This window comes from Leptopilina heterotoma, unplaced genomic scaffold (assembly GCF_015476425.1).
Source record: "Leptopilina heterotoma isolate Lh14 unplaced genomic scaffold, ASM1547642v1 Lhet_325, whole genome shotgun sequence".
In the NCBI taxonomy this organism is placed as follows: Eukaryota; Metazoa; Arthropoda; class Insecta; order Hymenoptera; family Figitidae; genus Leptopilina; species Leptopilina heterotoma.
This window is the reverse complement of record NW_025111019.1, coordinates 1,260,496-1,321,443: the sequence shown is the minus strand read 5'-3', so window position 1 is coordinate 1,321,443 and position 60,948 is coordinate 1,260,496. Positions and strand designations below refer to the sequence as shown.

Sequence of the window (60,948 nt, the reverse complement as noted above, 5' to 3'; positions counted from 1 at the left end):
TATTTTTCTAAAAATAAATTTTCATTTCTTTTAGTTTCTAAATTTTTTTATTATTTATTTCATTGTTGTTTTTTTATTTCCTCTTTATCTCTTTTTCTTTGAATTACTTTTATTGATTTTTAATAAAAAGTTTATTTTTCACAATAATTTGCTAGCAAAAAAAAAATTATTTATTATTTGCTAACAAAAAAAAAAGAAAATTGAAAAGAAATTTCAAAAATAAAAATTTGACACTTACAGTTTATAATATAAATTCCAAAACATCAGGATAATTTTCGTTCGGTTCAAGTATATTTTTCGTTTAGTTATTCGTCAATATTTACTGAGGAAACATCAACAAAAAAAAAAGAAGAAGAAAAAAATGATTCTCCAAGTAGAAAAGAATTTATTTTTTATTTTTCTCATTTTGTTTCTTCAAAAAATTGAATCGAAATCAGTCGGTGAGTAAATAAATGAGAATTTTTTTAGAAAATTTATTGAAATAGAAAATTTATTTTTAAATATTATTTTATATCGAAATTAAATTCTTATTCAATCAATAAAATTAGTGAGCAAATAATTTTCCCTTTATTTATTTTATTTATTATTTTCTTTTATTTATTTATTTATTTATTTACTTACTTATTTAATTACTAAATTCGACGGTAATATTTTACAATTTTTTGTTATTTTATTTATTTATTTTTTTGCTTTCTTGCATTTACAGGCAGAGCAACACCGAAAATAGAAAATGGATTTGTAGAAATTCACGACAATGGGCAAAGGTACAGTTTCGATTGTAAGGAAGGTTATCAACTTATTGGCGAGAGGGAAATTTATTACGAAAACAATGAATGGTCGAACAAAATACCAATTTGTCATCGTAAGTATTATTATTGACAATTATTTACTAATCAAAACAAAAACAGTTGGCGAATTTCTGTCATTTCCGTATAATTTTCGTACGAATACTATAAAAATAAGTAAAATAATAAAAAGTAAAAAATAAATAAAAGAAATAAATAATAAAGTAAATAAGAAAGTAAAAAAAATAAATAATAAAGTAAATAATAAATATATACTAAATACGATAAATAATAAATAAATGTAAATCATGTAAATTAACGAAAAAATTACCTTTTATTTTGTTAAACAAAAATATTTGCTCAATTTTCACTCCTTTTTTTATTTTTGTTTTCTTCGTTTAGGAATTAAAGCACAAATAGATTTTCCTTTTGGTCATTATTTGGTTAGTGAGGAGGGACGTAAGTATACATTTTTTTGCAATGACGGCTATCATCTCAAGGGACAAAAGAAAATTAAGTTCGAGAACAACAAATGGGGCGGAAGTGTCCCAAAGTGTGTTGGTAATTATTTTCTCTCCTTTTCATTATAATTTCTTATATTTTCCTTTCAAACCTCGAAAAAAGCGTAAAATATTTTTATTTATTAGTTATATTTTAATATTTTTTTCATGTTTCTATTAATTTATATTATAAAATTTGTGACGCGTTTCGAAGAAAGACGAAAACGATGAAAACAAACATTTTTAGGTTATGTTCGTAAAGTTTTCAATTTTGACAGTTTGACTTTTTCTTGCAGTTGCGTTTTGTCCGTTTTGCCCGAGGCTTTGCCTGCGGTTTTTATCTTTTCATTTTTTGAGTAAAACATGTGAAAATATAATAAGAGGTCAATTATTAATACAAATAATTGATCACCTAAGTCTTACATTCAAAATATTCAGTAAAAACGATAAAAATTGATTTCGATTTAAATATATAATTAAAAGCCGAATTTCAAAATAAGCGAACATAACCTATAATTTTTTTCCCTTCAGAAAATGAAGACGAGGAAAATAATAAAAAAGTTGACGATGAAGATGATGATGATAATGATGAAATATTCGAGTCGAATGAAAATGATCCAAAAATTCAAATTGTCATGAAGGACAATTATGATGATAATAGTAATAAAAAGCAGAAAGAAGATGATCGTGAAATATCCGAATCGAATAAAAATGATCCGAAAATTGTAATTGTTATGAAGGACAATAATGATAATAATAAAAAGCAGAATGAAGACGACGATAGTGACAATGATGATGATGACGATGATGATGACGAAGAAGAAGAAGAAGATGATGATGATGATAATGATGACAATGAAGGCAAAAAGAAAAGTAAAGTGACAATTGGTGGAATTCATTTTCAAATAGAACAAACAAAAGAAGATAAAAATTGTCTCAGTAAGTGGAAACAAATTACGTTAAATTTATTCTTTTTCTTTTTATTATTTCAATAATTAAATAGTTTTTTTTAAACATTTTTTCAATAATTCAATAGTTTCTCCATATTTTTTCGAATATTTAATTAGTTTTTGCAATATATATTTCAATAGTTGAACATTTTTTCAATAATTCAATAGAGTTTTTCAATATATTTTCAATAATTAAAATTTTAATAAAAAAAAAAAAAAACACGTGTAAATTCCAAAAATTGAATCTAAAATTTACCCATTAATTTTGCATTCTTCTTTTCTTCGCAGACATGGAAAAAATAACTCTGTTAAATGGTTTTGTTCGAAAAATGGAAAACAAATGTAAATGGATATTTCATTGTAACGAAGGTTTTACTCTCTTCGGAAATAGAGAAATTGAATTTTTAAACAATAAACAATGGACAAGTTTGAAGCCAATTTGCATTCGTAAGTTGAATATTTTTTTTGTTTCTCTTTTACAATATAATTATTTTTCAGTATATTTATTTATTTTTTTTTTTTACTTTTAATTCATTCAAGTTTTTCTAATAAATAATTTATTTTTTGTATTAAACTTTTTTAAATTTGTTTTTTGTACTAAATTTGCTGTACCTATTAAATTTTATTTAATTATGTTTACGTTTTAAAATTAATAGTGAAACTATAAATAATAAATATAAAATATAATAGAATTTATTAGATTTTGTTCTTTATTTGTTCGACAGCTACTCATAATTTGGAAATAGAGAATGGAAATTTCGCGATAAAAATGAATTCTGGAAATTCTGTTCTTCATTATCAATGCGAAAATGGCTATGAATTAGTTGGTGACAATGATATTATCACAAGCGGACAAATAATCAATCTCAAAAAACCCTCTTGTCGTGGTGAATATAACAATTTTTGCAAAAATTAATTTTCATTAAAAAAAAAAAAGTATATTATTAACTAAATTAAATTATTCGAAAGTCGCTGAAAGTTATTTAATAGTTTATGAAAATTTTTATCCTTAATTGAGAATAAATTTAATTATTAATTTAATTTAATTAAAAAAAAATTTAATTAAAAAATTTCTTAATTTTCCAGCATCGTGTCCATTAATTCCATTATGCTTTGGACTAATTGGCATCAATTTGCAGACGAATTTTGTACATTTTATTTGCGAAGAAGGATATCAACTTAAGGGAAATTCAACAGCCGTTTGTGCCAATGGAAAATGGAGTAATCCGCCCCCAGTTTGTATACGTAAGATAATTTTTCTTTTTTTTTTAAAAATAAAAACTTGTAATTTTCCAATTTTTGCTTTAATTTATATTTTTATTTTTTCAGTCAGAAAAAATATGAGAAAAGAGAAAAATTAATTTAAAATCCAAAAAAAAAAAAATTTATAGAAACTATCTAAAGAGAAAATTGATAAATTGTTTTGTAATTGTTTTTGTTAAGCAGCAAATTGTCCGAAAATCGATTTAGTGAATGGCGATGTCGAAATAAAGGAGAATATCGCCACATTTCGTTGCAACGAAAATTACAATCTTCTGGGTAATAATATTTCAATTTGCCACGAGGGCGAGTGGATCGATGAAATTCCAATCTGTGCTCGTAAGAATTTTCTATTTCCTTCACAAGTGATTCCAATTTTGCAAATTTGTAAGAAACTCAAGAATCTTTACTTTTTTTATTCAAAAAAAAGAATGTTTTTCTTTTTATTGAAATATTTTCTTTTTATTAAACTTATTTTTATATTAATAAATTAAATAATTAATTAATTTAAAAAATATATTTAAATTGATTAATTTATTTAACAGTGGATTAATTTTAAACTATTTAAAAATTAATTAATTTAACAATATATTTCAGCAAAATGTCCAACAGTAAAATTAACGCAAGCACATAAAATAATGGCATTGAATTTACAATCGACTTATTATAAATTTTCCTGCAAGGAAGGATACACAATGAGAGGGAATAGTGAAATTTTTTGCAGATACGGTCAGTGGAGTCATCCAGTTCCAATTTGTGAAGGTAAGATTTTCTTATTTTCTTCTTAATCTTAGGTATTAATTAAATATTTAAATAAAATAATTTTTTTTTATCATTATTTTCGAAAAGCAAAATTTTATTTATTTTTTTGTTCTAAAAAGGAAAAAAAAACGAGTTTCGTATTTTTATTATAAGGAAATAGAAAATTCGAATTTTTTTATAAAAAGAAAAAAGAAAAATTTTGTATTTTTATACAAAAGAGAAAAATTACTATTTTTTTTTGAAAAATTTTATACCTATATTTATTTTTAATAAAAAGAAAAAATTAAAATTTCTTTTTCTTTGTAAAAAGAGAAAAGAAAACTTTGTATTTTTATAGAAAAAGGAAAAATTAGTATTTTTTTTTTGGAAAATTATATATTTTTTTTAATAAAAAAAAAAGGAAAATTTTGTATTTTTCGTAAAAAGAGAGAAAAAGAAAATTCCTATTTTCATATGAAAAAGAAAGTGAAAAATTCGTATTTTTTGTGAAAAGAGAAAGAAAATGTTCAAAAGTTTTATTTAAAAGAGAAAATGAAAAATTTTTATTTTTTATAAAAAGAAAAAGAAATTTTTTTAAAATACAAAAAATAGAAAATATTTTATAAAAATATATAAAAATAATAAAATATATCAAAAAATAAGAAACCTAATAAACAAAAATACTTAAAGAAAAAGTAAAAGGTATAAAAAAACATAAATAAAGAAAATAATTTTTAATTACAATTTTTTTGGATAAAAAAATTTATATTAACAATTAGAATTTTTTCAGTTAAACGACACTATTATCAGATCACCGATGGATTTAAAATAAATAACGTGATTTGTAAGTAAATTTACTTTTCGAATTTAAAAAAAATTCCTTTTTCTAAAAAAGGGATTTTTTCTTGTTTAGTTCGGGGGAAAAATATTTAAACTGAATATTTTTTTTTTTTTTGCAGCCAAATGTCCCGTCTCTAATTCGAAAGGAGAATATTAATATTATTAAATTTATAAATAGTTTAAAAAAGCGCAATTGTTTTTTTTTTCGTTGTGCGAAAGAAAAAGTTTATTAATTATTAAAAAAAAATTGGTTACAGAAAGCAAAAAAAAACATATCCAAAGTTTTCTATTTAATTAAAATATAAATTTCTTTTCTTATTTTGTTTATAATAATAAAATTTGCTGAAAAATAAAAATATAGTAATTTTGTAAATTTTTGTAAATTTTTTTTAAAAAACTGTCTTATTTTTTTTTATTAAACAAAATAATACCGTATTTTCTGTAATTTTATAAAATCTCTCTCTTATTTTTTTATTATTTTTTTTTTATTTTCAAACAAAATAATTGTAAATTTCGTTTTTTTTGCAATTTTTATAAAGGCTCATTTATTTTCTTGTTTTTTTGTAATTAAACAAAATAGTAGTTAATTTTGTTTTTTTTGTAATTTTGAAAAAATCTTTCTCTAATTTTTGTTTTACATTTTCGAGTAAGAAATAAATAATAACTGAATTTTTTTTTAATAATAAAAGAATTAAAAACTTAATAAAACTTTGAAAAAATGGATTTAAAAAATAGAAAAAGGGAAAAAAATTTTTTAGATAGAGAAAGGAAAAGAAAAAAGAAAAAAGAAGAAGATGAAGAAAATAAAAAAGAAGAAGAAGGAGAAAAAGAAAAAAGGAAGAAGGAGGAAAAAAGTAAATGGAAAATAAAAAAACAAAAAAAAATAAAGAAAAAATATAAAAAGTCTCTAAAAAGTGAAATTTCGAGAAGAAAATTTCAAGGTCCCCGAAGGTAAAGGTCGTTCATCGTCTTCGTCGTCGTTCTCATTATCGTTTGTGTTGGAAAATTCGATTTGCAATTCTTTGTGTCCTAAGGTCATTGAAGTGCATCTTAATCCCTCAAATGAGATTGAATTTAATTGAATTAAATTGAGAGAGCAAGAGAGAGACAGCGAGAAGGCAGCGAAAAAAAACCAAGAAAAAAAAACGTTGAATCAGTTCAACTCGTTCAATTGCGAAAAATGACAGAAATATAATTCAGTTTATTTTAAAAAAAAATTTTACCAACTAAAGAGAAAAATGAAATAAATAAAAAATAAAGGAAACGAAAAGAATAGAAAAGAAAAGAAAAAAGAAAACAAAATATTTATCAACTAAAGAGAAGAAAAGAGAAAAAAGACATAAAAAATGACGAAAAAATTTGAATATAACTGGCAAATTGAAACGCCGGAGTTTATGAGAAAGGGATGTGTTTTCGATAGATGGTACGAAGACAAAGATAACACGGAATTCGAGGCCGATTGTTTAGTTAAAGTCGACGAATATGGTTTTTTCATCTATTGGAAAAGTGAGGGAAAGGTATTTGAAAATAATTTTCTACTCAAATTTTTTTTTTTTAATTACTTTAGATTCTTATTCTATGTGAATTAATTTTTAATTCATAAGGAAAATAATTTTTGACTAATTTTTAAATTTTTTTTCCAGTAAAATTAATTTTCCACTTTATTAAACTTTTCATCGAAAAGAAAAATATATTTTCTCCAACTGTATGAATATTTAATTGAGAAGGAAAATAATTTTTAATTGTAAATAATAATAATAATAATAATAATAATTTTTAATTTTAATAATTTTTAATCTTCAATTTTTAATTCAATAGGAAAATATTTTTCGTTTAAATGAAAAGTTAGTAAAGTGGAAAATTAATTTAAAAAAATTAATATCTACAATAAAAACTTATTTTTCTAACTGTATTAATATTTAGGTGAGAAGGAAAATAATTTTTGCTTGTAACTAATTTTGAAATTTATAAAAAAAATAATTTTTGACTAAATTTAAAAATTTTTTTTTAGAAAAAATATTTTTCCATTTGATTTAAAAGAAAAATGTTTCTCCAACTGTATTAATATTTAATTGGGAAGGATAATAATTTTTAACTCCTATAACTAATTTTTAATTCAGAAGGAAAATAATTTTTGACTGTAGATATTAATTTTTTAATTTCTTTTTTAGAAAAAATCGTTTTTCACTGTTTTTAATCTTTAATTCAGAAGGAAAATATTTTTCTTTTGCATTAATATTTAATTAAGAAGGAAAATTAATTTTTGACTCTATTAATATTTATAATGAAGAAAGATAATAATGAAAATTATTATTTTTGACTGGATTAATTTTTAAATTAAAGAAGGAAAATATTTTCTTCTGCAATATTTAAATTGTAACTAAATTGTAATTTAAATTGTACTTAAATTTTAATTAAAATTGTAATTTAAATTGTAATTAAATTGTAATTAAAATTGTAATTTTAATTCTACTGCAATAATATTTAGTTATTAATTAAAAAAAATTCTTTCAGGAAGGAGATGTGATTGAATTGGCTCAAGTCTGTGATATAAGATACGGTGGAACTCCAAAGGTAAGAAATTATATTAAAAAAATTTTAATTAACTAAATAACGAACTAAATAAATTATTCGAAAATATTTAATTTCTTTAATTAATAATTTCAATTAATTTTAATTTATCATTTTTTTTTTGTGTTTAGGATCAAAAATTAACGAATAAGTGCAGCAAACATGGAACGATGGAGCAATTGGATGAGAAAAGTTTAACGATATGTTCCGGAGTTGATTATACGAATATTATCTACAATCATATGATTTGTCCTGATGCCCAAACGGCGAAGGTAATTTTCTCAAATTAACAGTTTTTAAATAAAAAAAAAGAAAGAATTTTTTTCAGAAAAAAGAATAAGAAGAGGAAGTAATAAAATATTTTAGAAGTGAAATATTTAGGAAATTTTAAATATTTTATAAGTAAACTATTTAGGAAATTTTAAATAATTTAGAAGTAAAATATTTAGGAAATTTTAAATAAATTTAAAGTTTAAATATTTAGGAAACTTTAAATTTTTTTGAAAGTAAAATATTAAGGACATTTTAAATAAATTTAAAGTTTAAATATTTTAGATTAGATAATAATAAATAAAGGGAAATAATTTCTTTTTTTTTTTTTGTTTTATTTTAGGATTGGCAAGCGGGTTTACGAAAAGTCACTCACAATACGAAAGCAAGTAACGTCTGTCCGACAATTCAATTAATGAAACAGTTGAGTAAATTGAAATTAGGAAAATAATATAAAAAATAGTACTTCGCAGAATTTTTAATTTCTTTTTTCTGTTTTTTATTAATTAAAGCTGGATGAAATTGTCATTCCAAGTGGACGCGAAGGGAAAAGTTCCAGTGAAAGTGATAACGAAAACTTTCGCGTCGGGAAAAACGGAAAAATTAATTTATCAAGGACTACAAGAATTGGGACTTCCAAATGGAAAAGTAAAAAATTTATATTTCATTTATTCTCTCTCTCTCAAAAAAAATATTTTGTTTCTATGACAAAATATCTTTTCAATATTATTCCATTTTTTCAATATTATTACATTTTTTTAATTTTATTCAATTTTTTCTATTATTATTACTCGATTTTCAATATAATTTTTTTTTCAATATAACAATATTATTCAATTTTTAAAATATTATTTAATTCTCTCATTACTTAATTTTTTTGCTACTTAAGAATTATTTGATCGTAAAAGAAATTTAATATTCCTCTAGTTTTCTATTTTTTTTCTATTTTTATTTTTCGTTTTTACTTCAGAAATTCTATTTTCTAAATTAATTTTTTTCTCAATTTTTGCAGAATGATAAAATCGAGAAGGAAGCTTTTGTTTTCGAAAAATTTAAGGCTCTCTATTTCAAAGTCTGTCCACGAAATGATATCGAGGAATTGTTTCAATCCATGTAAGAATTAAAAAAATATCTTTCTTTCTTGAAATTTGTTTTTTTTTTTTTTTTGATTTCTTAGTGTAAAAAATATTTTAATATTTTTTTTAATTTTCTTTTCCCCCGCAGAACAAAGGGCAAAGCTGAGTTTATCAATTTACAACAATTAGTGACATTTATGAATGAAAAACAAAGAGATCCGCGACTCAATGAAATTTTATATCCTCTCTACACTGAGAAGAGATGCACGGAAATAATTAACGACTATGAACCAGATGAAAAATTCAAATCAGAACGTAAGTTTTCTTCTTTTAATAAATTTTTTATTATTAAAATAATAATATTTTCGACACATGGAATATTAAATTATTAAAATAATAATATTTTCGTTGCATGGAATATTAAATTATTAAAATAATGAAAATAATGAAATAATATTTGTGAACATTGAATTTGACAGAGAAAATCAGTAAAGACGGTTTTATAAAGTACTTGATGTCCGACGAAAATGCGCCGGTATTCTTGGAAAAATTGGACGAATGTATGGACATGGATCAGCCACTTTGTCATTATTATATTAATTCCAGTCACAATACTTATCTCAGTGGCAAGCAAATTGGAGCGAAAAGTACAGTCGAAATGTACCGGCAAGTCCTTCTTGCAGGCTGCCGGTAATTCTTACTACTTTTTTGTTTTACATTTTTTTTTACCTATTTCTTCTTCTTTTTTACTTATTTCATTTTTTTAAAAATATTTTTTACCTTTTTCTTCTTCTTTTTACTTATTTCATTTATTTTCTGTTTTTCACTATTTTCTTTACTTTTTTACGTTTTTCTTACTTTTTTCTACTATTTTAATACCTATTTCTTCTTCTTTTGCTTATTTTTATTTTTGTACTATTTTCTATTCTTTTTTTACGTTTTTTTTAATGTTTTTTAAATTTTTCTTACTTTTTTCTACTATTTTTTTATCTATTTCTATTTTTTTATCTATTTCTATTTTTTTATCTATTTTTTTGGTTACTTATTTCATTTTTTTTTTTACTATTTTCTACCTTTTTCTTGTTCTTTTTACTTATTTCACTTCTTTTCTGTTATTTCACTATTTTCTTTACTTTTTTACTTTTTTTTTATTTTTTTAGAAAAATGTATTTTTCTACTATTTTTTTTATCTATTTCTTCTTTTTCCTTTTTTTTACTTTTTTTTCTTTTTGCTTTCTTTTTGTTTTTTTTACTATTTTCAATTCTTTTTTACGTTTTTTTCCGTTTTTTTTTACTATTTTTTATTCTTTTTTTCTGTGTCTTACTTTTTTATAACTATTTCTTCTTCTTTTGCTTTTTTTGGTTTTTTGCCTTTTCTATTCTTTTTTATGTTTTTCATACTGTTTTTTAAATTTTTCTTACTTTTTTCACTTTTTTTTTATTTATTTTTTCTTCTTTTTGCTTTTTTTGTTTTCTTACTATTTTCTATTCTTTTTTACGTTTTTTTAAACTTTTTTCTGTTTTTTACTATTTTTTATTCTTTATTACCTTTTTATTCGTCCTTTTGCATTTTTTTTACTTTCTTCTGTTTTTTTTTTAATATTTTCTATCTTTTTTAAGTCTTTCTTAATTTTTTCTACTATTTTCTGTTTTTTTTACTAGTTTCTATATTTTTACGTTTTTCTTAATTTTTTCTACTATTTTGTATCTATTTCTTCTTCTTTTTCCTTTTTTTTACTTTTTTTTGTTTTCTTACTATTTTTATTCTTTTTTACCTTTTTCTTTTTGTTTTTACTTTTTTCTGTTTTGTTTTTACTTTTTTCTGTTTTATTTTTACTATTTTCTATTCTGCTAATCTGTCAATATTATTAATAATTAAAATTTCTATAATATTGGTTACAAATAATTAAAAAAAGGGAAAAACTTATAGATGCGTGGAATTGGATTGTTGGGACGGCAAAACCCCGGACGACGAACCAATAATAACTCATGGCAAAGCAATGTGCACTGATATTTTAATCAAGGATGTTATTTATGCCCTGAGAGACACTGCATTCGTCACATCCGATTATCCAATTATTTTGAGTATCGAAAATCATTTGTCACTGAAGAATCAATATCGACTCGCTAAATATTTCGACGATGTTTTAGGCGATTTGCTGCTCAAGGAGCCACTCAAAGATTATCCTGTAAGTTTATTATAATTTATTGTATTTTATTTTATTTTTTTCCTTTTTTATTTTCCATTTTGTTTTTTATTTTTTTATTCATTTTTATAAAGCAGGAATTTAATAATAATAATAATAATAATAATAATAATAATAATAATAATAATAATAATAATAATAATAATAATAATTTTTTATTTTGAACTAAAAGTTGGGACCTGGACAACCTTTACCGCCGCCAAGTGCATTGAAACGGAAAATTCTAATCAAGAACAAAAGATTGAAGCCTGAAGTGGAAAAAGTTGAACTGGAACTTTTCCGCTCGGGACAATTTGAAGCTAAGGACGAAGTAATCGAGGATCCAAATGCGCCCGCACCACCGCCGCAAGAAGCGCCACCGGTAATTTTTTCTTCTTCTGCAATTCTTTCATTTTATTCTAATTTTATTTAATTATTTAATTCCTTTTTTTAACTTTATTTTTACTTCATTTTATTTTTATTCCTAGTTTATTTTTATTTTTTGTTTATTATTCTAGTAAAAAAAAAGAATAAACGTTTAAAAATTGAAATTTAATTTTTTTCCATTTTAGGAACCTGCTCCTGGCGCTCCTGGCGCTCCCGGCGCTCCTGGAGAAGCTCCTCCCGAGGGGGCAGAAAATGCACCAGTTCATACAGGAAGTACAATGGCCTGCCATCCATGGCTCTCATCAATGATCAATTACGCTCAACCTATTAAATTTCAAAGTTTCGACAGCGCATTGAGTACGTTTCATTTTTCTTTTTTTCTTTCTCTCTTTCTCTCGAAAACAAGAGGAAATTTAATTTTATCAATTTATTAGGTACATTTACTTATTTTTTAATTGAATTACTTTATTTTAAATTTTATTAAATTTTATTAAATTTTATTAAATTTTATTAAATTTTATTAAATTTTATTAAATTTTATTAAATTTTATCAAACACTTAAATTTTCTTTTTTTTTTCCTAGAGAAAGATATTCATCACAATATGTCCTCATTTTCGGAGACAGCAGCTTTGAATTATTTGAAGACATCCGGAGTGGAATTTGTTAATTACAATAAAAGACAAATGAGTCGAATTTATCCCAAGGGAACTAGAGTTGATTCATCAAATTACATGCCTCAGGTGAGAAACAATTCTTAAAAATTAAATTAATTAGTAAATTAATTGATTACAAATAAAATTTCATTATTTTATTCATTTTTATTTTTTGTTAAAAAAAATTTTTTTTTATGTTATATTACTTTCTACATTGTTGTATAATCAATAATAATTTTTTTTACTTGGTATTTTTTTTATTATTTAATTTTTTGTTTGAATAAAATTTGTTTGTTATTAAAAAAATTTTTTATGAGTAAAAATATACTTTTTTTTAAATATCTCAGTATCTAAAATATTTTTTGAAATATTTATTATTTATTGTTTGCTATTTAGAATAATTTCTTTAAAAAATACAGGTCTTTTGGAATGCTGGCTGTCAAATGGTCGCTCTTAATTTTCAAACACCAGATTTACCGATGCAATTGAATCAGGGAAAATTTGAATTCAACAATACAACTGGCTATTTATTGAAACCGGAATTTATGAGAAGAACCGATAAATCATTTGATCCTTTCTCGGAAGATGTGGACGGTGTCATCACTGCGACTTGTTCCGTTCGGGTAAAAATATTTATTTCTAAAATTTAAAGTTAAGAATTAAGTGAATTTTTTAAATATTGATTATTAAATTATTCAAATTTTTGTATTTGAAAATAAAAAATTTTGTAATTTGGAAAATAATAATAATAAAGCGAATATCACGTTTTAATATAATTAACGAAATTTTACAGGTGATTGCGGGACAATTTTTATCGGACAAAAAAGTGGGGACTTACGTTGAAGTCGATATGTACGGTCTACCGGCGGACACGATAAAAAAAGAATTTCGCACGAGACTCGTGCCGGGAAATGGATTGAATCCAGTTTACAATGAGGAGCCATTTGTTTTTCGAAAGGTTGTGCTGCCCGATTTGGCTGTTCTTCGATTTGGCGTTTATGAAGAAAGCGGCAAATTACTGGGACAAAGAATTTTGCCACTCGACGGTTTGCAAGCTGGCTATCGGCATATTTCCCTGAAGACCGAAGCCAATTTTCCCATGGCTCTGCCGATGTTGTTTTGCAATATTGAGCTGTCAATTTACGTTCCCGATGGTTTCGGAGGTGATTTTTGTTTTATTTATTTATTTATTTATTTTTCCTAGTAAATTTATTTTAGATTTTTTATTTAGTTTACAAGTAAATTTTACTTTAGTTTTTTTTCTATTTTTCGGAGTCAATAATGTTCAAAAATTTTTTTAAATTCTCGTTAAAATTTCAATTATCTTTAGAAATATTAAAATTCTTCTCTGAAATTCAATTATTTTCAAAAAATCTAAAAAAAAATGGTTAACATCTCAATTATCTTTATAAATAAATAGCAAAATTCTTCGACAAAATTCAATTATTTTCAAAAATTTTAATAAAATTCATTAAAAAATTTCAATTATTTTCATAATTAACAATATTTGTCACACGAATTCAATTATTTTCTAAAGTAATAAAATTCAATTATTTTTTCAAAAATTTTAATAAAATCCATTTCAAAATTTCAATTATTTTCAAAAGTAATAAAACTCTTTTAAGGAGAATTCAATTATTTTCAATAAAATTTTAATCGAATTCCTCGAAATAATTTTATTATTATTATTTTCAAAAAGTTTTAATTTCAATTCTACGAAATTCTTCGTAAGAATTCAATTATTTTTATAAATTAATAAAATTCTTGTCAGAAATTCAATTATTTTCAAAAGTTTTGATAACATTTTTTTTTGAAATTCAATTATTTTTATGAAATGTAAAATTTTTCTCAAGAAAAATTCAAGAATTCAATTATTTCCAAAAATCTAAATGAAATTTTTCGCAAGAATTCAATTATTTCCGAAAATAATAAAATTCTTCGACAAAATTCAATTATTCTTATAAATTACAAAATTCTTCATAGAAATTCAATTATTTTTAAGAATTTTAATAAAATTCTTCGACAAAATTCAATTATTCTTATAAATTACAAAATTCTTCATAGAAATTCAATTATTTTTAAAAATTTTAATAAAATTCTTCCCAAGAATTGAATTATTTTCATAATTAACAATATTTATCACACGAATTCAATTATTTTTAGAGTAATAAAATTCAATTATTTTCAAAAACTTTAATAAAATCTATTGCAAAATTTCAATTATTTTCAAAAGTAATAAAATTCTTTTTAGGAGAATTCAATTATTTTCAATAGAATTTTTAATCCAATTCCTCGAAAAAATTCTTAAAAATTTTATTAAAATTCGTCTAAAGAATTTAATTATTTAAAAATTTGTTGATAAAATTTTTAATAGAAATTGAATTCCAAGAAACATTCAATTATTCAATAAATTATTTATTTGCATTTTATTTCTATTTAAATAATTAAATTCTGGTAGAATTTTCTCATAAACATTTGATTTAAAAATAGATTTCAGTTAAAATCTTAAGATTATAATAATTGAATTCTTTCTAAGAATTTCATTAAAATTTTTTAAATAATTGAATTTTATCGAGACAATTTTTTGAAAATTGTAAAAAGTAATTAAATTTCTACTAAAAAAATTTTATCAAAACTTTTTAAAATGTATGAATTTCTGCTAAAAATTCTGATATTTTTTTGAAAATAATTGAATTCTTGCGAAGAATTTTTTATTAAGACTTTTGAAAATAATTGAATCTCTGCAAAGATTTTTATTATTTTACAAAAAATATTTAAAATTCTTGCGAAGAATTTTATTAAAATTTCTGAAAGTAATTGGAGATCTGATAAGAATTTTGTTATTTTTAATGCCAAGAATTTTATTAAAATTAAAAAAAAAATAATTGAATTCCTGTTAATTTTTTACAAGAATTATAATTATTTTTGAAAAATTTTAATAAAATTCTTCGCAAGAATTCAATTATTTGTTATCATAAATAATCAAATTCAATGCAGAATTTCAATTATTCATTTCATTTTATTTATTTTATTTATTTTTAATACAATTTTAATCGAATTTTGTCGAAAAATGTAATTATTCTTAAAAATTTTATTAAAATTCGTTTGATAGAATTCAATTATTTGAAAATTTGTTGATAACGATTTCTTATCGGAATTGAATTTTAAGAAACGTTCAATTATTCAATAAATTATTTATTTGCAATTTTTCCTTTAAATTTGTATTTAAATAATTGAATTCCAGTAGAATTTTCTATAATAAAAATTGATTTTCAAAAAATGAATTTCAGTTCAACTTTCAGATAATAGAATATTAAATGCAATAGAGCGTGAATTTTAAAAAAATAATTGAATTTTGTAATTAATTTTTTTTTGGAAAAAGTTTAATTGAGTTTTATAAATATTATTTTTAGTTTCTATTTTCTAATATTTATTTAATTAAAGAATTTACGAATAATTGAAATTTCGTGTAAAATTGAATATTCCAAAGAAATGAATTTGGAAATTGTCAAAGAACTTTTTCGAAAATTATTAAAAATTCTCGATATAAAGAAGAATTTTAGATAGAAATACTTAAAAATAATAATTGAATTGATAATGTTTTTAATTGTTATAAATTATTTTTATGGATAAATTATTATTTAATTATTATAAAACATGAAGAAATCGATGACTTCGAGTCGAAGACTCGGAGTTATCGATTTCTTCATGTTATAGTTTTGAAAAATTGAAACTTTAGTTTTGTGTTTTTTTCGTAATAGTCAATTTATTTTTCTAGTAAATTTACTTTAGTTTTGTATTTTTTTCGTAGTCAATTTATTTTTCTACTAAATTTACTTTAGTTTCTTATTTTTTTCGTAGTCAATTTATTTTTCTAGTAAATTTACTTTAGTTTCTTATTTTTTTCGTAGTCAATTTATTTTACTAGTAAATTTTCCTTAGTTTTTTCTACTTTTCGTAGTTAATTTATTTTACGAGTAAATTTACATCACTTTTTTCTATTTTTCGTTTTGCAGATTTTATGGCGATGCTTTCTGATCCGGGAGCTTTTACAAAAGGCGCAGAGAAGCAGGACGCCGCTATGAAGGGAATGGGAATTGAGAAAACCGACGCAAAAACTGAGGAGAAGAAGAAAAAGGAGGAAGAAGCTAAAGCCAGTTCGTTTTTACTCTAAACTTTTAATTTATTTTATTATTTTTATTATTTTTATTATTTTTAATATTTTTAATATTTTTAATATTTTTATTATTTTTATTATTTTCAATATTGTTTTTATATTTCTATTCAATTATTTCTATATTGACAAATATTGAAAGAAAAATACAAAAAAAGAGAAAATAATGTAAAGAAAAATACGAAGAAGAAAGAAAATAAATTAATCGTTGATGAATTTGTATTTTTTAACAGAGGAATTCAAAATTGAACCAATAACGGCGGAGACACTGAGAAGGGAAAAACAATTCAAATTGGGAAAGAAGCACAATAAGGAAATGGACACACTGAAGAAAAAACACGCCAAGGAAAGGCAGACGATGCAAAAGAATCACATTGCCGCCATTGAACGAGTGTCAAAAGGAAAAGAGTCAGTTGTTTTTATTTATTTATTTATTATTATTTTTCTCCATTTATTTAAATATTTTTTTTACTTCTATTATTTAATTAGGAAATGAAAATATTGTTTTAAACAATATTTTTTTCCCGTTTAGTAAAAAAAAATTCTTTTGATAAATGGAAACAAGAAAATTAAATTGTCTTTTCTGGAAAAAAATTCTTAATTAAAAAATGGAAACTTAAGAAAATTAAATTGTCTTTTTAAGAACAAAATTCTTTTTAATAAATGGAAATTAGAAAAATATAAAATTGTTCTCTTTTCAGTAAAAATTCGCTGATAAATGACGGCAGCGTGAAGCAAATGGTAATTGAGCAGACAACAGAATGGACGACAATGGTGGAGAAACACAGAAAAGCCGAATGGGAACTTCATCAGCAACAAGTGGCCGCAAGTCGTGAGGAAATGAAGAGATTAATTGAAATTGTTCAAGTGAATCAGACAAAACAATTGCAAACGAAACACGACAAGTTGGTTTTCAAATCAAAAGAACTAATTCTAATATTCTACAATTCACTTTTTAATTTTAGAATTCAACAGTAAACCAAAAAATTAATCATCAAAAATATAATTAGAAAATTTATTTTTATATTCAATTATTAATTTTTTTATTTAAAACAAAATCATTGAATTCTTGTCAAGATATTTATTAAAATTCTTTAAAATAATTGAATTGTTTTGAAGAATTTATTTTTTCTTTTTTTATTTCTTTTATTTCTTAAAAATAATGGAGTTTTTTGAAAAATAATTTTATTACTGAAAATTTTAAAAGTAATCGAATTTTATGAAGAATTCAATTATTTTCAATAATTTTAATAAAATCCCACTATTAATTGATTTCTTCGAAAATATCAATTATATTAAAATATAATAAATTATATTAAAATATAATAAATATAATAATTATTTTTAAAAATAATTGAATTTTTCACAGTAAAATATTTTTTAATAAAATTCAATTCAAGAGGTCAATTTATTTTCATAAATAATACAATTTTGAAAATAATTGAAATTTGCAAAGAATTTAATTAAAAACTTTTGAGAATAATTGAATTGTTTAGAAAAATTTTATTAAAATTTTTAAAAATAATTTAAACCTGTTAGGGAATTTTTTTAAAAATTATCTTCAATATAATTGAATTTTTTCTGAAAATTTTATTAAAATTGTATTTGAAAGTAATTGAATGAAAAATTCAGATTTTCAAAGATTTTAATGTTCCTTTTTAAAATTCAATTATTTGTGAAAAATTCACTCTATATGATTTTAAAATTCAATTATTATTATCTAAAATTTTAACAGAAATTCATTTTTAAAGCAATTTTTATTCGAATAATTGAATTTTAGGGAAAAATTTTATTAATTGTAAAAATATTTGATTTCATGAGAAGAATTTTATTAGAATTTTTAAAAATAATTGAATTCTTCTAGTGAATTTTGTTTTATATGAAAATAATTGAATTTCGAAAAAGAATTTTATTATTTGCGAAAATAATTGAATTAATTTCAAGAATTTTATCAACATTACTTTCAATATTTGAATTCTTTCGAGAAAATGTAATTATTGTATTGAAAATAATTTCAATTTTCTTGACAATAATGGAGTTTTTTTTTTTTAATAATTTTTACTGAAAATTTTGAAAATAATTGAAATTTACAACGAATTTTATTAATAATTTTTGAGAACAATTGAAACAATATTTTGAGAACAATATTATTAAAATTTTTAGAAATAATTCTGTTAGAGAAATTTTATTAAAATTATCTGGAAAATAATTGAATTTTTTCCTGGAAATTATATTAGAATTGCATCGGAAAATAATTGATTTTCTCAGAAGAATTTTATTATTTACATAAAAATAATTGAATTCTTGTCAAGAATTTTATAATTTATAAAAATAATTTATTTCGAAGAATTTGTTGAAAATAATTGAATTTTTATAAAAACTCTTGAAAATAATTGAATTTTATTTACTATTTAAAAAAAAAAAATAATTGTATTCTTTCGAGATATTTTATTAAAATTAAATTTGAAAAATAATGGAATTACTCTAAAGTTATTGAAAATTATTTGAAAGTTAATATTTCTTTTCAACAATTAATTTAATATGTTGTAGTAAAATATTTGCTATTCTGATTTATTTATTTATTGAGAAATATTCTATTAATTAGATTTAATTTTTTTTCAGAGATATTAAGGACATGAATACGGCTCAAGTGAAGGCTTCAGTGGAGACCGTGAAGGAAGTGATGAATGACAAGGCACTGAAAACAAAAGGCGAGAAGGATCGAAGAATTCGCGAGAAGAAGCAGGCGAATACGAAAAAATTCCTCGACGAGAGGAAAAATGTGACAATAAAACAGAGCCGAGAGAAGGAAAAATTGAAAGTCACTCACGAGAAGCAAGTTGCCGAACTTGATCAAATAATCACTGACGTGAGTGTCCAATTAACATTACAATAATTATTAATATCCTAATTTAAATAATTAGCCCACAATTTATCAATAATAAATAAATATTTATTTTCCAGACAATTGAAAAATACAAGAACGAAGCAATTCAAGTGGAAATAGCATCAAAGACGGAATTTTACGTCTAAAATATTTAAAGTAAAACAACAATATTAATAATTTAGCAAAAAATAATTTTGGAAAAAAAGAAAGGAAATATTTTTCATAAAAAAAAAGGATTTTTGTATCTTTATATTCTTATATATCGAGATACAATTTTTAATAATTTAAATATTGAATATTAACGTAAAATACTAATAATAATAATAATAATAATAAAAACAATAATTAACAATTAAAAAAAAACAAACAAAAAAAATAAAAAATTACTAAAATAGTAAAATAAATTTTTAAATTATTTAATTCTAAAATAATTTAGAGAGAAAAAAAAGGAAAGAAATAGTTTTCATCAGAAGAAAACGTGGATTTTTTGAATGTTTCTAAACTTATAATAATGAGATGCAATTATTAATAATATAATTATCTTATTTTGCATTTTAGTGCTATTTACAATTGTAGTATTTACAAAATATTATTATTTTACAAATAAACCAAAATGGAATGTTGAAAATAGAGCGAGAATTTTCTTTTTCTGTTCCAAATAAATAAGAATAAAAATAAATAAATATTTATAATTATAGTTAATTTGCACAAAAAAAAGTGAGAAATCTTTTCTTTTCCATTTTCAATTATTTTACAGACAAAGTTTTATTATTTTTTCTTCAATTTATTAATTTTTTTTTTTATAGAAAATTGTCTAAATTTTTTCCATTCTTTAAATTTAAATTATTTAACTGCGACAATATTTTATTTTTAATTCAAGGAATATAGAAAATTGGCTAAATTTTTTCCATTCTGTAAATTAAAATTATTTAACAGACGCAATGTTTTATTTTATTTTTTTTCAAAAAATCGAAAATTGCCTAAATTTTTTCCTTTCAATAATTTTCTATTATTTAAAAAATAATGTTTTATTATTTTTTTCAAGGAATAGAAAATTGCAAAAATTTTTTGCTTTCCATAATTTTCTATTATTTAAAAGACAATGTTTGATAATTTATTTCTTTGAATAGAAAATTGTATTTTTGAAGAAAAAAATGCCTTTTTAAAAAAAATAGTTTTTTTGAAGAAAAAATAGTATTTTTGAAAAAAATAGTTTTTTTTGAATAAAAAATAGTCTTTTTGAAGAAAAAATAGTCTTTTTGCAGAAAAAAATTGCCATTTTGAAAAAAAAAATAAAAAAATGGTCTTTTTAAAAAAAATATTTACAGTTAAAATATTAATTTTTTAAAAAATAATTTACTACTATTGTCATTGATTTTGAATTTTCGTCGTTGGATAATTGGAATTTGTTTGAATGAGACTATTCATTTCGTGAATTGGTTCCTTTAAAAGTTCCTCCTCGAAAGAATGAAGTGGTTCGGAACAATATTCTTGGCCGCAAATTGAACACGCTTCGAAGTGTGGTTTCAGTGAACTCTTCAATTTCTGCAAAAAAAAAAAAAAAAAAAAAAAAAAAAAAAAAAAAATTACAAAAATTATTATTTAGAAATTAATTCTCCATTTGATTCTATAATTAACAAATTAAACCAAATTAACAATTACAAAAATTAAATAAGTCAGTATATATTTAATTATTTTATTCAATTTGTTTATTTCAATTTCTAAATTTTTAAAATTTTTATTAATAATATTAACAACAATAATACTAATTTTTTTATTGTAATTATTATTTAAATTATAAAAAATTATTATTTTTATTGATATTATAAAAACTACTAAAATAAAAAATTCGAAAATAAAATAACAAATAAACAAATTAATAATAAAAAATAAAGTAAACAAATTAATAAACAAATAATAAATAAATTAATAAAAATAAATAAATTGATAAACAAATTAAATAGTAAAATAATAATAAATAAATAAAAAAAAACCAAATAAAAAATTAATAAACAAATTAAATTAAATTAAATAAAGAAACAATAATAATTATTTTACAAATTAATTAATACGGCCAAAAACAAAAATAAACAAAAATCACAAAATAATAATAATATAATAATATTAATAATATTATTAAAAAAATTAATAATAATGAAAAATAATAATATTAATAATAACAATAAAGAAAATAATAATAAATGCTGATAAATATTTTAAATAATAAATAATTTGCAATATAAAAATTATCTGTGAGTGAAAAAATACCTCAGAGAAGGTTTTCCCCTCCGCTTGAATTAAAACATAAACAGCAAATGCAGGGATACAAACTAAAGAAAGCGAAGCAATTCCCCATCCAACTGCTTCCGCCCACCACGGATATTTATATTCCCCTTTATGATAAGTCGGCGGTTCGTAATCAATTAAACTAAACACCCAAACAGCCTGCAAGAAAATGAGAGTGAAAAAAAAATATTTTTTAATTATTAAAAAAGTTCAATTTAAAAAATAAAAATTTGAATTTCCCGCCAAGAGAAAGAAACTAGTTTTGGCGGGAAATTCAAAATTTCTTTTTTTCTTTTTTTACTAAAATACAAACCATTATGAGAAGTGGACTCGCTATTAACCAACAAAATCGAAAATAAATCGACGGAACACGTCCAAACATTTCTTTAATATTATTGGAAAATCTTCCAACTCCGTAAAACCATGAAACGGCGATAACTTCAAAGAATATGATGAACATTATTGATATTGAGGCGGAGTAGTGGTCGATTAGTTGAAAAAAGTAAATTCCACCCTGTAAATAGGTTTTTTTTTAATTATACAATACATTTTTTCTTTTATTTTTTCTTTATTTTATCATTTTTTTAATTATTTTTTATTCTTTTATAATTTTATCAAGTTTCTTTTAATTTTTTTTATATTTTTTTGTTGGTAATAATTTTTTTTTATATTTTTTTTGTTGGTAATAATTTCGTTTTTATATTTTTTTGTTGGTAATAATTTTGTTTTTATTACTTTAATTTTTTGTTTTTAATTTTCAACAAAAAAAATACCTATAAAAATAGGTTATTTTTTTGTTGTTGTTAATAATTTTTTTCAAATATTTTTTATATTTTTTTTTTGTTGGTCACAATGTTTTTTTCAATATTACCTGTGTGACGTTGGGCAAGCCAAGAAGAAATGAAACAACACAGACGAGTAGTACCAGCATTTCATGACTAAGAAGATGTCTTTTCACATAATTTGGAAATCCATCTTGAATAGAAGTGACAACCACCTCGACAATTGCGAACTGAAAGTAAAAAACAAAATTCTTTTCTATTTCTGTGTAAAAAAAATTAATTTTCTTCGAGTCAATTTTGAATTTTCCCGCCCTGTGTGGCGCTAGTTGTTCGTTCCGTCTACTGCGCATGCGCGAAACTTCCTTTGTTACTTCGGTCACTTCCTTCACTTGTGATTTAACGAAAGTTTTCTTGCCGGGTTCGTAGTTCGCACGACTTTTAGTGGAATTTTCATTGAAAATTGTACGAAAGTATTGTAAATACGCGTGGAAATAAGTATAGAAAAAGTAAAAAAGTGAAAATAATTGCGACACGGGAGGAGGAAAATCGGAATTTTTTCAGTTGTCGTCGTGTCGCGTCAATCGAATGTCTTATTATTTTCGTTCTTTTAATCGTAGTCGGTATTTTATTCCCCGGAATGTTAAATTCGGAAAAAAACTCTTCGAAATATTGTGATTTTAATAATAGTGGTGATTATAAAACTCGAACATTGTGACAGCAAACATAACCTTGAAAATACGCGAATCGTGCGGAGTAAACATAACCTCAAAATATTTCTCCGTCCGGCGGAATTTCTCATAAATTTTCTCACATTTTCACACATTTTCTCGTAAATAGCTCGCGAATTTAGTTGACAAAAAGTGTTTCTATCCATCAATTAGTGTATAAATTTATCTTTTCTTTCGTTTTCGATGCAAAAAAATTCTTTTCTTTCGTTTTCGTCGTAAGTAAAAAAAAAAGTGTAATAAGTGCAATAAGTCAAGAAAATTTTTGCGCCAAAAGGAGTAAAAACGAGAGAACGAGGCGAGCGGAATTTCTGTCATCTTTCGGTCTTCAACGGAACGGAAAAGGTAAGGTAAGGAAAATTGGAATTCTTTTTTCAATACGTACTTGACTATTGAGAGAGAGACAGACCAGCATAAAGAAAAAGAGAACAGCCCAAATTTGTGACGCTGGCATTTTTGCTAGTGCTTCTGGATAAACAACGAATACTAGGCCAGGCCCTGTAAATTTATTTCCATTTAGTAGCAATATTTTTTATTAATTTTCATCAATTAATCATTAATATTCCTATTAATTAATTAACTATTAATATCCTATTAATTATTGCATTTAATTCAAATTGTTCAGAGTTTAATGTAAATTTTTCAGAATGTCATTAAAATTTAAAATTCTTCAGAATTTAATTCATTCAGAATTTATTAATATTATTTACAATTTAGGCGATTAAATTCACTGTTATTTATTAATTTACAGTTTATTAGTTGCTTATAATTTTTAAGTCTTTATAATTTATTAAAAATAATAATAAAACACTTGAAGGAAAATGTTGAAAAAAAATAAATTTAAATCAATATTAGAAATTAATTAATTAATGAAATCGTACCGTCGGTGAGAACCGCCTGGACGGAAGTGTTTTGTTCATAAGCAATATTTCCAATTGTGGCGAATGTGAAAATGCCCACAAGTAGACTAGTAAAGGCGTCAATTAAAGACACGGACAATGTGTCTAGAAAAATATTATTGTGAAATTTATTGTAACTAGCGAAGCAGATCATCGTTCCAAAACCCACTCCAACTGAATTGAATATTTGTGCGGCCGCGTGCACCCAAACCTTAAACGAAAAAAAATTATTTCCCTAATTAATTTTTTCAAACAAACAAAATTTTTTTTTGACTAAAAAATAATTATTCTTTTTAAAAAAAGAAAATTTTTATTATTTAGAAATTATTTTATAAACTGATTTTTTACTAGTAAAATAAAATCTAATTAGTAAAATATATTATTTTAATTAGTAAAATAAATTCTAATTAGTAAAATAAATTCTAATTAGTAAAATAAATTCTCATTAGTATAATAAATTCTAATTAGTAAAATAATTTTAATTATTAAAATAATATAATAATTATTTTTTTTAGTAATAATTTACCTTGGAGTCCAGTAATCGATACCATTCGACTTTGAAGAAAAATTGCAAACCCTTTTCGGCGCCCTCGAGTGTAATTGCCCTGAATAGAACGACAATTATCAAAAAAAATGGTAGTGTCGCCGTTAAATATCTAACTTTTCCCGACGATTTGATTGATTTCCATATCGAAAAGTAAACCATTACCCAGGCGGTGACTAAGCACGCTGCCAATTCCCATCTCACGATTCCTGGATGCTCAATACCCTCACTAATTTGCAGTACTTTATTGCTAAAATTCAAAAAGACAAAATAATTCCTTTTAGTGCAAAATTAACATAATAATTGATAATTTTAAATAAATATTTATTATCATTCGATTTGTAATGAAAATTAGAAGAAAAAAGTCTCTTAAACGAATTAAATGGGGCAAATAGTTTTCGTTTTGGGAATGATTTAAAGTTCTCTGAAATTGAGAAGGCCGAGCGTTGGCCGAACAACGCGACAAACTTTAAATTGAGCTAGAAATCATAAAAATTGACTTTTTTTCCAACTGCTTCTTGTTTGGAATTGAACCGCCGGCGACCAAAAGCTCCTTTGGCTTTTGGTCGCCGGCAGTTCAATTAATTTGATTTTTAATTCAAAAATAATAATTGCAAACAAGAAACAGTGGGGGAAAAAAATAGAAAAAAGTAGATTTTTATCATTTCTAGTTCAATTTAAAGTTTGTAGCGTTGTTCGGCCAACGCTCGGCCGAATTTTAGGTTTTAAGCCGCAGCGGCTTTAAAACTTACTCGAAAAATTCTTCGGACGGTGTTTTCGACATGGTGAATGTAGAACGATTCTCCTTATTGAGTGCCGCCGACCAACAGCGTTCAGTATTCCATAAATTGTCGCAATCTGACCACGGCTGATCGGTTTTGAATGCAGTAAAAAAATAATAAATTGCGTACGCTATTATCACGTTATGATATGTTGACATCAAAAACGATATCACCACAGACGACAAACCAGCTCCTGCAAATTTTTATTATTATTCTATTTATTTTTTATTTTCTTTTTCTTATTTTCCTTTTTATTTTTCTTATTTTATTTTTTATTTTCTATTTATTTTTTAAGAAAAATATTTTTTTTATTTATTTACGCGTTGTACAATTTGGCAAATTTCAAAGTGAGAGCGAGGAAGTAAGAGAAGCGGTCCCCCACCACTGAGCGCTGGCTGGTTAGTCACGCCCATTTGGTGGGGGGAACGCTTCTCTCCCAGTCTCGAGCGTTCGATAATAAAAACGCTCTTCTACTTAAATAAATAAATGTAAATAAATAAATAAAAATAAATAAATGAAAATGATTAATTAATTATTAATTTTTTGTATTAAAAAAAATTTTTTTTATTATTAGTATAAATAATTAATAAATTTATTAAAGCTAGCGTTATTTTTGTTCGCTGACGCTCGTTTTAAAATAAACACTAAAATAAATATTAAAATAATTATTAAAACAAATAAATAATAATTATGATTATTGTAATTTTTGTAAAATAGCAAAACTTTTTTTCCAAATTTTTTTTAAATTAATGAAATTTGGTTTTAAAAATTGAATTTGAATTAAAATACCTTTTAAGAGGGGGCACATTTGTCCGAGAGCACCGATTGGCCCTCGACGAGTAAATTGACCTATTGCGAGTTCCATGTACAACAATGGCACTCCACATACTATGAGTATTAAAAAATAAGGTACTAGAAAAACACCTGTAAGAAGAAAATTATTTTTTTTTATTTTAGAATTTTAGTTATTATTTTTTTATAACAACAGTGGTAGTAATAAAATTGTTTATTTATAATGCGAAAATAATATTAATAATGATAAAAAAGGGAATAAAAATGATTATATTGGTGAAGAAAAGTAATTAGAAAAATAATGCTAAGGGGCAAGTGAGATAGCTCAGTGGCTTCGCTACTGGACTGATGGGACTGAGGGCCGGGGTTCGATTCTTCGCGACTGCGGATTTTTTCTTTCTTTAATTTTAATGATAACAAAAATAATAAAAATAAATAACAACAATAATTATGAAAATAGGGCAAAAATAATAAAAATAGGTAATAATAATAATAATAATAGGGCAAAAACAATAACAATAATAATAGCATAAAAATATATAGTTAATAATAATGATATAAAGATCAAAATAATAATAGTTTTAATAGCATAAAAATACAAAATTAATAATAATAATAATAATAAGGCAAAAAAAACAGTAAGAATTGTAGTGAAAAATATAATAACAATTATTGTTAACGAAATAAATTAAATTATTCGGTTCAAAGGGAAGTTAAAAAAAAAATTCAAAATAAAATAAAAAAAATATTAATGAATATAAAAAAATTAAAATAATCAAAAGAAAAAGGAATAATAATAATAAAAAAAAATGCAAATATGACGTCAAGTTTTTCTTTCTGCTAGAAAGGTGAGCGATGATAAGAATTTATATACACGTTTATTGCTCGTTTAATCAGCTTTAATATGAGTCAGTATATCATCAGAAAATGTCTTGTGAATAACTATTAAAAGAATTAAAAAAAAATAAAAAATTTTCTCATCATTTTCTCTCTTTAATTTCTCAAATTTTTTTACAATCAAAAATTTTATTTTTTCACAAAATTGGAAAAATTTTTCTTTTTTTTTTTTTTTTGCTTCTAATTTAAATATATTTATACGGAAATTAATTATTTTATTGTTTATGATTAATTTTTTTTAATTTAATGCAAAAAAAAAGATTTAAGTACTAAGTAATATTCCTTTGGAAGGCCAGTATTATGTTCTAGAATTTCAGAGCAAATATTGAATTACAAAACTATTTTCAAAGTTTAAATCTCATTTGTCTATAGAAACGGACGTGATGCAACTAGGAACTTGATACATGACCCTGATGATGTTCAACTATTATTATAATTATATATTTTAGGTATTATTTTTTTTTTTTAAATATTTTCTTAATGAATAAATTTATTTCCTTGGTGGAAAATTAATTATTTTTTTTGTAATAAATAATTCTTTTTTCGCACGATTTTCACAAATTCATTGTATTTTATTTAATTAGTTTTACAAAAAAAAAAAAATAATTGTGTCTATCTAGAAAATTTTTTGAAATTGGCTTTTATTTTTATCAATATTTTTATTATTATTAGAAATTATTTTTATTATTATTACTATTATTGATATATTGATATTATTATCAACTATTATTTATTTATATTTTTATTTATTTTTAGTAGAATTTATATTTATTATTTATATCTATTTATTAAAATATAAATATACTTTAGTATGATCATTTTGGTCGTGAGGTCCAAGGCACCAATTTTACTGTTTATTAGGGTTCGAATCCCGGTCCATACAATTTTTTCATAATCGTTCATAATATAAATAATATAAATATATTTGTAAATATTTATAGAATATAATTATATTCTTATATTTTTACATTTTAATTATATATTTTTATATATTTATAATGTTATAATTTTTTTTATTTGAAAATAAATAAATAAGTAAATAAAAAAAAAAAATTTTTTTTTATATTTTATTTTATTTTTTTAATTGTTTATTTAAAATATAATTTAATGTAATTATGTAATATAATTTCAATATTATAATATTCATCAATTATTATTATTAATATTATTATTATTAATTTTATTATTTATTTATATTTATTATTGATATTTATTTATTGTTATTAATCATAAATGATACTTATTGTCCTGAATATTTAATTAAAAATTTTAATTGTAGTGTAAATATAAACAAATAAAATAATTAAATTAAATTAATTACAATAAATAAATAAATAGATAAAAATTTAATTTATCATCAAAAATGAAATCAATTTTATAAAAAATTCTAATTATGTTTATTAAGAGCAAGAAAGAAAATAAAAAAGCGAGTCAATAAATAATACAAAGTGGAATTATTGAATTGACATACTGATGATCAAGTTTGGTAAATATTTGAACAAAATCGTGTGTCAAATTACGTAACGAGAAAAGGTCTTATTTAATTATAACATAGACACGATAAATTCAGTTTTATAATATAAATACAGTCATGCGCAAAAATTTCAATCGAACGATTATTATTTTTATTATTGTTTATTTATTTATTTTAAAAAAACCACCTTTTTGTATTTTTTTATTTGTTTATTTATTATTTTAAAAAAACAAACCGCCTTTTTGTATTTTAATTATTTGTTTATTTATTAACATTAAACAAGTAGTGAATTTTGTTGTTATTATTATTATTATTTAATTTTTTTATTTTATTATATTTATTTATTTTTTTTTTATTTTATTAAATTTATTTATTTTTTTTTATTTTATTATATTTATTTATTTTTTTTAATTTCTTCATTTTAATATATTCATTTATTTTATCATTTATTTATTAACATTTTTAAAGAGCAGTAAACCTTATTTTTAATGTAGTTATTTTCATTGTTATTAATTGGTAAAACAGTCGCGTGCGTTAAAGCGTCGCGTCGCGTTGCGTCAGGTGGATGACTGGTCAGGGATCGAATCCTTCCGGGGCAGTAAAATTTTTTTATTTGTTATAAGGCATTAAAAAAATAATAATTAACAAATTTGTTTGAGTTATATAAAAATTATTAATAATAGATTAATATTAACAGTCACAGTTATTATTTTTATTGTTGTTTTTTTATTTATTTATCCATTAACCTTAAAGCTACTGCTTTAAAGTTTTTAATGATTAATTTTAATTTATTAATAAATTTGTTAACAACAAACCCTTAATATTGTCAATAAATGAATATTTATTAATAAAAATTATGTAATTAATTTTCATAAAAAAAAAAAAAAATTACTATTATTTTTAATTTTGATTCAATTTCGTAATAAAAATAACCAAAGGCAAAACAGGGATTAAAGTGCCGATCTTGAATTTTTTCGAGCGCGGGTGGAAATTAAACGGTTTGACTAAATGAAAGATTAACTGCCGGGCTCTCTCTCTCTGTCTATAAATTTTAATGTGTTGCGTTAAAAAGCGAATAATAAAAGAGTCATATACATCCAGGGACCTTGAGACACATGACCGTTTATTATATTGAAGAGCGCGGAAATATATTTTAATTTTTTTTTTTTTTTTTTTTTTTTTTTTTTAATTGAATATTGAATTAGGATAAATGAAATTACCTCCACCACTTTTGTAGCAAAGGTAGGGAAACCTCCACACGTTGCCGAGGCCCACTGAATAGCCTATGCAGGCGAGAACAAATTGCACTTTATTCTCCCAATGAGGCCTTTTTGGTTGTCGATAGTCTTCCGGATCGGCAGCATCTCCATCGTCATAGGTGCTGCACGTCGAGAGATCGTCATCCACTGGACTTTGAAGAAAAAATACACAATTTTTTTTTAACGATTCAATAATTTTTTTTTATCAATTTTTCCAAAAATAAAAAACAAGAAAAATTTAATTTTAAAAGAAAAAATAATCGATTAACACAAAAAATAATTTTTTAGCCGAAACAAGAATTTTTTAACGAAAAGCCATTTTTTTAAAAGAAAAAATAATTTATTGATAGAAGAAATAATTTTTTAACCGAAAAACAGAAATTTTTGAGAGAAAAAATAATTTTTTATGAGAGAAATTAAATTTTTAAGGGCATTTGAACCTTGATGACGTTACAGTTTGTGCAAAGCATGTGTGACGTCATCAAGGTTCAAATGCCCTTAACAAAAAAAAAATAATTTTTTAACCAAAACAAGAATTTTTTAACGGAAAACAGAAATTTTTTAGAGAAAAAATAATTTATTAATACAAAAAGTAATTTTTCAAAAGAAAAAATGAATTTTATTTACAAAAAATATAATTTTTTAACGAAAAAACATAATTTATCAGTACAAGAAGTAATTTTTTAAAAGAGAAAATGAATTTATTAAAAAAAAAATACTTTTTTAAACAAAAGAAAAATTTTTTAATAGAAAAAAATTCTTTTCACTGAAAAACAAATAAACAATAATTGTTTAAAGTTTAAACTAACAATTATTTTTTTAACAAAATAAATATTCATTTGCTCCAAAAAGAAATTTTTGAACCAGAAAAATACTTTTTTGATTAAAATATTAATTTCATTATAATAAATACTTTTTGAACCAAAAAATTACTTTTTGAATGAAACAAACATTCTTCTGGTTCAAAAAATACTTTTTTAATCTCAAAATTACTTTTTGAATGAAATAAATTAATTTCAAAACGTGGCAAATTTAATTTGAAACCAATTAATAATTTTTGAACGAAATAAATTCATTTTAAAACAAGATAAATTTAATTTGAAATCAATAAATACTTTGTGAACCAAAAAAAATACTTTTTGAACCAAAAGGTAATTTTTGAAGAAAGAAAAATATTTTTTTGCCACAGAATTACTTTTTGACTTGATTAAATATATTTTTAATCTAAAAAAATACTTTCTGGAACCAGAAGATTAATTTTTGAAACATAGAATTACTTTTCGGGACAAGTAAATATTTCATTAGCATAAAAAATGATTTTTTTTGAACCAATAAATAGTACTGCCAATAAATACTTTTTTTAAACCAAAAAATTACTTTTTGACATAAGTGAAAGTAATTCTTTAATTTAAAAAATTACTTTTTTGAACCAAACATTAATTTTTGACACTAATAAAATGCTTCTTTATCGTAAAAATTTACTTTTTGTGTAAAGAATAAATACTTTTTTAAAGAAAGTAAAATTCATTTGAAACCAATAAATACTTTTGGAACAAGAAATTTTTTTTTTAACTGAAAAATACATTTTTGAAGCAACAAAATATTTCTGAACCAAAAAAATACATTTTTGAACCAATGAATTCTTCTTTAACACAAAAAATTACTTTTTTGAACCAAAAAATACATTTTTGAACCAAAAATAAATTTTTGTTTCACAATATTACTTTTTGACACAAATAAATATTTTTGAACCTAAAAAATTAGTTTTTTGAACAAAAAAATACTTTTTTGAACTAAAAAATACTTTTTTGAACTAAAAAAATACATTTTCGAACCAAAACTAAATTTTAGTATCACAAAATTACTTTTTGACACGAATAAATATTTTTGAACCTAAAAAATTACTTTTTTGAACCAAAAAATACAATTTTTAAATCGACGAATTCTTCTTTAACTCAAAAAATTACTTTTTTGAACCAAAAATAATTTTTTGTTTCACATTATTACTTTTTGACACAAATAAATATTTTTGAACCTAAAAAATTACTTTTTTGAATAAAAAAAATACGTTATTGTAACACAAAATTATTTTTTGACACAAATAAATATTTTTGAACCTAAAAAAAAATACTTTTTTGAACCAAAAAATACATTTTTGAACTAAAAATTACATTTTCGAACCAAAACTAAATTTTAGTATCACAAAATTACTTTTTGACACGAATAAATATTTTTGAACCTAAAAAATTACTTTTTTGAACCAAAAATACATTTTTGTATCACAAAATTATTTTTTGACACAAATAAATATTTTTAAACCTAAAAAATTACTTTTTGGATCCAAAAAATACATTTTTGAACTAAAAATACATTTTTGTATCACAAAATTATTTTTTGACACAAATAAATATTTTTAAACCTAAAAAATTACTTTTTGGATCCAAAAAATACATTTTTGAACTAAAAATAAATTTCTGAACCAAAAAATACGTTTTTGAACCAAAAATAAATTTTATTATCACAAAATTACTTTTTTGCACAAATAAATATTTTTTTAACCTAAAAATTACTTTTTTTAAACCAAATAATTCCTCTAGTTCAAAAAAGAAGATTCTATTTGACCGAAATACAATTTTAAACCAAAAATTTACTTTTTTTGAACGAAATAAGTAATTTTGTTTTTTTAGAGTATTAAATATTTCTTCGGAGAAAAAATGTAGTAGCCAAGTGGTAAAAATTTAGAAATTAGTGAAATTACGAAATATATTTTTTTTTGTCGGTGCGTTTAAAAATTGAGTGACACATGAGAAGAATAACCTTAAGGGACATATACCAACGTATAAGAGTTAATTAAACCCACGCTCTTTGATTCAAGGTCTACTCGAAAGATTCGTGTCAGTAAGATAAAAACACACTTACATATTTTTTTTTCTTCACGATTATAATAAATTAAAAAAAATTTTGACCCTTAAATTTACAAAAAAAAAAATCACTCACTCAACTGGAATTGCCCTCTGCAATTTTGGTAAATTAATAATCAGATGATTTTTAAAAACACTGAATGTCATTTTTGCAAACTATTTTTTTCTTCTTTTTGTTACTAAAATTTTTCCGAACCGAACAAAATTTTCACTTACTTGCTTTTGTCAAAATTCTGTATTTTTTTTTAACTAATAGAATTTCGTAATTTTGTGGAAATTAATTTTCGGGATTAATTTTAGGCAAATTAAGTTTTGGAATTAATTTTGGAGGATTAAGAATTTATTTTCGAAAGAGAAAAAAAGTACAACCGAGTCTTTGGTATCTAGAAGACTGACTAAAAATTGCCTATAATTTGTTGTATTTATAAGAAAATATTCTGAAGATGTTTTGTTTTTTATAATAATTATCATCATCATCATCATTCTTGACTTCCTAAAAAGAATATTGTCGGAAAAGAAAATCTCGACTGTCAACAAGAGTGGCTTGAAAAATATTATTTTTTCCTGCTGTAATAATTAACAGTATCTAAAAATTGCGGCAGTGATGATAACATTGTCGGTTTTAAGCTTTTCGAATTCGGAAATTTTTCTTCCTTAATATTTTGAAAGCTGAAAAAAATTGCCGAATATGTCCTTTTAAAAACGAAAGTTGTTTACTCCTAAAGTTCATTTTTGAAAACTAAAAATTGAGTCCTAAAAAAATTGCTATTTGTTGTTTTGAAACCAAAATATTTCTGTCCTTAAATTGTTATTTAAAATCTGGAACATCATCCAGTTTGTCAGTAATAAAAGTGCCGAATGTTTTATCAAAATCAAAAAAAATTTTGCTACTAAAGATCAGTTTTGAAAGCTAAAAGAAGCTGCTAAAGGAATCATTAATAAATTTGCGGAATGTTCTATCAAGACCACAAACATTTTTGCTACTAAAGTTAATTTTTGAAAGCTAAAAGAAGCTGCTAATGGAACCATTAATAAAATTGCGGAATGTTCTATCAAAAACAAAAATTTTTGCTCCTAAAGTTTATTCAGTTTTGAAATCTAAAAAGAATCATAAAAATGTCGATCCTAATAAAATTTTCATTAGTTTTGTTGAGAACAGAATTTTTGGAACCTAAACTTGATGATTGATGTTCAGAACATCTAAAAATGTCAGTAGTGATTAAAGTGCCGAATGTCCTTATTTTTTGTTTGTTATGTTCATTTTCAAAATTGAAAACAGCTTCTAAAAGAGCAGACCTAATAAAATCGACATCTGCCTTTTTGAACCCAAAGTATTTAAATCATAATGTCTCGAAATCAAAAACAGCTAAAAAAACTTGACCGATTTCTTTCAAACAAGAGCAGAATGAATCCTGACTAAAGCACACATGTGTGATCAATTATCGTCTCAGCACTCTCTAATCATCACGTTAGGATACTTACGTCGGCGGATGTACCATGTTAAGCAACTCGGATGGCGAAGTAGGCACTCTTCTTATAGTGAGTTTCCTCCCATCGGACGAGCCCATACCAATTGATGCTAGAGAGCGAATTGACACCGAATCAGGAAATGGTCTTCCATAATGTCCACCATCAAAGACAATCGACGCCCAACTTGTCGCCGGTGGTGATTGTAATTGTTGTAATTGCTGTTGTTGAAGATAATGTTGTTGATGAAGCTGATGATGCTGCTGCTGCTGCTGTAGATCGTCAGTTAAATTTGACTTTAATGATCTCATACTTGGATATCTATTGTGTCGTGTGCCATAGAGTTCCATTCCACGACTGATCCTACCGCTCTGCACTATCGAAATCTCCCTGGACCCCGTGTCCAATTTATTCGACTGCAAACCACGTGACGATGATAATTTCTCGTGAACACTGTCGGTACTACTATTGCCACTGCTTGATCTCTTAACTCCATTTCCTGATGGTGTTGCAATTGATGTTGAAACGAATTGTTGTGTTGGGGTTAGTTGAATTTTTTTTGTTGGAATTAATAGACGTACTTGTTCCTCGGGGGAATCGGAATCTTGATCTTGTTGTTGATGTTGTTGTTGGGTTCTAATTACATCCGGTTCTGCCTCATCGGAACCGTCTTCTTCCGGCATTGTACTCATTTTACGAACATTGTTCTGTTTTCCCATTTGGGTTGGTTTGTGTGGTAATTTCCCGTCTGTGATCATTGGTGGTTTGTCATTTCAATTTTTTTTTAATTACTGCTTTTCGTTCTCTGTAATTTGGATTTTAATTGGTTTAATTTTTGTTGGGGGGGAAAATTAGATGTGATTTTGTGTTTGGAGTTGGTTATTAGAAAAATGCTATAGTTTTGTTATCGAAACATGTTTGTGTTTTCTTATCGAAGGCGTTTCCTGGTCTGTTAGATTGTTTATCGATTCTGAATTGTTAGATATGTAGAGAAGAGATAGAAATTGATTGCACGAAATATTTCTGTTGCAAATCTTTTGCTTTTTTGTACTTTTGAAGCATTTGAAAGATTACAAGATTTAAAAGCAGTAGATGCATTAGAATCATTAGAAGCATTAAAAACAACAGAATCATTAAAAGAATTATAAATATTAAAAGCTTTCAGCATTAGAACTATTAGAAACATTAAAAACAGGAGAAACATTAACAGCATGAGAACTATTAGAAACATTAAAAGCATTAAAAACAGTAGAAACATTAACAGCATTAGAACTATTAAAAATATTAAAAGAAGCAGAAGCATTAAAATTATTTGCAACACTTAAAACATTAGAAGCATTAGAATTATTAGAAACATTAAAAGAAGCAGAATCATTCAATTTATTCTTATCACTAAAACATTAGAAGCATTAGCAGCATTAGAACTATTAGAAACATTAAAAATATTTGAAGCATAAAAAACAATGGAACCATTAGCAACATTAGAAATATTAGAAACATTAAAAGCATTAAAAACATTAGAAGCATTAGCAGTATTAGAACTATTAGAAACGTTAAAAGCAGTAGAAGAGTTAAAATTATTTAAGGCACTAAGAACATTAGAAGCATTAGCAGCATTAGAACTATTAAAAACATTAAAAGCATTAAAAATATTTGCAGCATTACAATTAGTAGAAGCATTAGCAGCATTAGAAGTATTTGAATTATTAAAAGCATAATAAATATTTACAGCTTTAATAACAGAAGAAGCATTAGCATCATTAAAACTATTAGAAACATTAAAAGAAGCAGAATCATTAGAACTATTTGCAGCATTAAAAACAGTGGAAGCATTTAAAGGAGCATTATAACTATTTGAATTATTAAAAGCATCAAAAATATTTGTAGTATTAGAACTATTTGAATTATTAAAAGCACTAAAAATATTTGTAGCATTAAAAACAGAAAAAGCATTAGCAGCATTTTAACTATAAGAAACATTAAAACAAGCAGAAGCATTAAAAGCAGTAGAAGCATTAGCAACATTAGAACTATTAGAAACATTAAAAGCAGCAGAAGCATTAGTAGCATGAGAACTATTAGAAGCATTATAAACAATAGAAGCAGCAGAAACAGTAATATTTGCATTACTAAAAACATTAGAAGCATTAGCATTATTAGAACTATTAGAAACATTAAAAGCATTGAAAATATTTGAAGCATTAAAAACAGAAAAAGCATTAGCAGCATTATAACTTTTAGGAACATTAAAAGAAGCAGAAGCAGTAAAAGCAGTAGAAGGATTACAAATAGTAGAAGCATTGGCATAATTAAGAAATATTAGAAATATTAAAAACAGCAGAAGCATTAAAACTTTTTGCAGGATTAAAAACAGTAGAAGCATTAACAGCATTATAATTATTAAAAAAATAAAAAGCAGTAGAAGCATTAACATTATGTGAAGCACTATAAACATTAGAGGCATTAGCAGTATTGGAACTAATAGAAACATTAAAAATATTTGAAGCATTAAAAACAATAGTAGCATTAGTATCATTAGAACTATTGGAAACATTAATAGCATTAAAAGCAGTAGAAGTATTAGCAACAGTAGAAGCATTAGAAGCATTAGCAACATAAGATGCATTAGCAACATAAGAAGCATTAGCAACATTAGAAGCATTAGGAACATTAGAACTATTAGAAAAATTAAAAGCAGTAGAAGCATTAGCAGCATAAGAACTATCAGAAGCATTAAAAACAGTAGATGCAGCAGAAACATTAATAATATTTGCATCACTAAAAACATTAGAAGCATTAGCAGTATTAGAACTATTAAAAACATTAAAAGCATTGAAAATATTTGAAGCACTAAAAACAGTAGAAGTATTTACAGCATTACAACTATTAGAAACATTAAAAGCAGTAGAAGAGTTAAAATTATGCGAAGCACTAAGAACATTAGAAGCATTAGCAGTATTAGAACTATTAGAAGCATTAAAAACATTAAAAATATTTGCAGCATTAATAAGAGTGGCAGCATTAGAACTATTAGAGACATTGAAAGCATTAAAAATAGTAGAAGCGTTAGTAGCATTAGAACTATTAGAATCATTAAAAGCAGCAGAAGCATTAGAACTATTAGCAGCATTAAAAACAGTAGAAGCATTTAAAGCAACAGAAGCATCAGCAGTATGAGAATTATCAGAAGCATTAAAAACAGTAGAAGCAGCAGAAGCATTAAAAGCTGCAGAAGTATCGAAAGCAGTAGAAGCACCAACATCAGAAAAATCATGAAATGGATTAAAAGAAGAAGAAGAAAAACCAAAAAGGATAGAAGTAGTAGAAAAATAAGCAGGAATAGAAGCGGAAATAATGGACAAATTAGAAGATAATTTTAATGAAACGCAAAAGCAACAACACACATACTATACAACGAAAGAATAAAGTATAAAAGTATTGCGGTATCTGTTGCAGCTTCAAGAAACAAGTGCAACGATAAGAACATAATGAATCGATAAAAATTCAAGGAAAAGTCTCAACAAAGTGACATCAAGAATAGATGATAAGAAAAATTTTGCAACTATTATACAAAAAAAAAAAGGTGTTGACAGAAGATGCACCACACTTTAAACATCAAGAACCAAACAGTTGTTTACACAACTGAAAATTATCATCACCAAAACAAATATCACTTTCAAAATTAGCTTCCTCACTTTTTCACTCACTAATGAATCTTTTTAGCCAAAAGTAGTCCCATTAATTATCAAAAATTAGAAAATGAAAAGCATTTGCCCTTGATTTTCCCATCTCCCACCTGTTTAATGATATTTTTGCCGAAAGGAGAAAGTAATGAAAAAATATTTTGTCAGGTATACATAATGTATAAAACACATTTTATCGCATTATTTTCAGTGGTGACAGTAGAAAATCCAAAAATTTGTGTCAAGAAAAGAGAAAAATGTTTATGACTTACAGGAAACAAAAAAAGGGTTTTGAATTTGAGTTTTAATATTCGATATTAATGTGACATTAAAATGTTTGGTGCACACGTGAGTCACGTGACCGGAACCCTCAGGCGCCACACACAATGTGTAATGTGCCGACCTCGCCGATTTTTCAGTGAGAGAGGCAACGTTTTATCAACGATCACGTTAACCAACTGAAGAGTTGTTTTACTCGACGCGGGTGACGACAATTAATTCAATCGAGTACACAGCTTCCTACGATGATAGAGTTAGTGAGAGGGGTAAGCGAGGGGGGGGGGAGAGGAGAGTATTTGGATGAGCGATAAAAGGCGCGGCGGTTGTTCTTCTTCGATCACGCCACCAACCGGCTTTATATTACACTATATAGTAGAGAGACGATATTTTTTTCTCTCTTCGCAGATTTACCTCCCTCCTCTCTCTTACTAGTGGTCCCACTTTACACCTCCCACTCGAAATAAAGAGAAGAAGAAAAAAAAATAACAGGGCCGACTTCATTCCTCTTATGGTGTGATTTGTACAATATTCCTCTAAAATTCTTCTTTCTTTGAATTCTTAAATTTAGTTACACTGAAATTTTTCTTTCTCAGAATTTTAAATTTCAGTTATAACTGAAATTTAGAATTCTAAGAAAGAAAAATTTTAATTTCGAAAATTAGTGTAGTAAATTAATAATTTTAGAGTATTTAATGACTATTAGAAAATTGGATCATTGCAAATTTTTTTGTTTTGATGATGATAATGCTGATGATGATGATGATGATGATGAGGATGAAAAAGTGTTTTTAAAATTATGGTTCAATGTTTCTTTATACTTTTGGGAAGGTTTTCAAATTCGAAAACAGAGGGGAATGGAAATAATTCTTTTGAGTTTTTTTTTTTTTAATTATTTATTTAGAGAATAAATGTTGGTTTAATCTTGTTTACATGTTCCGAGAGATGGCAGAGCGTGTACTGTTTTCTATATTCAAAAGATCGTGATGAGTTTTTATCGAGAGATGATGATTTATCTACTGAGACAGAATTTGCGGCATTTGTAGTTTGGGTTGATGAAAGGATGTTTCTTTTTTTTAAATAAAATTAAAACTGTTAAGTATGATAAAAACTATAACTGAATACTCATAAATGTAACTAAATATTTCCAAATACTATTAAATACTATTAAATATTTCCAAATATTGTTAAATACTACTAAATATTATTAAATACAACTAAAAAGTACCAAAGGATGTAAAATACTTACAAATACAATTAAATACTACTAAATACTTCCAAAAACTGTTAAATATAAATAAATACTTTTAAATGCTACGAAATACTTTCAAATTATTCAATACTAATACTAATTATTGATATTATTATTATTGATATTATTATATAATTATTGATATTGATTGTAATTATAATACTAATTATTGAATACTATTGAATACTAATAAATACTATTGAATACTTTTAAATACTACAGAATACTATTAAATACTAATAAATACTATTGAATACTTGTAAATAGTACGAAATACTAAAATAAATACTACTAAATAGTGATAAAGGCTGTTAATACATTCAAGTACAATTCAATACTACTAAATACAATATTAAATAATACGGAATACTATTAAATACTAATAAATGTTTTTAAATACTAATAACTACTATTGAATACTTTTATATACTACGGAATACTATTGAATGATATTAAATACTACTAAATATTTTCAAATACTATTAAATACAAACGAAAACTTTTGCATACTTTTAAATACTACGGAATACTATTAAATACTAATAAATACTTTTAAACACTGTTAAATACCTTTAATTACTACTAAATACTATGAAATACTACTAAATAGTTTCAAATACTAGTAATTACTATGGAATACTACTATTACATACAGTCAAATATGATTGAATACAAACGAATACTATTTGCATACTTATTAATACTAAGGAATACTGTTTAATACTACTAAATAGTGACAAAGGGTGTTAAATACTTTTAAATACTGCTAAAAACTACAGAATGCTACTAAAAATACTAATAAATGCTATGAAATTCTATTTAAAACTACTTAAAACAACTCACTACTAATTAATAATAAATTAAATGTTAATAAATATTATTTAAAATAAAGAGAATACGAATTGTCATTAATAAACCTTCAAAACACCCTCAAATAGATATTATTTTCTAGTATTTAATAGTATTAACTAGTAATTAATAGTATTCTGGAGTATATGGTAGTGTTAAATACCACGAAATACTGCTAAGTACTATGTATTAGTACAAAAATTCTACTAAATATTAAAAAATAGTATTAAATACAAGTAAATACCACTATACTTTATTTGTTACTAGTAATCACTAATGAATACTATAAAATAATATTAAATACGGTTCGGTGAAACTAGCGACCCGCCGGCCGCCAGCCATCAGAAAAATCCATAGGCGCCGACACACATAGTAGCGCGGTGGCCCTATACGGTTCAATCAACGCAAAATAACGTGCGCTATTTATTACAGTTTATAGAAAAAAATTGCAAAAGTCACATTTTAAGGAGCAATAATCCCTCTTTAATTTGCGACCAAGAAACCAAGAATTGGTTAAAATTTATTCGAGTTATGAATTTTTTCCGATTTTTTTTCCAATTTTCGTTTTTCTGATACGGGCGGGTGGGGACGCTGGCTATCAAAAGTTTATTAAAAATATTTTTAATTGTCACATTTTAAGGAGCTATAATCCTTCTTTAATTTGCGACCAAGAAACAAAGAATTGGTCAAAAATTATTCGAGTTATGAATTTTTTTCGATTTTTTTTTCAATTTTCGTTTTTCTGATACGGGCGGGTGGGGACGCTGGCTATCAAAAGTTTATTAAAAATATTTTTAATTGTCACATTTTAAGGAGCTATAATCCTTCTTTAATTTGCGACCAAGAAACAAAGAATTGGTCAAAAATTATTCGAGTTATGAATTTTTTTCGATTTTTTTTTCAATTTTCGTTTTTCTGATACGGGCGGGTGGGGACGCTGGCTATCAAAAGTTTATTAAAAATATTTTTAATTGTCACATTTTAAGGAGCTATAATCCTTCTTTAATTTGCGACCAAGAAACAAAGAATTGGTCAAAAATTATTCGAGTTATGAATTTTTTTCGATTTTTTTTCAATTTTCGTTTTTCTGATACGGGCGGGTGGGGACGCTGGCTATCAAAAGTTTATTAAAAATATTTTTAATTGTCACATTTTAAGGAGCTATAATCCTTCTTTAATTTGCGACCAAGAAACAAAGAATTGGTCAAAAATTATTCGAGTTATGAATTTTTTTCGATTTTTTTTTCAATTTTCGTTTTTCTGATACGGGCGGGTGGGGACGCTGGCTATCAAAAGTTTATTAAAAATATTTTTAATTGTCACATTTTAAGGAGCTATAATCCTTCTTTAATTTGCGACCAAGAAACAAAGAATTGGTCAAAAATTATTCGAGTTATGAATTTTTTTCGATTTTTTTTTCCAATTTTCGTTTTTCTGATACGGGCGGGTGGGGACGCTGGCTATCAAAAATTTTTTAAAAAAATTCCTATTGGTCCAATGAAAAGAAGCATAAATCCCTCTTTAATTTGCGACCAAGAAACAAAGAATTGGTCAAAAATTATTCGAGTTATGAATTTTTTTCGATTTTTTTTCCAATTTTCGTTTTTCTGATACGGGCGGGTGGGGACGCTGGCCTTAAAAAATTTTTTTAAAAAATTCCTATTGGTCGAATGAAAAGAAGAATAAATCCCTCTTTAATTTGCGAACAAGAAACAAAGAATTGGTCAAAAATTATTCGAGTTATGAATTTTTTTCGATTTTTTTTCCAATTTTCGTTTTTCTGATACGGGCGGGTGGGGACGCTGGCTATCAAAAATTTTAAAAAAAAATTCCTATTGGTCCAATGAAAAGAAGCATAAATCCCTCTTTTATTTGCGACCAAGAAACAAAGAATTGGTCAAAAATTATTCGAGTTATGAATTTTTTTCAATTTTTTTTCCAATTTTCGTTTTTCTGATACGGGCGGGTGGGGACGCTGGCTATCAAAAATTTTTTAAAAAAATTCCTATTGGTCCAATGAAAAGAAGCATAAATCCCTCCTTAATTTGCGACCAAGAAACAAAGAATTGGTCAAAAATTATTCGAGTTATGAATTTTTTTCGATTTTTTTTCCAATTTTCGTTTTTCTGATACGGGCGGGTGGGGACGCTGGCTATCAAAAATTTTTTAAAAAAATTCCTATTGGTCCAATGAAAAGAAGCATAAATCCCTCTTTAATTTGCGACCAAGAAACAAAGAATTGGTCAAAAATTATTCGAGTTATGAATTTTTTTCGATTTTTTTTCCAATTTTCGTTTTTCTGATACGGGCGGGTGGGGACGCTGGCTATCAAAAATTTTTTAAAAAAATTCCTATTGGTCCAATGAAAAGAAGCATAAATCCCTCTTTAATTTGCGACCAAGAAACAAAGAATTGGTCAAAAATTATTCGAGTTATGAATTTTTTTCGATTTTTTTTCCAATTTTCGTTTTTCTGATACGGGCGGGTGGGGACGCTGGCTATCAAAAATTTTTTAAAAAAATTCCTATTGGTCCAATGAAAAGAAGCATAAATCCCTCTTTAATTTGCGACCAAGAAACAAAGAATTGGTCAAAAATTATTCGAGTTATGAATTTTTTTCGATTTTTTTTCCAATTTTCGTTTTTCTGATACGGGCGGGTGGGGACGCTGGCCTTAAAAAATTTTTTTAAAAAATTCCTATTGGTCGAATGAAAAGAAGAATAAATCCCTCTTTAATTTGCGAACAAGAAACAAAGAATTGGTCAAAAATTATTCGAGTTATGAATTTTTTTCGATTTTTTTTCCAATTTTCGTTTTTCTGATACGGGCGGGTGGGGACGCTGGCTATCAAAAATTTTAAAAAAAAATTCCTATTGGTCCAATGAAAAGAAGCATAAATCCCTCTTTTATTTGCGACCAAGAAACAAAGAATTGGTCAAAAATTATTCGAGTTATGAATTTTTTTCAATTTTTTTTCCAATTTTCGTTTTTCTGATACGGGCGGGTGGGGACGCTGGCTATCAAAAATTTTTTAAAAAAATTCCTATTGGTCCAATGAAAAGAAGCATAAATCCCTCCTTAATTTGCGACCAAGAAACAAAGAATTGGTCAAAAATTATTCGAGTTATGAATTTTTTTCGATTTTTTTTCCAATTTTCGTTTTTCTGATACGGGCGGGTGGGGACGCTGGCTATCAAAAATTTTTTTAAAAAATTCCTATTGGTCCAATGAAAAGAAGCATAAATCCCTCTTTAATTTGCGACCAAGAAACAAAGAATTGGTCAAAAATTATTCGAGTTATGAATTTTTTTCGATTTTTTTTCCAATTTTCGTTTTTCTGATACGGGCGGGTGGGGACGCTGGCTATCAAAAGTTTATTAAAAATATTTTAATTGTCACATTTTAAGGAGCTATAATCCTTCTTTAATTTGCGACCAAGAAACAAAGAATTGGTCAAAAATTATTCGAGTTATGAATTTTTTTCGATTTTTTTTCCAATTTTCGTTTTTCTGATACGGGCGGGTGGGGACGCTGGCTATCAAAAATTTTAAAAAAAAATTCCTATTGGTCCAATGAAAAGAAGCATAAATCCCTCTTTAATTTGCGACCAAGAAACAAAGAATTGGTCAAAAATTATTCGAGTTATGAATTTTTTTCGATTTTTTTTCCAATTTTCGTTTTTCTGATACGGGCGGGTGGGGACGCTGGCTATCAAAAATTTTTTTAAAAAATTCCTATTGGTCCAATGAAAAGAAGCATAAATCCCTCTTTAATTTGCGACCAAGAAACAAAGAATTGGTCAAAAATTATTCGAGTTATGAATTTTTTTCGATTTTTTTTCCAATTTTCGTTTTTCTGATACGGGCGGGTGGGGACGCTGGCTATCAAAAATTTTAAAAAAAAATTCCTATTGGTCCAATGAAAAGAAGCATAAATCCCTCTTTTATTTGCGACCAAGAAACAAAGAATTGGTCAAAAATTATTCGAGTTATGAATTTTTTTCAATTTTTTTTCCAATTTTCGTTTTTCTGATACGGGCGGGTGGGGACGCTGGCTATCAAAAATTTTTTAAAAAAATTCCTATTGGTCCAATGAAAAGAAGCATAAATCCCTCCTTAATTTGCGACCAAGAAACAAAGAATTGGTCAAAAATTATTCGAGTTATGAATTTTTTTCGATTTTTTTTCCAATTTTCGTTTTTCTGATACGGGCGGGTGGGGACGCTGGCTATCAAAAATTTTTTTAAAAAATTCCTATTGGTCCAATGAAAAGAAGCATAAATCCCTCTTTAATTTGCGACCAAGAAACAAAGAATTGGTCAAAAATTATTCGAGTTATGAATTTTTTTCGATTTTTTTTCCAATTTTCGTTTTTCTGATACGGGCGGGTGGGGACGCTGGCTATCAAAAGTTTATTAAAAATATTTTTAATTGTCACATTTTAAGGAGCTATAATCCTTCTTTAATTTGCGACCAAGAAACAAAGAATTGGTCAAAAATTATTCGAGTTATGAATTTTTTTCGATTTTTTTTCCAATTTTCGTTTTTCTGATACGGGCGGGTGGGGACGCTGGCTATCAAAAATTTTAAAAAAAAATTCCTATTGGTCCAATGAAAAGAAGCATAAATCCCTCTTTAATTTGCGACCAAGAAACAAAGAATTGGTCAAAAATTATTCGAGTTATGAATTTTTTTCGATTTTTTTTCCAATTTTCGTTTTTCTGATACGGGCGGGTGGGGACGCTGGCTATCAAAAATTTTTTTAAAAAATTCCTATTGGTCCAATGAAAAGAAGCATAAATCCCTCTTTAATTTGCGACCAAGAAACAAAGAATTGGTCAAAAATTATTCGAGTTATGAATTTTTTTCGATTTTTTTTCCAATTTTCGTTTTTCTGATACGGGCGGGTGGGGACGCTGGCTATCAAAAATTTTTTAAAAAAATTCCTATTGGTCCAATGAAAAGAAGCATAAATCCCTCTTTAATTTGCGACCAAGAAACAAAGAATTGGTCAAAAATTATTCGAGTTATGAATTTTTTTCGATTTTTTTTTCCAATTTTCGTTTTTCTGATACGGGCGGGTGGGGACGCTGGCTATCAAAAATTTTTTAAAAAAATTCCTATTGGTCCAATGAAAAGAAGCATAAATCCCTCTTTAATTTGCGACCAAGAAACAAAGAATTGGTCAAAAATTATTCGAGTTATGAATTTTTTTCGATTTTTTTTTCAATTTTCGTTTTTCTGATACGGGCGGGTGGGGACGCTGGCCTTAAAAAATTTTTTTAAAAAATTCCTATTGGTCGAATGAAAAGAAGAATAAATCCCTCTTTAATTTGCGAACAAGAAACAAAGAATTGGTCAAAAATTATTCGAGTTATGAATTTTTTTCGATTTTTTTTCCAATTTTCGTTTTTCTGATACGGGCGGGTGGGGACGCTGGCTATCAAAAATTTTTTAAAAAAATTCCTATTGGTCCAATGAAAAGAAGCATAAATCCCTCTTTAATTTGCGACCAAGAAACAAAGAATTGGTCAAAAATTATTCGAGTTATGAATTTTTTTTCGATTTTTTTTTCCAATTTTCGTTTTTCTGATACGGGCGGGTGGGGACGCTGGCTATCAAAAATTTTTTAAAAAAATTCCTATTGGTCCAATGAAAAGAAGCATAAATCCCTCTTTAATTTGCGACCAAGAAACAAAGAATTGGTCAAAAATTATTCGAGTTATGAATTTTTTTCGATTTTTTTTTCCAATTTTCGTTTTTCTGATACGGGCGGGTGGGGACGCTGGCCTATAAAAAATTTTTTAAAAAATTCCTATTGGTCCAATGAAAAGAAGAATAAATCCCTCTTTAATTTGCGAACAAGAAACAAAGAATTGGTCAAAAATTATTCGAGTTATGAATTTTTTTCGATTTTTTTTCCAATTTTCGTTTTTCTGATACGGGCGGGTGGGGACGCTGGCTATCAAAAATTTTTAAAAAAAATTCCTATTGGTCCAATGAAAAGAAGCATAAATCCCTCTTTAATTTGCGACCAAGAAACAAAGAATTGGTCAAAAATTATTCGAGTTATGAATTTTTTTCGATTTTTTTTCCAATTTTCGTTTTTCTGATACGGGCGGGTGGGGACGCTGGCTATCAAAAATTTTTTAAAAAAATTCCTATTGGTCCAATGAAAAGAAGCATAAATCCCTCTTTAATTTGCGACCAAGAAACAAAGAATTGGTCAAAAATTATTCGAGTTATGAATTTTTTTCGATTTTTTTTTCCAATTTTCGTTTTTCTGATACGGGCGGGTGGGGACGCTGGCTATCAAAAATTTTAAAAAAAAATTCCTATTGGTCCAATGAAAAGAAGCATAAATCCCTCTTTAATTTGCGACCAAGAAACAAAGAATTGGTCAAAAATTATTCGAGTTATGAATTTTTTTCGATTTTTTTTCCAATTTTCGTTTTTCTGATACGGGCGGGTGGGGACGCTGGCTATCAAAAATTTTTTAAAAAAATTCCTATTGGTCCAATGAAAAGAAGCATAAATCCCTCTTTAATTTGCGACCAAGAAACAAAGAATTGGTCAAAAATTATTCGAGTTATGAATTTTTTTCGATTTTTTTTCCAATTTTCGTTTTTCTGATACGGGCGGGTGGGGACGCTGGCTATCAAAAATTTTTTAAAAAAATTCCTATTGGTCCAATGAAAAGAAGCATAAATCCCTCTTTAATTTGCGACCAAGAAACAAAGAATTGGTCAAAAATTATTCGAGTTATGAATTTTTTTCGATTTTTTTTCCAATTTTCGTTTTTCTGATACGGGCGGGTGGGGACGCTGGCTATCAAAAATTTTTAAAAAAATTCCTATTGGTCCAATGAAAAGAAGCATAAATCCCTCTTTAATTTGCGACCAAGAAACAAAGAATTGGTCAAAAATTATTCGAGTTATGAATTTTTTTCGATTTTTTTTCCAATTTTCGTTTTTCTGATACGGGCGGGTGGGGACGCTGGCTATCAAAAATTTTTTAAAAAAATTCCTATTGGTCCAATGAAAAGAAGAATAAATCCCTCTTTAATTTGCGACCAAGAAACAAAGAATTGGTCAAAAATTATTCGAGTTATGAATTTTTTTCGATTTTTTTTCCAATTTTCGTTTTTCTGATACGGGCGGGTGGGGACGCTGGCTATCAAAAATTTTTTAAAAAATTCCTATTGGTCCAATGAAAAGAAGCATAAATCCCTCTTTAATTTGCGACCAAGAAACAAAGAATTGGTCAAAAATTATTCGAGTTATGAATTTTTTTTCGATTTTTTTTCCAATTTTCGTTTTTCTGATACGGGCGGGTGGGGACGCTGGCTATCAAAAATTTTTAAAAAAAATTCCTATTGGTCCAATGAAAAGAAGCATAAATCCCTCTTTAATTTGCGACCAAGAAACAAAGAATTGGTCAAAAATTATTCGAGTTATGAATTTTTTTCGATTTTTTTTTCCAATTTTCGTTTTTCTGATACGGGCGGGTGGGGACGCTGGCTATCAAAAATTTTTTAAAAAAATTCCTATTGGTCCAATGAAAAGAAGCATAAATCCCTCTTTAATTTGCGACCAAGAAACAAAGAATTGGTCAAAAATTATTCGAGTTATGAATTTTTTTCGATTTTTTTTCCAATTTTCGTTTTTCTGATACGGGCGGGTGGGGACGCTGGCTATCAAAAATTTTTTAAAAAAATTCCTATTGGTCCAATGAAAAGAAGCATAAATCCCTCTTTAATTTGCGACCAAGAAACAAAGAATTGGTCAAAAATTATTCGAGTTATGAATTTTTTTCGATTTTTTTTCCAATTTTCGTTTTTCTGATACGGGCGGGTGGGGACGCTGGCTATCAAAAATTTTTTAAAAAAATTCCTATTGGTCCAATGAAAAGAAGCATAAATCCCTCTTTAATTTGCGACCAAGAAACAAAGAATTGGTCAAAAATTATTCGAGTTATGAATTTTTTTCGATTTTTTTTCCAATTTTCGTTTTTCTGATACGGGCGGGTGGGGACGCTGGCTATCAAAAATTTTTTAAAAAAATTCCTATTGGTCCAATGAAAAGAAGCATAAATCCCTCTTTAATTTGCGACCAAGAAACAAAGAATTGGTCAAAAATTATTCGAGTTATGAATTTTTTTCGATTTTTTTTTCCAATTTTCGTTTTTCTGATACGGGCGGGTGGGGACGCTGGCTATCAAAAATTTTTTAAAAAAATTCCTATTGGTCCAATGAAAAGAAGCATAAATCCCTCTTTAATTTGCGACCAAGAAACAAAGAATTGGTCAAAAATTATTCGAGTTATGAATTTTTTTCGATTTTTTTTTCCAATTTTCGTTTTTCTGATACGGGCGGGTGGGGACGCTGGCTATCAAAAATTTTTTAAAAAAATTCCTATTGGTCCAATGAAAAGAAGCATAAATCCCTCTTTAATTTGCGACCAAGAAACAAAGAATTGGTCAAAAATTATTCGAGTTATGAATTTTTTTCGATTTTTTTTTCCAATTTTCGTTTTTCTGATACGGGCGGGTGGGGACGCTGGCTATCAAAAATTTTTTAAAAAAATTCCTATTGGTCCAATGAAAAGAAGCATAAATCCCTCTTTAATTTGCGACCAAGAAACAAAGAATTGGTCAAAAATTATTCGAGTTATGAATTTTTTTCGATTTTTTTTCCAATTTTCGTTTTTCTGATACGGGCGGGTGGGGACGCTGGCTATCAAAAATTTTTTAAAAAAATTCCTATTGGTCCAATGAAAAGAAGCATAAATCCCTCTTTAATTTGCGACCAAGAAACAAAGAATTGGTCAAAAATTATTCGAGTTATGAATTTTTTTCGATTTTTTTTCCAATTTTCGTTTTTCTGATACGGGCGGGTGGGGACGCTGGCTATCAAAAATTTTTAAAAAAAATTCCTATTGGTCCAATGAAAAGAAGCATAAATCCCTCTTTAATTTGCGACCAAGAAACAAAGAATTGGTCAAAAATTATTCGAGTTATGAATTTTTTTCGATTTTTTTTCCAATTTTCGTTTTTCTGATACGGGCGGGTGGGGACGCTGGCTATCAAAAATTTTTTAAAAAAATTCCTATTGGTCCAATGAAAAGAAGCATAAATCCCTCTTTAATTTGCGACCAAGAAACAAAGAATTGGTCAAAAATTATTCGAGTTATGAATTTTTTTCGATTTTTTTTTCCAATTTTCGTTTTTCTGATACGGGCGGGTGGGGACGCTGGCTATCAAAAATTTTTTAAAAAAATTCCTATTGGTCCAATGAAAAGAAGCATAAATCCCTCTTTAATTTGCGACCAAGAAACAAAGAATTGGTCAAAAATTATTCGAGTTATGAATTTTTTTCGATTTTTTTTCCAATTTTCGTTTTTCTGATACGGGCGGGTGGGGACGCTGGCTATCAAAAATTTTATTAAAAAATTCCTATTGGTCCAATTGAAAAGAAGCATAAATCCCTTCTTTAATTTGCGACCAAGAAACAAAGAATTGGTCAAAAATTATTCGAGTTATGAATTTTTTTCGATTTTTTTTTCCAATTTTCGTTTTTCTGATACGGGCGGGTGGGGACGCTGGCTATCAAAAATTTTTTAAAAAATTCCTATTGGTCCAATGAAAAGAAGCATAAATCCCTCTTTAATTTGCGACCAAGAAACAAAGAATTGGTCAAAAATTATTCGAGTTATGAATTTTTTTCGATTTTTTTTTCCAATTTTCGTTTTTCTGATACGGGCGGGTGGGGACGCTGGCTATCAAAATTTTTTAAAAAATTCCTATTGGTCCAATGAAAAGAAGCATAAATCCCTCTTTAATTTGCGACCAAGAAACAAAGAATTGGTCAAAAATTATTCGAGTTATGAATTTTTTTCGATTTTTTTTTCAATTTTCGTTTTTCTGATACGGGCGGGTGGGGACGCTGGCTATCAAAAATTTTTTAAAAAATTCCTATTGGTCCAATGAAAAGAAGCATAAATCCCTCTTTAATTTGCGACCAAGAAACAAAGAATTGGTCAAAAATTATTCGAGTTATGAATTTTTTTCGATTTTTTTTTCCAATTTTCGTTTTTCTGATACGGGCGGGTGGGGACGCTGGCCTATCAAAAATTTTTTTAAAAAATTCCTATTGGTCCAATGAAAAGAAGCATAAATCCCTCTTTAATTTGCGACCAAGAAACAAAGAATTGGTCAAAAATTATTCGAGTTATGAATTTTTTTCGATTTTTTTTCCAATTTTCGTTTTTCTGATACGGGCGGGTGGGGACGCTGGCCTTAAAAAATTTTTTTAAAAAATTCCTATTGGTCCAATGAAAAGAAGCATAAATCCCTCTTTAATTTGCGACCAAGAAACAAAGAATTGGTCAAAAATTATTCGAGTTATGAATTTTTTTCGATTTTTTTTCCAATTTTCGTTTTTCTGATACGGGCGGGTGGGGACGCTGGCTATCAAAAATTTTTTAAAAAATTCCTATTGGTCCAATGAAAAGAAGCATAAATCCCTCTTTAATTTGCGACCAAGAAACAAAGAATTGGTCAAAAATTATTCGAGTTATGAATTTTTTTCGATTTTTTTTCCAATTTTTGTTTTTCTGATACGGGCGGGTGGGGACGCTGGCTATCAAAAATTTTAAAAAAAATTCCTATTGGTCCAATGAAAAGAAGCATAAATCTCTCTTTAATTTGCGACCAAGAAACAAAGAATTGGTCAAAAATTATTCGAGTTATGAATTTTTTTCGATTTTTTTTCCAATTTTCGTTTTTCTGATACGGGCGGGTGGGGACGCTGGCTATCAAAATTTTTTTTAAAAAATTCCTATTGGTCCAATGAAAAGAAGCGTAAATCCCTCTTTAATTTGCGACCAAGAAACAAAGAATTGGTGAAAAATTATTCGAGTTATGAATTTTTTTCGATTTTTTTTTCAATTTTCGTTTTTCTGATACGGGCGGGTGGGGACGCTGGCCTTAAAAAATTTTTTTAAAAAATTCCTATTGGTTTAATGAAAAGAAGCATAAATCCCTCTTTAATTTGCGACCAAGAAACAAAGAATTGGTCAAAAATTATTCGAGTTATGAATTTTTTTCGATTTTTTTTCCAATTTTCGTTTTTCTGATACGGGCGGGTGGGGACGCTGCCTATCAAAAATTTTTTTAAAAAATTCCTATTGGTCCAATGAAAAGAAGCATAAATCCCTCTTTAATTTGCGACCAAGAAACAAAGAATTGGTCAAAAATTATTCGAGTTATGAATTTTTTTCGATTTTTTTTTCCAATTTTCGTTTTTCTGATACGGGCGGGTGGGGACGCTGGCTATCAAAAATTTTTTTAAAAAATTCCTATTGGTCCAATGAAAAGAAGCATAAATCCCTCTTTAATTTGCGACCAAGAAACAAAAAATTGGTAAAAAATTATTCGAGTTATGAATTTTTTTCGATTTTTTTTTCAATTTTCGTTTTTCTGATACGGGCGGGTGGGGACGCTGGCTATCAAAAATTTTTTAAAAAAATTCCTATTGGTCCAATGAAAAGAAGCATAAATCCCTCTTTAATTTGCGACCAAGAAACAAAGAATTGGTCAAAAATTATTCGAGTTATGAATTTTTTTCGATTTTTTTTCCAATTTTCGTTTTTCTGATACGGGCGGGTGGGGACGCTGGCCTTAAAAAATTTTTTTAAAAAATTCCTATTGGTCCAATGAAAAGAAGCATAAATCCCTCTTTAATTTGCGACCAAGAAACAAAGAATTGGTCAAAAATTATTCGAGTTATGAATTTTTTTCGATTTTTTTTCCAATTTTCGTTTTTCTGATACGGGCGGGTGGGGACGCTGGCTATCAAAAATTTTTTTAAAAAATTCCTATTGGTCCAATGAAAAGAAGCATAAATCCCTCTTTAATTTGCGACCAAGAAACAAAGAATTGGTCAAAAATTATTCGAGTTATGAATTTTTTTCGATTTTTTTTCCAATTTTTGTTTTTCTGATACGGGCGGGTGGGGACGCTGGCTATCAAAAATTTTAAAAAAAAATTCCTATTGGTCCAATGAAAAGAAGCATAAATCTCTCTTTAATTTGCGACCAAGAAACAAAGAATTGGTCAAAAATTATTCGAGTTATGAATTTTTTTCGATTTTTTTTCCAATTTTCGTTTTTCTGATACGGGCGGGTGGGGACGCTGGCTATCAAAATTTTTTTTAAAAAATTCCTATTGGTCCAATGAAAAGAAGCGTAAATCCCTCTTTAATTTGCGACCAAGAAACAAAGAATTGGTGAAAAATTATTCGAGTTATGAATTTTTTTCGATTTTTTTTTCAATTTTCGTTTTTCTGATACGGGCGGGTGGGGACGCTGGCCTTAAAAAATTTTTTTAAAAAATTCCTATTGGTTTAATGAAAAGAAGCATAAATCCCTCTTTAATTTGCGACCAAGAAACAAAGAATTGGTCAAAAATTATTCGAGTTATGAATTTTTTTCGATTTTTTTTTCCAATTTTCGTTTTTCTGATACGGGCGGGTGGGGACGCTGCCTATCAAAAATTTTTTTAAAAAATTCCTATTGGTCCAATGAAAAGAAGCATAAATCCCTCTTTAATTTGCGACCAAGAAACAAAGAATTGGTCAAAAATTATTCGAGTTATGAATTTTTTTCGATTTTTTTTTCCAATTTTCGTTTTTCTGATACGGGCGGGTGGGGACGCTGGCTATCAAAAATTTTTTTAAAAAATTCCTATTGGTCCAATGAAAAGAAGCATAAATCCCTCTTTAATTTGCGACCAAGAAACAAAAAATTGGTAAAAAATTATTCGAGTTATGAATTTTTTTCGATTTTTTTTCCAATTTTCGTTTTTCTGATACGGGCGGGTGGGGACGCTGGCTATCAAAAATTTTTTAAAAAAATTCCTATTGGTCCAATGAAAAGAAGCATAAATCTCTCTTTAATTTGCGACCAAGAAACAAAGAATTGGTCAAAAATTATTCGAGTTATGAATTTTTTTCGATTTTTTTTCCAATTTTCGTTTTTCTGATACGGGCGGGTGGGGACGCTGGCTATCAAAATTTTTTTTAAAAAATTCCTATTGGTCCAATGAAAAGAAGCATAAATCCCTCTTTAATTTGCGACCAAGAAACAAAGAATTGGTCAAAAATTATTCGAGTTATGAATTTTTTTCGATTTTTTTTTCCAATTTTCGTTTTTCTGATACGGGCGGGTGGGGACGCTGGCCTTAAAAAATTTTTTTAAAAAATTCCTATTGGTCCAATGAAAAGAAGCATAAATCCCTCTTTAATTTGCGACCAAGAAACAAAGAATTGGTCAAAAATTATTCGAGTTATGAATTTTTTTCGATTTTTTTTCCAATTTTCGTTTTTCTGATACGGGCGGGTGGGGACGCTGGCTATCAAAAGTTTATTAAAAATATTTTTAATTGTCACGTTTTAAGGAGCATTAATCCCTCTTTAATTTCCTTTTTATTTCTTGGTCACAAATTAAAGGGGGATTATTGCTCTTTAAAATGTGACTATTGGAATTTTTTTCTATAAACTGTAATAGCTAGCGTATGTTGTTTTTGCATTGATTGAACCGTGTAGGGCCACCGCGCTACTATGTGTGTCGGCGCTGATGGATTCTTCTGATGGCTGGCGGCCGGCGGGTTGCTAGTTTCACCGAGCCATTAATTACTATTTAGTACTAGTGAATACTACTAAACAGTGAATGCTATTAAATACTATTTACTTTTAATATTTACTGCTTAACACTACTAAACACTATTAAATTATATTACATACTATAGAATACTATTTAATACTACTAGATACTCTTAAGTAATATTAAGTAGTATTAATTGCTATGCAGTAGTAGTAAATTTTACTAAATATTATAAATTTATTAATAACTACTAAATACTTACAAATACTATTTAATACTAGTAAATACTCTCGAATATTAGTTAAAACTGCTAAATACTGCTATCAATAATGGATAGAATTTAGTAGTAATTAATGAAATTAATTAGTGTTTATAACTACTAGACATTATTAAGAAGTATTTACTATAGTAAATACTTCTACACTATAGTGTTTAATAGTATTCTGGAGTATTTAGTATATTATTTAACAGTGGGAGTATTTAATAGTAGTAAATACCGTGAAATACTACTGAATACTATATAGTAGTAGTAAACGTTACTTAATAGTACTAAATAGTATTTAGTGCTATTAAATCTTAATGAACAGTACTGTAGACTTTTAAATACTATGAATTACTTGTAAATACTACTATATTTTGATCATTAATAGTAATCACTAGTGAACACTACTGAATACTATTAAATGCTATTAAATATTATTGAAAACTACTGAATACATTTAATTACTATGCACTACTTAATACTATTAATTACTATTCGGTACTAGTGAATACTACTAAACACTACTGAATAATATTAATTACTATTCACTACTAGTATTTACTACTAAACACTACTGCATACTATTCACTACTAGTATTTACTACTAAACACTACTGCATACTATTCACTACTAGTATTTACTACTAAACACTACTGAATAATATTCACTACTAGTATTTACTACTAAACACTACTGAATAATATTCACTACTAGTATTTACTACTAAACACTACTGAATACTATTAATTACTATTCACTACTAGTAGTTACTTCTAAACACTTTTGAATACTATTGGTTACTATTCAGTACTAGTGAATACTATTAAACACTACTAATTACTACAAAGTATTAATCAAAGCTGTGAAATACTATTAAACACTACCAAAAATTTTGGCAATAATTTTTTTACTATTTGTTTTCGATAAGGGAATTTAATGGGAAGGTGTATTTGTGTGAGTGCATATAATTATGTGTGAATTGCATTTAGCAAGTGGGACCTTGGGGTGAGCGAGCGCATTACCTGGGAATAGTTTATCCTTTCTTTTCGCGAATCGTTTATAGTGTGGCACAATTAGATCGTAGATTCCTGCTGTATCTGCCTCTGTCGTCTCATCGCTTCTCTTCTCGTCTCGTCGCGTCGGCTCAAAAAGTTACGAGGCGGGGCAAAAAGTGAAAGCAGTTCTCTCGCGAATGGCGAAATCAAAGGTCGACTCATCTCTCTCTCTGTATCATGGGAAACAGCCTCCTCTACATCTATATCCACTATTATATAGTTTTGCGAATCTATTAAAAATTGCTGACTCATTTTCTCCCAGCTATTTAATTGACTCTTTTGACTCAATTCAATTGCTGAATTATTTTCTCCCAGCTATTGAACTGATTCATTTGACTCAATTGCGGACTCATTTTCTCCCAACTATTGAATTGATTCATTTGACTCAATTGCGAACTCATTTTTTCCCAACTATTGAATTGAGTATTTTGACTCAATTCAATTGCGGACTCATTTTCTCCCAACTATTGAATGGTGTTTTTTTACTCAATTCAATAGTTGGGAGAAAATGAGTTCGCAATTAAAAGAAACAATTTTAATGAAACTTTTTGAATTGACATTTATTATTATTTTTTGTGTAATTAGTATTTTTAGTCGCTATTGACTCACGGCAGATGTTATGGCTATTGAAATGAATCAGTGACTATCACCGTTAAATTCAATTAAATTCAATAGTAGGCTTATTGAAGACTATTGTATTGGTTAAAAAAAAAAAATAAAAAAAAATGGAATAAATGAATGAATAATTATTGATTTTTCATTGAGTTTCATCTGTTACTATTGAATTGAATTTTTTCTACCGAATAGTAAAACTAATGAATTAATAATTATTGCCATTTAATTGAGTAAATAACTGTTACTATTGAATTTTGCTGTAGCTATTGATTCGAATTAATCAACGTTTACAATTGAATTTAATTAGTAATTGATACTGCTGAACTGAAATAGTTATTAAATTATTCGTTGCTATTGACAAAATTAAAAGCATTTTACTATTGAATTACTCAAATAGTCATTGCTATTGACTAAATTTTTATACTTTGCTATTGAATTAATCAAATAGTAGCCGTTTATAAATTGAAAGTATTTTGTTATTTAATTAATCAAATAGTTGTTGCTATTGAATAAATTTAATTGTTGTTATCGAATAAATTAAATAGTAGATGCTATTGAATAAATTAAATAGTTGATGCTATTGAATATTTTAAATAGTTGATGCTATTGAATGGATTAAACCATTGTTGCTATTGAATAAATGAAATAGATTTCGTAGTTGCATTTTTAAGATCAATAGATGCTATTGAATTAAATATTAATAATTCTTGTCGCTATTGAATCGATATAAATACATTTGCTATTGAATGAATCTAAATACAATTGTTATAGAATTCATCGAATAGTTATATGTCTATTGAATATAGTTAACAGCTTTTGCTATTGAATTGACTGAATACTTGTTGCTATTTAATTAAATCAATAATTGTTGGGAGACGACTCGTTATATTGTGAATTGAACAAGAAGAAAATGTAAGATGAAGAAAAAAACATTTTCCGTTTGTATTTTTGGCCTTGAGTGAGGATTGGCAGGAGAAGAACTTGTACTAATATACGACTTGTTGAACATAATCTATTGGCACGAACGTTGTGCCAAGGCCTAGAAGTTCATTTCCCACGAAAGACTGGGAGTTAACAGGCATTTGCCTATACAACGAGAATAAAACCGATTCTCTTTAAACTATTCCAGATAAAAACACCCATCTCGTGCAATGTAACTGCTTTATTTTATTTTTCCCTCATTAACAACGCCCATGTATTTACATTTCAATTTTACTTTTTATCCATTTTTTAATTCTTCTTCTTCAAATTTTACCTTTTTCATTCTCCATTCATTAAAAAAAAAAAAAAAAATGTTTACTATTAATTTATTGATAAAATATTTATTATTTTTTCTAAAAAAATTTAAATATTAATTTATAATAACAATTTAATACAAATAATAATAAATTATTATTCTTAATTTATTAATAAATTCATTTCATAAAATATTAATTGCATAATTTTCAAATTTATTAATTAACAATATTGAAGTAGTACACCCAGAGAAATGGTATATTTGTCTCAGAACCAACTAGACTTTTTATTTGTTTGAAATAAATTTTATTTGGTTTAAATAAAATTTTATTTATCTCAAATATATGTTTTATTTGTGTCGAATAAAATTTTTATTTAAAAGAAATAAAAAGTCTAGTTGGTTCTGAGACAAATATACGTTTATTTAACTCAAATAAAATATATTTGGTTTAAATAATATTTTTCTCTGGGTGTAACAATTTGTAATTATATTTTTTTTCTTTTTCAACTTTCTTTATATTTAAAAACATTTTTTACATATTAAAAAAATGTTTTTTTTCTGACGCAAGAAATTTTTATTATTCTATTTTTATTTGTAAAAAACATTTTCAAATTTATAAATAGTTCCATTTTATATAGGCTTATTATAAAATACATATATATGTATAATATTTTTCAATCAATTCAAAATACCTAGTCGTGTTGTAAATTTATTTTTATCTTTAAGAATTAAATTAACATTAGAAAGATCAAATTCTATTTTGCTTAGTTGAGAATTTTTATACATTTTATCATTAATTCTCTGGCCATTATAGGAAAAAGCACTTAAAAAAGAGACATGAATATATTTTTTTTTTTTCATTGAGTGTTTTTATTATAAAATTTTATTATAAAATCAAAATTCATTAAAATTTATTTCTGTGATAAAGAAAAAGAGAAAAATATTCTAAATGACATAATTATTAATTCAAGGACCAATTTTTTTTCTCTCTAGAATTTTATGTATTTAAAAATAATTAATATTTATTATCTATTTTGTTTGTGGATCTTTTTTTTTTAATTTTGTTTTTTGTTTAGTTTCTATAAAACTAAAATTACTAAAATTACTATAATTAATCAAATTAATAAAATTTATAAAATTTATAAAATTAATAAAATTAATAAAATTAATAAAATTAATAAAATTAATAAAATTAATAAAATTAATAAAATTAATAAAATTTATTAGATTAATAAAATTAATAAAATTAATAAAAATTCTAAATTTAAAATAACTTTTCTCATTGAAAACCAAAAATAATTTTTAAATAGAAGTTTTAAATTTTAATTTAATTTTTTTCCTCTTTTTGGCAAAATAAATTAAAGTCATCTTAATTTAATTAAATTACAATTTAATAATTAGTTAGTTATTAATTATTTTAATATTAATAATTTTGTGCAATTTGTAATATAAATTCGTTATTAATTAGTTATAAATAATAATAGCTAATTGATAATAAATAAGAATAAATGAGAATAATAATGAATTATTTTTTATTACTAATTAATAACTAACTTTTTTAGTAGTTGAATATTATTATTATTGTTATAATGAATCAGTTAATAATTAATTTCGTCTTTACATTTAAATAAATAAATTATTACTTAAATTAATAATTAATAAATAAAAAAATTACTCTGGAATTTTGAATTTGTAAAAATATTTATTAATTTAAATTAATGACTGATTTTTTTGCTATGGAATTAGTAAATTTGACTAATAAATAATAATTTCTACTAATTTATTACTTCCTGATTTTTTGCTATTGAATTAATATATTTTACTAATAAATCGTAATTTCTACAAAATTTTATTAGTAAAATTTACTAACTGACTGACTTTTTGCTATTTAATTAGTAATTATTATTAATAAATAGCAGTTCTACTAATTTATTAGTAAAATTTACTAATAAAAAGTAATTTCTTTTTATTTATTAGTAAACTTTAATAAATTACTGACTTTTTGCTATTGAAATAGTAAATTTTACTAATAAATAGTAATGTCTACTAAATTTTATTAGTAAAATTTACTAATAAATAGTAATTTCTTTTAATTTATTAATAAACTTTATTTACTTACTGACTTTTTGCTATTGAAATAGTAAATTTTACTAATAAATAGTAATTTCTACAAAATTTTATTAGTAAAATTTACTAATAAATCGTAATTTCTACAAAATTTTATTAGTAAAATTTACTAACTGACTGACTTTTTGCTATTTAATTAGTAATTATTATTAATAAATAGCAGTTCTACTAATTTATTAGTAAAATTTACTAATAAAAAGTAATTTCTTTTTATTTATTAGTAAACTTTAATAAATTACTGACTTTTTGCTATTGAAATAGTAAATTTTACTAATAAATAGTAATGTCTACTAAATTTTATTAGTAAAATTTACTAATAAATAGTAATTTCTTTTAATTTATTAATAAACTTTATTTACTTACTGACTTTTTGCTATTGAAATAGTAAATTTTACTAATAAATAGTAATTTCTACAAAATTTTATTAGTAAAATTTACTAATAAATAGTAATTTCTTTTAATTTATTAATAAACTTTATTTACTTACTGACTTTTTGCTATTGAAATAGTAAATTTTACTAATAAATAGTAATTTCTACAAAATTTTATTAGTAAAATTTACTAATAAATAGTAATTTCTACAAAGTTTTATTAGTAAAATTTACTAACTGACTGACTTTTTGCTATTTAATTAGTAATTATTATTAATAAATAGCAGTTCTACTAATTTATTAGTAAAATTTAGTAACAAATAGTAATTTCTATTAATTTATTAGTAAAATTTACTTACTGACTGATTTTTTGCTTTTTAATTAGTAAATTTTATTAATAAATAGTAGTTCTACTAATTATTTAGTAAAATTTACTTACTTTTTGATTTTTTGCTATTGAATTAGTTAGATTTATTAATAATAGTAATTTTTACTATTTTATTAGTAAAATTAGCTTAGCTTAGTAAATTTAGCTTTGCTTTTTAATTAGTAAATTTTACTAATAAATAGTAATTTCTACTAATTTATCAGTAAAATTTACTTACTGACTGACTTTTTACTATTTAATTAGTAAATTTTATTAATAAATTAGTAGAAATTACTATTTCTTAGTAAAATTTACTAATTAAAAAGCAAAAGCCTGACACTAAGCTAATTTTACTAATAAAATAGTAAAAATAAAAATAGTAGTATTAAAATAGTAAATACTAATTTATTAGTAAAATTTACTTACTGACTGACTTTTTACTATTTAAATAGTAAATTTCACTAATAAATAGTAATTTCTGTTCTTTAGTAAATTTACATAGTGACTGACTTTTTGCTTTCGAATTAGTAAATCTTATTAATTAATTTACTAGAAATAACTGTTTCTTAGTAAAACTTACTAATTCAATAGCAAATATTCAGTCACTATTTTAAATTAGTAAATAGTTTTACTAATTCAAATTTTAAGTAACAATATGATAATAATTTAATTATTAATTGTTTATGATTATTATTATTATTATTTTTTTTTATTTTTATTGTTATTTTATTATTATTATTATTATTATTATTATTATTATTATTTTTATTGTTATTATTTTATTATTATTATTATTATTATTATTATTATTATTATTATTATTATTATTATTATTATTATTATTATTATTATTATTATAATTATTATTTATTTGTGTCTTTATTATTATTTTTTTAATTTACTTTTATTGTTATTATTATTATTTTATTAATTCACTTTTATTGTTATTATATTATTATTTTATTATTATAATTTATTTTTATAATTATTATTTATATTTGCTTATTTATTATTATTTTTTAAATTCACTTTTATTGTTCAAAAGTTGATTTTTCCCGATTTGGGAAATTAAGGGGAGAAAAAA

General features: G+C 25.0%; 3 protein-coding genes across 6 annotated transcripts; 2 read left to right on the top strand and 1 right to left on the bottom strand.

The window, feature by feature from the left end:
- Positions 1-281: 281 nt before the first annotated feature.
- On the top strand, positions 282-5,256 carry LOC122504872 (sushi, von Willebrand factor type A, EGF and pentraxin domain-containing protein 1-like). Of its 2 annotated transcripts, none has more exons than XM_043616190.1 (11): positions 282-440; positions 707-862; positions 1,188-1,346; positions 1,817-2,224; positions 2,524-2,682; positions 2,961-3,122; positions 3,322-3,480; positions 3,682-3,834; positions 4,093-4,257; positions 5,027-5,080; positions 5,196-5,256. In XM_043616190.1, exons 1-11 carry the CDS (start codon positions 362-364, stop codon positions 5,231-5,233), a joined length of 1,692 nt encoding a protein of 563 aa, XP_043472125.1. In that variant the 5' UTR covers positions 282-361; the 3' UTR covers positions 5,234-5,256. The 2 variants fall into 2 exon arrangements, with proteins under 2 accessions (XP_043472125.1, XP_043472124.1); XM_043616189.1 differs by having other exon boundaries at positions 3,682-3,882.
- Positions 5,257-5,956: 700 nt separating this feature from the next.
- LOC122504913 (1-phosphatidylinositol 4,5-bisphosphate phosphodiesterase-like) lies at positions 5,957-19,470 on the top strand. Its single transcript, XM_043616245.1, has 19 exons — positions 5,957-6,593; positions 7,591-7,650; positions 7,779-7,919; positions 8,261-8,340; positions 8,430-8,565; positions 8,930-9,030; positions 9,142-9,308; positions 9,473-9,683; positions 10,924-11,182; positions 11,373-11,561; positions 11,752-11,923; positions 12,150-12,307; positions 12,640-12,843; positions 13,014-13,383; positions 16,237-16,377; positions 16,628-16,802; positions 17,096-17,299; positions 19,017-19,263; positions 19,359-19,470. The coding sequence occupies exons 1-19, from the start codon at positions 6,423-6,425 to the stop codon at positions 19,425-19,427; spliced, it is 3,255 nt and encodes a 1,084-aa protein (XP_043472180.1). The 5' UTR covers positions 5,957-6,422; the 3' UTR covers positions 19,428-19,470.
- Positions 19,471-20,543: 1,073 nt separating this feature from the next.
- On the bottom strand, positions 20,544-38,393 carry LOC122504979 (sodium- and chloride-dependent GABA transporter ine). 3 transcript variants are annotated; one of them, XM_043616369.1, is made up of 12 exons: positions 38,065-38,393; positions 34,125-34,914; positions 29,683-29,873; positions 26,089-26,223; positions 25,270-25,492; positions 24,500-24,767; positions 23,956-24,184; positions 23,460-23,572; positions 22,439-22,579; positions 21,881-22,081; positions 21,550-21,726; positions 20,544-20,826 (listed from the first exon to the last, which is right to left on the bottom strand). In XM_043616369.1, exons 2-12 carry the CDS (start codon positions 34,865-34,867, stop codon positions 20,650-20,652), a joined length of 2,598 nt encoding a protein of 865 aa, XP_043472304.1. In that variant the 5' UTR covers positions 34,868-34,914; positions 38,065-38,393; the 3' UTR covers positions 20,544-20,649. The 3 variants fall into 3 exon arrangements, with proteins under 3 accessions (XP_043472304.1, XP_043472306.1, XP_043472307.1); XM_043616371.1 differs by lacking the exon at positions 38,065-38,393 and having other exon boundaries at positions 34,125-35,889; XM_043616372.1 differs by lacking the exons at positions 34,125-34,914; positions 38,065-38,393 and adding an exon at positions 32,719-32,860.
- Positions 38,394-60,948: the final 22,555 nt, after the last annotated feature.

What these genes read in the sequence shown, in the direction of transcription:
- LOC122504872 (XM_043616189.1), top strand. Translation starts at nt 362, where the DNA reads ATGATTCTCCAAGTAGAAAAGAATTTATTTTTTATTTTTCTCATTTTG. An exon ending in AATTGAATCGAAATCAGTCG is followed by an intron (nt 441 to 706) that starts GTGAGTAAATAA and finishes TTGCATTTACAG; the next exon opens with GCAGAGCAACACCGAAAATA. An exon ending in AGAAGATAAAAATTGTCTCA is followed by an intron (nt 2,225 to 2,523) that starts GTAAGTGGAAAC and finishes TTTTCTTCGCAG; the next exon opens with ACATGGAAAAAATAACTCTG.
- LOC122504979 (XM_043616369.1), bottom strand. Translation starts at nt 34,867, where the DNA reads ATGATCACAGACGGGAAATTACCACACAAACCAACCCAAATGGGAAAA. An exon ending in AACATGGTACATCCGCCGAC is followed by an intron (nt 29,874 to 34,124) that starts GTAAGTATCCTA and finishes TTTTCTTCAAAG; the next exon opens with TCCAGTGGATGACGATCTCT. An exon ending in GCTTGCCCAACGTCACACAG is followed by an intron (nt 22,082 to 22,438) that starts GTAATATTGAAA and finishes ACCTATTTACAG; the next exon opens with GGTGGAATTTACTTTTTTCA.
- LOC122504913 (XM_043616245.1), top strand. Translation starts at nt 6,423, where the DNA reads ATGACGAAAAAATTTGAATATAACTGGCAAATTGAAACGCCGGAGTTT. An exon ending in AAGTTTCGACAGCGCATTGA is followed by an intron (nt 11,924 to 12,149) that starts GTACGTTTCATT and finishes TTTTTTTCCTAG; the next exon opens with AGAAAGATATTCATCACAAT. An exon ending in CATCAAATTACATGCCTCAG is followed by an intron (nt 12,308 to 12,639) that starts GTGAGAAACAAT and finishes TAAAAAATACAG; the next exon opens with GTCTTTTGGAATGCTGGCTG.